Here is a 72,089-nt window from a genome sequence, read left to right as displayed (position 1 = left end):
GGAAATATTGAGTGTGCTAGTAAGTCAATTTTGCTTACCACACCAAAAGGGAGAAGGATCAAGTATGTATCCCGGCATGTGCCAAAGAGGACACAAGTAAATTCCTTATCAGGAGTTGTGCAGGAGGAAGTACCAGTGGTAAAGGATTTTCCTGATGTATTTCCCGAAGAGTTGCCAGGCATGCCACCCGATAGAGACATTGAGTTTTTGATTGAGCTTTTACCAGGCACTGGGCCAATATCAAAGAGACCATATAGGATGCCAGCAAAGGATTTGGTGGAAATTAAGAAGCAGATTAAGGAGTTACTGGATAAGGGATATATTCGCCCAAGTTCTTCGCCTTGGGGATCACCAGTACTTCTAGTAGAGAAGAAGGATGGATTGTTAAGGATGGTTGTTGACTATCGAGGATTGAATGAAGTAACAATCAAGAACAAGTACCCGCTACCAATGATCAATGATCTGTTTGATTGATTGCAAGGAGCTAAAGTATTTTCCAAGATCAATTTGCGACCAGGTTACCATCAGTTGAAGATTCGAGAGCAGGACATACCTAAGACAGCTTTTACCACCAGGTATGGGCTGTATGATTATACCGTTATGTCATTTGGTCTGACTAACGCGCCTACCTATTTTATGAACATGATGAACAAAGTGTTTATGGAGTTTTTGGATAAGTTCGTCGTAGTGTTCATTGATGATATCCTGGTATATTCGAAGAATGAAGAGGAGCATAAGGAGCATTTGCGTTTGGTACTTGGAAAGCTCAGAGAACATCAATTATATGCCAAGTTCAGCAAATGTGAGTTTTGGTTGAAGGAAGTAGGATTCCTCGGACACGTTATATCCGGAGAAGGTATAGCAGTAGATCCCGCTAAAGTTGAAACCGTGACCAAGTGGGAAGCCCCAACTACCGTTGGAGAGATCCGGAGTTTTCTTGGACTCGCAGGATACTACCGGAGATTTATTGAGAATTTCTCAAAGATTGCGAAGCCTATGACGGAGCTGCTGAAGAAGGATACCAAGTTCAAATGGACTGAGGAGTGTGAGGCTAGTTTCCAGGAATTGAAGAACCGTTTGGTTACCTCACCAGTGTTGATTTTGCCAGATCAGACCAAGGACTATGAGGTGTATTGTGATGCTTCACGTCGAGGACTTGGAGCAGTGCTTATGCAGGATGGAAGAGTTGTTTCGTATGCTTCACGACAACTGAAGCCTCACGAGTTGAATTATGCCACGCATGATTTGGAGTTAGTAGCTGTAGTGCATGCATTGAAGACATGGAGACATTTCCTCATCGGAAATCATTGTGAGGTGTACACGGATCATAAGAGTTTGAAGTACATTTTCACACAGAAGGAGTTGAATCTCAGACAAAGGAGATGGTTGGAGCTCATCAAGGATTATGATATGAGATTGCATTATCATCCCGGAAAGGCTAATGTGGTAGCTGATGCATTAAGCCGCAAGAGCCATGTCAACATGTTAATGATGGGAGAAATACCCAAGGTGTTAGCAGAAAATCTTCGTGAACTATGTTTGGAAATAGTTCCAAGAGGCTATGTAGCAGCGTTGGAAATTCAGTCAACCTTGATGGATAGAATCAGAGAAGCTCAGAAAACTGACAAAGAGATTGCCGCTATAAAGGAGAAACTGAGCAAAGGAAAAGCTAAAGGATTTCGTGTGGATGAGCATGACACCCTATGGTTTGAAGACCGTGTTTATGTACCCAATGACCCGAGGATCAGAAAGTTGATTCTACAAGAGGCACATGATTCACCGTATTCGATTCACCCAGGAAAATACCAAGATGTATTTGGATTTGAAGGATATTTTCTGGTGGACCAGAATGAAGAAGGATATTGCGGAGTATGTAGCAGCTTGTGACGTATGTCAGAGAGTAAAGGCAGAGCATCAGAAGCCAGCATGATTGTTTCAACCATTGCCGATACCCGAATGGAAGTGGGATAAGCTAGGCATGGATTTTATCACGGGATTACCAAGGACTCGTTCAGGCTATGACTCGATTTGGGTTGTAGTTGATCGATTGACGAAGGTAGCTCATTTCACCCCAGTAAAGACCACTTACACCAGTGCTAAGTTGGCAAAGATATACATGACCAGGATCGTATGTTTGCATGGAGTTCCGAGGAGCATCGTATCAGATACAGGAACCCAGTTTACCTCAAAGTTCTGGAAGCAGTTGCATGAGACTTTGGGTACTAGGCTAGAATTTAGTACAGCTTTTCATCCGCAGACAGATGGACAGACCGAGAGAGTCAATCAGATTTTGGAGGATATGCTGAGAGCTTGTGCGCTAGATTATGGATCTAGTTGGGACGATAATTTGCCATATGCAGAGTTCTCTTACAATAATAGCTATCAAACCAGTTTGAAGATGGCACCTTTCGAAGCTCTGTACAGAAGGAGGTGCAGGACACCGTTGTCGTGGGACGAAGTTGGAGACCGTCAGTTGTTTGGACCAGATCTGATTAAGGAGTCTGAACATAAGGTGAAGTTGATTCGCGATATGCTCAAGGTAGCCCAGTCCAGGCAGAAGAGCTACGCAGATTCTAAACGCAAGGAGACAGTTTACGAAGTCGGAGACAGAGCTTATCTTCGAGTATCCCCACTTCGAGGGATTAAGCGCTTTGGAGTTAAGGGGAAGTTAGCGCCACGATTTGTAGGGCCATATCGAGTTTTGGAGCATATGGGAGAAGTGGCCTACAAGTTGGAATTGCCAGAAGGATTGACAGGAGTTCATGATGTGTTCCACGTTTCTCATTTGAATAAGTGTCACGCGGAGATGGCTGACATACCTTTGAGAGACACAGTGCCATTGGAAGCAATTCAGTTGGATAACAATTTGACCTATGAGGAGAAACCAGTCAAGATTCTTGAGTTTGCCAGCCGAGTTACTCGCAGCAAGGTTATCAAGTTTTGCAAAGTTCAGTGGAGCCACCACACGGAGGATGAAGCCACCTGGGAGCGAGAGGAAGATTTGCTCAAAGACCACCCTCACCTATTTTCTAGCCAACCCAAATCTCGAGGGCGAGATTCATCTTAAGGGGGGTAGGTTTGTAACATCCCAAATTTTTAATTTGGAATGTTATACATTAGGTCATCATGCATATCATGTTTTATTTTGATTTTGGTTTTGATCCTAGAAAATCATAATGTCGGTGTACTAGAGTAGGGGTACCCTAGTACCCCGAACTTGTGCACGGGCAGTCGCAGCATCCCGCGGCAAGGCTTTCCGGGTGACCGCCAAGACCCTCCGTGGCTCCCTTGAAGACCATTCAAGAACAGAGTACTCAAACCCAGGCCCCGGCAAGAGGAGCTTGCCGGGAAGAGACAAGACCCCGGCAAGAGGAGCTTGCCGGGAAGGCCAACCCAGGCCCCGGCAAGAGGAGCTTGCCGGGAAGAGACAAGACCCCGGCAAGAGGAGCTTGCCGGGAAGGCCACTCAAGGCATACCAAGGAAGCTTGCCGTGACGCGTCCTGCGTCCCGGCAAGGCCCGGTGAGCGACAAGCTCCCAAACACGACAAGACGACGACCGCGGCAAGGAGCTTGCCGCGGGAAACCCCAACTTCGTGCCTGCGCTCCAGCACACCTGCTAACGTGTCGCTCTAGGACTCTCCCAAGCACACGTGGCAGGGGGCTGTGCAGCTAGGGGTGCGAGGTGGCAAGCGGAGATGAAGAGAAGGCCATCATGGCAAACGATGGCGCTCCTAACGCTCACTTTTTGCACTGTTTAAGCAACTCAGACAGGCATTTAATGCCCTTGTCCCCTGCCGTCAGAGTTAGGTAGGGTGCACTGTATCCACAGTAGCGGTAGCTGCACCTACCGCGTCCTTTTCCATTTTTACCCTTCTTGTCTACGTTGCCCCCTGTCGGTGACCCCTTGAGAGTATAAAAGGAGGCCCAGGCGCAACATAGAGGGGGTTCAGCCAGTTGAGCCAGGAGAGCAAGTTGAGCCAGTTCAGCTGGTTCAGCTAGTTCGGCCAGTTCGGCTCATTCAACACCAGGAACACTCTCACGCTTAGTCTGGCAGCGTCCGTCGCTCCTAAGCAAGAATTCAATACACACAAACAAGTAGCAGTAGGGTTTTACGCATCCGTGCGGCCCGAAGCTGGGTAAAAACCGCTCGCGTGTACCGCCTCAATCCGCTCTTTGTGCGACCTCCGCCTCCCGCCGAACCGAAAGGGGCCCTGTCCCATAGGTGTTGGTGGAATCAGCATCCCCGACACATAAGCAACTCAAGGACCCACGGAGAGAGTTGGGGATTTCGTTATTTACATATTTGAGTTTTCTCAAATTATGCAAACAGGATCATTTGATTTTATTTATTTTATCATCAATTATTTCTATTACAAAAATATGAGAGAGGGAATAAAATGACTTTCCCAAAATATAGAAATATTGAGGATTCAATAAAAAAATCAAAAAAGATTTATTTCAGAGTTTTTCGGTATTTTTATTTGAATTTAGGAAAAATGCGTGTTTTTCAAAGTTGTAGTTTGGGCCCAAATAAATGTTCACTTTTTCGGACTTGATTTTAGAAGCCCGGGAAAATTTATTTCGTGAATTTTGGAGTCCGTTAATATTTCTTTTTATTTTTCTTCCGAGCGGAATTTTTTTTAAATAAAAAAAACGTGGAACCGACTATGGGCCGTACTCGGCCAGGACACCGCCGGCCGAGGCCTTTATAAGCCGCCGCCCCGGGTCCCGAGAGAGCCCAGCCGCCCCAGCCAAAACCCTAACCCTAGCCCAGCCCCCCCGCCGCCGCCAGCCGCCGCCGCCGCCGGAGCCGCGCGTCGCCCGAGGATCGCCGCCCTCGAAATCCGTGCCGTTAAAAAAAATCTGTTCATCGTTTTTCCTTTTTCTTCGGATTTTCCACAGTTATTTTCTGATCGCGATCTCTGATCCGATTTTTGTTTTGGTATAACTTTTCGCTCGTTTATCGGAATCAGGCGATTCAAGCGCCTGGAGTTTCGTCTCGAAACCCTCTTTCCGAATAATCAACTTAAACAAGTTTTTGCTACTGTAAAATTTGCCTTAGATCCAGATTACTAGAACGAAGTTGTTTTCTTTCGCCGTTTGATTTCTTTTGCTTTGTTCGATTTGATTCTTTTTGCAAACCAGGGTTCTTAAGTTGAACTTTCTGGTTAGATCTTCTATTTGAGTTTTACCTGTGCATTAGATGAGTACTTATTGTATGCTTGTTTGTTTGTCTGCGATAGAATACCCGGAGTGCGCCGCCTGTTACTTTGAATCTCTAGGTTTCGCGGATCATCGGCAAGGCAAGTAACACTTTGATCATACCTTTTTCTACAACCCAGTTTTATTGCATTAGATCAATCCTCACACATTGCATGATTAGGATCTAATTAAATTGTGGGATGGGAAGTAGATGAGGTAGTACCTATTACCCGTTTTATTTTCAAACCTTTGGGAGTTACTTCTACGTTTGCTTATTATGCCATGCTATGCTAGTAGACGTGGATTGGGTGAGTGATATCCATGACAGATGTGAGATTGTTAATTAATGGTTTATCTAAGGTGGCAACCTAACACACATCTGGGTGGATTGAGGCACCTGGGTATTCTAGGACTTGCCTGTTTTTCTTTTGGACCACCACCCAGGCTCAAAGGGATCATGAGATTATTCATACTAGAAACTTCCGTGTGCAGCCACAAGCCATTATGGGCTCTGGCATAGTTGATTAAGTTGTGCGAACTCTTACAGTGGTAGACTAGCAGATGTAGGGGATGTAGGTGGTATGGTCTACCCGATCGTAAGGTGCTAGCGCTTCTGAAAGACTATGTCTCGGTCATCCGTTTCTCAAACACCATGTAGTGCGAGAAATCCAACGAAGGCGATCGAGTCTTGTGCGGAAAAGTGCGCAAACCTCTGCAGAGGGTAACAAACTAATCATGGTTAGCCGTGTCCCCGGTTATGGACAATCTTGAGTATCTAGTACCTGGATTATCATGTGAATCTCAACATGTTGCTCTAAAATTAATTTTGTTGGGTTTAATGATGTTACTTAATTGGGATTAAGAATGCTGTCAACCATTCTCAATGTTTAACAAGCACCATGATAGTAATTAAATTTATTCCTTTGAAGTAGGGAAAAATTGGCTTTACGCAAAAACCGTAACCATAGAGCTTTCCACCAGCCAAATATGCATATAGTATAGCTGTTGCATTCCATTACTCTCTATGTGTTACCTTGCCAGCATATTCCATGTGCTGACCCATTTTTGGGCTGCAACGTTAATGTTGCAGACTTTTCAGACGATGATTGAGGAGTTTTAGGTCGTGGTTCTATACTCAGTGATGCCGTTGGAGTTGATGGACTCACTTATCTTCCAAGCCTTCCGCTGTTATCGTTATTAGATGGCCTTAAGCCATATTTATTGTAATAAGTTCTCTTTTGAGACACTCGATGTAATAAGTGTGTGATTGCTACTCTGATATAAATCCTTCGAGTACTGTGTGGTGTCAGCATTACTGATCCAGGGATGACACCGAAGCACAGAGATCAGACTGTTTGAGGTCTGGTCGCTACATAGGTTCAACACTAATCCCAAAAGTATAGGGAGTGTGCGATGATGGTCATATCAATCTTGGAACCACTTCCAACACACATCGTCACTTCACCCTTAACTAGTCTCTGTTCATTCTGCAACTCCTGTTTCGAGTTACTATTTTTTAGCAACCAAACAAGTATCAAATATCCAGGGGCTACTATAAACATTAGTAAGGTACACATCAATAACATGTATATCAAATATAGCTTGTTCACTTTGCCATCCTTCTTATCCGCTAAATACTTGGGGTGGTTCCGCTTCTAGTGACCAGTCCCTTTGCAGTAGAAGCACTTAGTCTCAGGCTTAGGTCCAGACTTGGGCTTCTTCACTTGAGCAGCAACTTGCTTGTCGTTCTTCTTGAAGTTCCCCTTCTTCCCTTTGTCCTTTCTCTTGAAACTAGTGGTCTTGTCAACCATCAACACTTGATGTTTTTCTTGATTTCTACCTTCGCCGATTTTAGCATCGCGAAGAGCTTGGGAATTGTTATCGTCATCCCTTGCATATTATAGTTCATCACGAAGTTCTACTAACTTGGTGATGGTGACTAGAGAATTCTGTCAATCACTATTTTATCTGGAAGATTAACTCCCACTTGATTCAAGCGATTGTAGTACCCAGACAATCTGAACACATGCTCACAGCTTGAGCTATTCTCCTCCATCTTTTAGCTATAGAACTTGTTGGAGACTTCATATCTCTCAACTCGGGTATTTGATTGAAATATTAACTTCCACTCCTGGAACATCTCATATGGTCCATGACGTTCAAAACGTCTCTGAAGTCCCGATTCTAAGCCGTTAAGCATGGTGCACTAAACTATCAAGTAGTCATCATATTGAGCTAGCCAAACATTCATAACGTCTACATCTGCTCCTGCAATAGGTCTGTCACCTAGCGGTGCATCAAGGACATAATTCTTCGGTGCAGCAATGAGGATAATCCTTAGATCATGGATCCAATCCACATCATTGCTACTAGCATCTTTCAACTTAGTTTTCTCTAGGAACATATCAAAATATAAACAGGGAGCAACAACGCGAGCTATTGATCTACAACATAGTTATGCAAATACTATCAGGACTAAGTTCATGATAAATTAAAGTTCAATTAATCATATTACTTAAGAACTCCCACTTAGATAGACATCCCTCTAATCATCTAAGTGATCACGTGATCCATATCAACTAAACCATGTCCGATCATCACGTGAGATGGAGTAGTTTCAATGGTGAACATCGCTATGTTGATCATATCTACTATATGATTCACGCTCGACCTTTCGGTCTCAGTGTTCCGAGGCCATATCTGTTATATGCTAGGCTCGTCAAGTTTAACCTGAGTATTCCACGTGTGCAACTGTTTTGCACCCGTTGTATTTGAACGTACAGCCTAGCACACCCGATAATCACGTGGTGTCTCAGCATGAAGAACTTTCGCAACGGTGCATACTCAGGGAGAACACTTATACCTTGATAATTTAGTGAGAGATCATCTTATAATGCTACCGTCAATCAAAGCAAGATAAGATGCATAAAAGATAAACATCACATGCAATCAATATAAGTGATATGATATGGCCATCATCATCTTGTGCTTGTGATCTCCATCTCCGAAGCACCGTGATGATCACCAGCGCGACACCTTGATCTCCATCGTAGCATCGTTGTCGTCTCGCCAACTTATGATTCTACGACTATCGATACCGCTTAGTGATAAAGTAAAGGACTACAGGGCGTTTGCATTGCATACAATAAAGCGACAACCATATGACTCCTGCCAGTTGCCGATAACTCGGTTACAAAACATGATCATCTCATACAATAAAATATAGCATCATGTCTTGACCATATCACATCACAACATGCCCTGCAAAAACAAGTTAGACGTCCTCTACTTTGTTTTTTGCAATTTTTACGTGGCTGCTACGGGCTGAGCAAGAACCGTTCTTACCTACGCATCAAAACCACAACGATAGTTCGTCAAGTTAGTGATGTTTTAACCTTCTCAAGGACCAGGCGTAGCCACACTTGGTTCAACTAAAGTTGGAGAAACTGACACCCGCCAGCCACCTGTGTGCAAAGCACGTCGGTAGAACCAGTCTCGCGTAAGCGTACGCGTAATGTCGGTCTGGGCCGCTTCATCCCACAATACCGTTGAACCAAAGTGTGACATGCTGGTAAGCAGTATGACTTGTATCGCCCACAACTCACTTGTATTCTACTCATGCATAGAACATCGACGCATAAAACCAGACTCTGATACCACTGTTGGGGAATGTAGTAATTTCAAAAAATTCCTACACACACGCAGGATCACGGTGATGCATAGCAACGAGAGGGGAGAGTGTTGTCTATGTACCCTCATAGACCATAAGCGGAAGCGTTTATCAACGCGGTTGATTAAGTACCGAACGTACAACACCTCCGCGTTCAGCACATGTTCAGCTTGATGACGTCCTCGCCTTCTCGATCCAGCAAGAGGGGCGAAGTAGTAGATGAGTTCCGGCAGCACGACGGCGTGGTGATGGTGTTGGTGAAGAACAATCTCCGCAGGGCTTCGCCTAAGCACTACGAATACTATGACGAAGGATAAACTAGAGGGGACGGGGTAGCCGACACACGGTTTGGTGTTTCTTGATGTGTCTTGGGTGCTAGCCCTACCCCTCTATTTATATGTTGAGCCTTGCGGTCGAAACTAGGAGTAAAAGCCTCCACAAAGTCGGTTTCACCCGAAAGGAAAGAGTCCTTCTCGGACTCCAGGGCCAGACACCAGGGTTCCCGGCGTCTAGACCTAGACGCCAAGGACCCTGGCGTCTAGCCCCTCGACTCCGAAAAACTTCCTTTTGCAACATACGTTGTTCCCTTTGTCATCCGTATGTTACTTGCCCGAGATTCGATCGTCGGTATCTCAATACCTAGTTCAATCTCGTTACCGGCAAGTCTCTTTACTTGTTCCGTAATACGTCATCCCTCAACTAACTCATTAGTTGCAATGCTTGCAAGGCTTATAGTGATGTGCATTACCGAGTGGGCCCAGAGATACCTCTCCGACAATTGGAGTGACAAATCCTAATCTTCAAATACGCCAACCCAACAAGTACCTTTGGAGACACCTGTAGAGCACCTTTATAATAACCCAGTTACGTTGTGATGTTTGGTAGCACACAAAGTGTTCCTCCGCTAAACGGGAGTTGCATAATCTCATAGTCATAGGAACATGTATAAGTCATGAAGAAAGCAATAGCAGAGTACTAAACGATCGAGTGCTAAGCTAACGGAATGGGTCAAGTCAAGTCAATCACATCATTCTCCTAATGATGTGATCTCGTTAATCAAATGACAACTCATGTCTATGGTTTAGGAAACTCAACCATCTTTGATTAACGAGCTAGTCAAGTAGAGGCATACTAGTGACACTATGTTTCTCTATATATTCACACATGTATTATGTTTCCCGGTTAATACAATTCTAGCATGAATAATAAACATTTATCATGATATAAGGAAATAAATAATAACTTTATTATTGCCTCTAGGGCATATTTCCTTCAGTTTGAATGCTTGCCATGGCCTCTATGTATCCCTATGAGTAGTTGCTATCATTTTCGTGAAGTTTTGTTGAGAAAAAATTGTGGACTAAAAATTCAGAATTTTGTTCATAGGAAAAGCACGAATATCTTTAGGAAGTTTGGTTCCAAGAAGAACTCCAAGGGAGTTATTGGGGAGTCGCCTGACAGTGATCTCCACCTCCAGAGGTTGGCGGAAGTACGACCGTGCGAATGGCCGCACACCCCGTTCATGGAAGAGGCTGGAATCCTGCAAGAGTTTACACAATATGCTGCTAATGCCGGCCTCACCGAGTTCATCGGAGCTAAATGTGAATAATATCATCTCCTCACAAAAACCTTTGTTCAAAGTTTTACTTTCTTTCCTAGGAATAATCCACCTGAGTTGTATTTTAGTTTATATGCTAAGACCCGTCAGATACCACTCACTGAATTTTGTAACATATGCATGATCCCTTCTGACGGGAGCTTAGTTGAGCCTAGGTTGGCAAAGTTTGAGGCCTTTTATCGTACCTTGAAAGTGGGAGATGAGAGAGGGGTGTTAGCTATCACTGCCGCTAGCTTGCACTTTCCTGCTGTTCATTACTTTGCTCTTCTCATTGCAAAATGCTTGCTTGCTAGAGAGAAGGTGGGTGCACTCAGTTCACCAGACCTTGCTGTTTTACGTCGTGCATTAGCGGGAGACAACACTTATAGCTTGGGAGCTATTGTGTCACGTTGCCTCCACATTAATAAGTCCAAGGGTAAAATACATGGTGGGATTTTCTCTACTCGTTTGGCGGCTCACTTCGAGGTTGAGATACACCCCCATGATTGCCCTCTGACCAAGGTTTACCTAGATCGTGCAGCCATGGATCACCATCATTTTACTGATACCATATCTCCTAACATCCCTATTCCTTATAACTTAGCTTTCATCATTAACACTCATGATATTATTCCATTGCCTGCTACTGCTTTGTTTGATCCTGTTGCCATGGGCGGATATAGGATTATGCCTACGGACATCATCACCTACCAGAACGATCAGTCTGTAGAGGAAGCGGAAGAGCCTCAGCAGTGGGATCAGTGGATGCCCGCTCCTCAGTACCTCAACTACTATCCTGGCCAAAAGCCTAAGCTTAGGGGAGTACGTGTTTCTCGCCACATTACATTCATGCTTACTTATTTCCATTTGTCGGTGTTCACACTTTTTCATTGTATCATCCATGCTTTAATTTATTTTCTTGCTTTCTTCTTGTGTGTTTGAAAAACTTTAGAAAATTCAAAAAAATAGTTGTAGTTAGTTTAATTTTTTATGCATGCTTAGTAGTAGCACTAAAAAGAAAACCCAAAAAGATTTCCTTATTCTTCTTTTACTTGTTGAGAGCTTTCCCATGTAAATAATTTCTCTCATTTTTGTTTGCTTGCTCAAGAAAACCAAAAACTCCAAAAAATATTTCAGTGTGTTTCTCTGAATTTCTATTCTTTTCATTCGAGTCTTACCGCAGAGAAGACCACGATGAAAATGTCGAGTGGCTCTCATATGAATAATTGTTGATCTAATAAAGAGCCCATTTTACCTTGTCTTCTCCTATTGAATAAAATATTTTGCAGATTACAGCTTAGTCCACGGCACTCTTGCACTATTATTATTGTCATATCGTTCGGTCGTGCAAGTGAAAGGCAATAATGACGATATTCGATGAACTGGTCGTGGCAGAGAGAAACGGGTATGAACTCGACTTGTTCTGTTTGTGTAAATATGTTTAACCTAGTATCCATGATTCGGCCCATTATGATTAAACATGTTTGCAATGACAATTAGAGATTAAAGTTTCTCATGCCATGCATAAGTAGCTAGGAGTGTATAATGATTTATCTTGGATATCAACACTTCATTAAAGTGATTGTGATGTAGTACGATGATATGGTATCCTCCTCTGAATGTTCGAGTGGCTTAACTTGGCACATGTTCATGCATGTAGTCGAATCAAAACCAACATAGGCTCTATGATATATATGTTCATGGTGTTCATATCCTACTCATGCTAGTGTCCAATGTTACTTATGCATAATGCATGTTCATGATCATTGTTGCTCTCTAGCTGGCCGCTTCTCAATCTATTTGCTAGCCTTCACCTGTACTAAGTGAGAATTCTGCTTGTACATCAAAAACCTTGAACCCAAAAGTTATTCCTGATGTGTCCACCATACCTACCTATATGCGGTATTACCCTGCCGTCCTAAGTAAATTTGCATGTGCCACCTCTATAAACTTCTAATAAATATCATTTTTTATGTGCATGGATCATTCATGGAACAATAGGAGGTGGTCGGTATCTTCCATGCTAAGCGGGTTATTCTCAGGTCGAGTGTTTATTCACTCGCCATCGCACGAGAAAAGGGCGATAATAGGGATGCCCAGTCCCAAATTGCAAACAGAAAAAGCTAACAAATAATCAAACAAAAACTCCCAATGGAGTCAAAACTTGTACTTTTATCGCTTGGGGACCGCCACTAGCGTGCTTAGCATAGAAGATATTCTGATGGTCGTGAAGTAAATGAGAAGGGTGCATGTCTCAAAATATCATTTACCTCTATTTTAAAAACTTGAGCTTTGGCACCTCTGCAAATCACTGCTTCCCTCTGTGAAGGGACTATCTATTTACTTTTATGTTGTGTCATCACCTTCTAAAACAAGCGCCAGAACCTAAGAGCACTGCTGTCATGACTTATGCATTGTGTGTAGCTAATGTTGGGTGCATCATGACTGGATGTTTTCCACCATGAATTACAATGTTTAGTCGCTGCTTGAACTTTGGAGGTGCTCTTCATTTATGTTTTGCGGTCTCAGAAAGGGCTAGCAAGATACCACTATTGTCATATTATATCATGGTTGTTTGGACAACGTGATGCCGTTTGATATACCTTATTATTGCTCGCTAGCTAATTATGTCATTGATATGAGTTAATATAATCTTTAAGAGTTATTGTCGGCATGGTTAGTTATAATGTTGGCTGAAAACCTGGTGTTGTTTAAGCTTATTTATGCAAACAAGAGCAAAATAGTTCGTAAAAGTTTTTCTTTTTCACTTTCAGTTTATCAACTGAATTGCTTGAGGACAAGCAAAGGTTTAAGCTTGGGGGAGTTGATACGTCTCCAACGTATCTTCTTTTCCTAATGCTTTACCTCTTGTTTCGGACTCTAATTTGTATGATTTGAATGAAACTAACCGCGGACTAACACTGTTTTCAGCAGAACTACCATGGTGTTGTTTTTGTGTAGAAATAAAATCTCGGAACGGAACAAAACTTCACGAGGATTTTTTATACAATAAACAAGAATTTTTGGAGCCAAGATCCATCGGAGGGGGGCACCTGAGTGGGTACAACCCACCAGGGCGCGCCCCCTCCTGGCGCGCCCAGGTGGGTTGTGCCCACCTGGTGGCCCCGCAGACCCTGATTCCAACTCCATAAATACCTATTTTTCTAGATAAAATGAGGGAGAAAGAATTATCATGATCCACGAGATGGAGCCGCCGTCACCTCCTGTTCTTCATCGGGAGGCCAGATCTGGAGTCCGTTTGGGTCTCCGGAGAGGGGGATCTTCGTTCTTCATCATCACCAACCCTTCTCCATCGCCAATCCCATGATGCTCCCCACCGGGAGTGAGTAATTCCTTCGTAGGCTCGCTGTTTGGTTAGGAGTTGGATGAGATTCATCATGTAATCGAGTTAGTTTTGTTAGGGCTTGATCCCTAGTGTCCATTATATTCTAAGATTGATGTTGCTATGACTTTGCCATGCTTAATGCTTGTCACTTTGGGCCCGGGTGCCATGATTTCAGATCTGAACCGTTTATGTTATCGCCATTATATCCATGTTCTAGATCCAATCTTGCAAGTTATAGTCTCCTACTATGTGTTATGATCCGGCAACCCCGGAGTGACAATAGTCGGGACCACTCCCGGTAATGACCGTAGTTTGAGGAGTTCATGTATTCACTGTTTGTTAATGCTTTGTTCCGGTTCTCTATTAAAAGGAGGCCTTAATATCCCTTAGTTTCCAATAGGACCCCGCTGCCACGGGAGGGTAGGACAAAAGATGTCATGCAAGTTCTTTCCATAAGCACATATGACTATTTACGGAATACATGCCTACATTATATTGATGAACTAGAGCTATGCCGTATCGCCCTAGGTTATAACTGTCTCATGATGAATATCATCAACAAGTCACCGATCCAATGCCTAAGAATTTATCTTATATTGTTCTTGCTAAGTTACTACTGCTATCGTTACTGTTGCACTTGTTACAAAATTACTGCTATCACTGTTACCGTTACCATTTCTGCTGCTACTATTATCAAAACTATCATATTACTTTGCTACTAATCATGTTGCTGCAGATAATTAATCTCCAGGTGTGGTTGAATTGACAACTCAGCTGCTAATACCTTCAAATATTCTTTGGCTCCCCTTATGTAGAATCTATAAATTTGGGTTGAATACTCTACCCTCGAAAACTATTGCGATCCCCTATACTTGTGGGTTATAAAACATTCATGCCACAATAAAGAAAATTACATGGATAAATATGTTTGGTAGCATTCCACATCAAAAATTCTGTTTTTATCATTTACCTACTCGAGGACGAGCAGGAATTAAGCTTGGGGATGCTTGATACGTCTCCAACGTATCTATAATTTTTTATTGTTCCATGCTATTATATTATCCGTTTTGGATGTTTTATATGCATTATTATGCTATTTTATATTATTTTTGGGACTAACTTATTAACCTAGAGCCCAGTGTCAGTTTTTGTTTTGCCTTGTTTTCGAGTTTCGCAGAAAAGGAATATCAAACGGAGTCTAAACGGAATAAAAATTTATGATGATTTTTCTTGGACCATAAGACACCCGTAGGACTTGGAGTCCAAGCCAGAATACCCACGAGGCGGCGGCAAGGGTGGAGGGCGCGCCCTAGGGGGGCGCCCCCTACCTTGTGGCCCCCTCGGGAGTCCCCTGACCTAATTGTTCGTCCTGTAAAAAAATTCACATATATTCCCAAACCCTCGGAGGCATCCACAAAAATACTTTTCCACCACCGCAACCTTCTGTTCCCGTGAGATCCTGTGGCACCCCGGCTCAGAGAAAACCGGAACGCCCCGTATTCCAGCCCAGAGATCGAGGTGAAGTCTTCTGGAATACGACACTGCTTAGTATAGAACAAACCAGCTCTCTATTACAACACGGTTATGAATACAAGGTCTTTGATATTACAATGAATAACATCGGCCCAGCGACACTACGCCAACCATGGTTGCTCTATACAAGCAGCATAACAACTCGAAGCAGCGGAACAACTACTGGCAGCGGAACAACGAACGGTGATGATGGACTCCAATCCGCAGGGACTCTGGCTGGAACGTTTATCCTAGCTCGCGAACACAGGAACAACACCAAACTAGCAAGCAATCCGGGCACGACCTGCAAACTGGCATGACACGCCAGGTCAGTACATTGAATGTACTTGCAAGCTCAGAATAACGGGAAGCATTCAAGACAGACAACAACATGGCAATTACAGGTTAAGTAGGAATTATCATGAGATCATCAGAATAACATGGCATGAACAACATGACCATAATACTGCTAGAACAATAGGAGCATGACATGACCATATAAATCTAACGATACCAGCATGCAACATGATGACACTATATGCACCATTTATTCTGCTCGGGTTGCCTTGTAACCATCACATGCATCACTTACCAACTTTGGACATTACACGATCATCTCAGGATCAAATCAAGCTTGGTATAAACAATACCATAGTAATCATCAAATGACCACAAGGAGCTTGATCCTTACCCACGATTCTCGCACAACATCACGAATATCCAATAGCTCGGTATCCTCGATACCACGGTGATCATTTCAGCGATCACAACCAACTTATCTCAAACAATGATCCTTCCGGCGATCACTACCAACTTATCTCCTCATCGAGCAATTTATTATTATTATTATTATTATTACTATTATTATTATTATTATTATTATTATTATTATTATTATTATTATTATTATTATTATTATTACTGTTGACTCATAGTGTGACCAACTACAAACTGGGCCCTTATCCGCGGGCGCGGCTATCGATAGATTTCATATACACTCTGCAGACATTAGTACACTGTACCCGCACTACAGAACCCATGGCCTCGCACTCCCATTCGGGTGGACCAATGGCGTTCTGACAAAACCGATCTACTGACATGACACTCTCCCGGCCACTCCGACCCACTCCCAACTGGGCTAGTCCTGTGTGGCCCCGTGTCTACCAAAGACACAACGACCACCGTCGTGGCCAAAACGTCCCTCACGGGGACCGGATCCATAACAACAACAACGGGCACACAAGGTTATGTCTGCTTACCGGGCCGGGGTACCGCACGCCCATAACCTTCCCTCGTTGGAGGCACCAACGAGAGGCACGACAATAGACCCAGTTAGGACCTTCCCATAACGGTAAGCGTGGTTGCATTGGTCAGTTCGATATGGTGGCACCATGACTCAGCCAAGAGTTGTTCAAGTTCAATTTAATCCGGTTAAACTTGAATGCAAATATGCTGAGCCATGATAAAATACATGATGCAATTACAATGCATGAGCATGATATCAACATAATCGTGAGAGAACCACATAACTGTCCACCATATCAACAATGAATCATATCCAACTAAGCATGGCATACTGACTAGCATGAACATCATAAGTACATACTTCTCCGAAACATAGCATGACCACTAGTATCAACAATAAATATCTTGCAAGAACATATCAACAATGCCATCATGCAAGCATTTAACCAACTGGATGCAATGGAACATGCATAACAACGGTACTCGGGACAGATGGCAGTCATGCACCAAAGACCATTACCAACATCAACATGTACTACTAGCACGCATAAGCATATGAAAGGAATACTAGCAACTAGCAGGGCATGACAACCAGGTGCATAACAACATAGCAAGAATGTAAGCACTAGCCAGGAATCATTACTGAAACAACAATAACCATATTTTAAACAAGCAAACATTTAATAAATATTCAAGTTGAAAACCATGGCTACTGCATGACTATCATGCAAGTGGGTATTGTGGCTTGCCTGGGGTGACGGAGACTCTAGGAAGAAGTGCGATGAAGCCACGGAACAAAACGTCGGACGGTTTTCTCTCGGAGGGCTGATTAGAGGCAAGGGAAAAATGTCATTTTCACTATGATAACACCTAGTGAAAATGTTACCAAAAGATTGAGCTCGACAAGACAAAGAAGTGAGCGCTGGTTTCACCTCAATCGGAGTTACGGTTGAAAAGTTGTGAAGGTTGGAAGAATAGGGACTAATCTATGATAAATTTATCACCAATGGGTCCCTGAGTGGATAAGGCAGAAATGCATATAAGAGAATGCGTTTTCAGAACTGGAAAACATACTTTGAGCCGAAGTAGAATGAAAACGTACTAACAGAATATGTTATTGGAAATAGAAAATGTACTCTGCTGGAGTACGTCTCCACTTGAATCCACACGGGCCCGAGGCTAAGTCAACGCCCAGAGGCTGACTGGCGGGGCCCAGGGGACAGGGGCCCAGGCTGGTGCTCGTCGCCTTCTTCCTCCTCGCACCTCTGTTCCCTCGTGGAACAGAGCGGAGGCACGGTAGGGAAGCGGCGATGGGGCCGGCCGGCTCTGGTGGCCTCCGACCAAACCGAGCGCACCGGCGAGCTCGTGAGGATGCAGCGCCTCCGTTCAGAGGAGAAATGGCTCCCGGGGAGGCGCGTGGAGGAGGAGATGCCGCGGCGATGGAGGCGGACAGAGAGGCAGCGGTGGTGATGCTCTCAGGTGACGCGGGGTGCTCCGGCGAGGGGTGATGGGGTGGGGCGACTCAGCGGAGCATGGGGAGGACGGTGGTGGGGTCGGGGAAGCACGAGGAGGCTCGAGACGGCCGAACGATGAGGTGGCCGACGAACGGTGGGAGACGCGGCCACTGGGCTCTCCGGCGAGGGGAAGGGGTTGGGGCGGCTGAGTGGAACGAGGGGGAGATAGTGGACGTAGAGGGAAGGCGAGAGGAGGCTCGGGTTGGCCAGAATCATGCCGAGGCCGAGACGGCCAATGGTGGATAGAGGCGAACTCCGGCGAGATGGGGCGATTCTAGAGAGAAAATGAGGCGAGGGAGAGATGGTTGAGGTGCGGAGGGACTCGGGGCACGCTTATATAGCCAAGGGGAAGGCTCTGGAGCTCACAAGCGAGCTTGAGCAGTGCTCTAATGGAGGTTAGAGGCTGGGCATGGCATGGGCACTGTTCTAGCGGCGCATTAATGGTGAACCACGATGAAGCAACGACGTAGGGCCATGCAGTCGAGCACGGGCGAGCTCCAGGACATGAACGGAGGTCGAGACGAGGAGGGAGGAGACGAGAACAGTGGCCGGAACAAGCCAGAGCACACGTTCAGTCATGACGCAAGCATGATCACCACGTGCACTCACGCAAGCGGCGCTCTTTGGCGTGGCCGACCATGTCCAGTGGATGGACCTTGGTGCCCTCAGTCAAAATGAGGAAATAAATCGGTCCAGGGGCAAAGAAGAGATTTGCACTTAGCTCCAAAGTAAATCAGTAAGAAGGTGTTTGTAACTTGATGTGGTTAAACCAGCTCGATAACGTGGTAAAGAGTTTGTCTTCTGATGATCACACACTAAGGTGATGCTGATGACCAAAAATCAGACCAAGCGGAGGAGTTTAGATGAGGGTTGCAGTAGAAAGTACAAAACTGGCCAGAATTAGGGATTTGGATGATACACTCACATACTTGATTTTTGTCAGATGAAATTTGGCATAGAGGGGTTATATGATGATATGAAGCTGTTGCAAAAGTTTCATGCCATTTGGAAATACCAAAGTGGCACTTACTTCACAAAGCTTTATTCTGGACAGAAACTTGGAAAAATTGCACAGGTCAATTGGATTAACTAATTGAGGTAAAACTTGGTGGAGGGAGTTGATATAGGTAGAAGCATGTCCTGGTAAAGTTTCAGTTCAATTGAAGCGATATAAAATATAGTTGCTTCACAAACTGAAAATCTGACCGAAAACGAAGATTTGGGGCTGGGCTCACATAGATGAGTTACATGCGCTCATACTCCCTCTGTTCAGAATTACTTATCTCGGAAATGGATGTATCTAGAACTAAAATACGTCTAGATACATTCATTTCTGCGACAAGTAATTCCGAATGGAGGGAGTATTTGGTGGAGAGTCATGATGTGATCATAGGAAGTACCTTGCAAAGTTTCAACTCATTTGGATATGCCTAGCTTGTACTTCCTTCACAATCACTTCCCTTAGACAGGAACTTTGAAAAATTGCTCAGGAATATTTACTAGGAAAATTGAGTTGAATTTTGGCATGAGCCAATTATTTGGACAGGAAAATATGTCCAAGAAGTTTGGGTTGTGTCAAGCAAATATAAATAGCACTTCCTTTGCAAAGTGCCATTTAGGACAGAATAGGAAAATAATTATTGGAGGATTATTTTTGAACATGGCAATGAAATATTTTGCCATATTGGAGCAAGATAGGACCCAAAAATTTATGAGAATTATTTGGTAATTTTAGGAGTGACAGAAATATAGGTTGCTTCACAACCTAGCATTTTAAAGGGTTATTCCTTTATCACAAAAGGAATATTCACCAACAAAAGAATTTTGGGTTAGGTCAAGGATGGAAATGACATGATCTTGGGATGATGAAGAGGGTGACAAGCCACTATAAACCTAGGAAGACATGATCTTCCCAAGTTTCAGACCCAGATAGCCACGGAAAAGCAAAACAAAACGGGGAATCCAAGAAAATCAACGAAAAAAGAAAAGGGCAAAAATCCAGGCTGTTACAGATCCCCTCTTGGGGCCTTTTCCGATGATATGCCAGAGGGGGAGTCGTTCACGGAGGGCATCTACATCAACCCTATTGCCCTTCCCGATGAAGCATGAGTAGTTTACCTCAGCCCTATGGGTCCATAGCTAGTAGCTAGATGGCTTCTTCTCTCTCTTTGATTCTCAATACCATGTTCTCCTCGATGTTCTTGGATATCTATCTGATGTAATCTTCTTTGTGGTGTGTTTGTAGAGATCCGGTGAATTATGGATTTATGATCAGCTTATCTATGAATATTATTTGAATCTTCTCTTAATTCTTATATGCATGATTTGATATCTTTGTATTTCTCTTCGAATTATCGGTTTGGTTTGGCAACTAGATTGGTTTTTCTTGCAATGGGAGAGGTTCTTAGTTTTGGGTTCAATCTTGCAAGATTTCACTACAAAAAAATGCACTTCCGTGATGATACGTGTTTGTCACAGTAGGTCATGTTTTCTGTCATACATGTAGAAGATAGTCATACATGTGCTGTCGTAGAAGTGTTCCATGACATTACCAAAATTATCATCACAGAAGTGAGCAAGGAGTTCACCTTTGAGTTCGCCGTTCAGTCCCATGGCTGCACCAAGTTGAATGTTATGTACACCAACGATCCGGACTCGGTGAAGCTCTGCCTCGCCGAGTGCAAGCAGTACCTACAGGACGAGAAAGCACAAGGTCGCAGGACTAGACCTTGTGCCCATCCATTCATCTCCAGGGACCAACGGATCACCGTCGCCCAGGTATGTGTGCGGGACGAGGTTCTCGTCTACCACTGTTGTAGGGCCATCATAGGTTCTGGAGCATTCGCCCGTTCCATCGGCAGCGCCGACTGCACCTTTGCTACGGTGGAGAGAAGGAAGAACGCGATGATTCGGTCATCTGGTGCAACAAGCTTATCGACATCTAGAAGCAATACAAGATCATCAGCAACAGGCAGGAGAAGGACTCCGTGGTTGACCTCGCCGAGACCATCATCGACCCCTGCTATGCCAACATAAAAGAAGACAACGATACCAAGGACCTAAACACGTGGGAGGTACCTCTGAATCTAGCCTACATAACCTACGTGGCCAAGGATGCATACGCATGGTACGACATGTACAGGTGGATCTTGGACATGAGGGCGTGTCTGCTTCCCGTAACCGACGAGTAGACGGACAGCCGCAGCATCATGATCAAGTGTGCCAGGAAGGTCTAGATGTTGTACTTTATCTGTTTAAGCACCTTTATCATCTGAGTGTTTCATGCATAAGCCTATGTGTCGTAATTATCTGTTTTGTTCAAAATATTTATTCTAAGAACCCATTAACCTGTTTGCTTTTTAGTGGCAATTTGCTTATGTATGTAACTAGTTCACTCGGTTGTCATGCTTTGAATCTCCTTCCTCCCATCATATTCCCCTTCTCAGGTGGACCCAGCAGGTCTCGTACACAGACATATGGGACCAACCACCTATCCATTTGTATTTCTTTATTTTGTTCAAACTTTCGTCCTCTTCCTATACAACGGCTGGCGGCGCTGCCATGTACGCCTCGGTGACCCATCATAGCCAATGGCGTTGGCCAGGCCATCCCTCTACTCCCACACATTGTTCGGCGGCAGTAGCTCCACCGGCCCATCCTGCACCTGAACAGGTCAACCCTCGTACTCCCCTCCGCCTGCGTCTTCCCCCGCTCCGGTTCATTTGGTCCGAGGTCTCGACGTCGTCCTCCGCCTTGGTGCTCTCGCCACAGCGCCGCCGTGTGTCGTTCCCAACATGGTCAACCAAACAAGAGGAATCGGGTGACGTCGGTTCGTCGAGAGGCTGACAGTCCCGGGCCCACCAGGTCCATGGCCTAGGTTTTGTTGTTTAACATGGGCAGCCCACGACATGTTTCAACTTTTTTTTGGATCCAACAGGTATCAATCGGCCTCTGGGCCCCAGCCTAGCTTGTCTATAACATCAGCAACCCAAGTTATGTTTGTTTTTTCAAGATGACGCATAGCTCAGTTCTATTTTTCTATAAGAATGCAAAATTGAACCTATGTTTTCCCTTTTATAATAGTTTATACATATACATCTAGGCTATTCTGTTTCGTGTAACAGAATATTATTCTGTTTCGCTACTTGAACTGACGGTTTCATGCGGCTGTACTAACGATTAGAATAGTTATTTGGATCACTATATAGGATAGCACTATTCTGATCCTGGGATTAGAATAGTTATTTGGATCACAACAGCCCTATATAGGTCCCGATGCATGTTCCTGAGATTGGCAAACCACCGAACAGAAAAGCCCACCCACCCGCCGCCCCGATCCCCACCGCACCCCCACCACACCCGCTAGCCCAATCCCCAAACCTCCACCGATCCTCCGCCGAACGCCATGACTAGCCTCCTGGATCGCGCTGGTGCCGCCATCCTCCCTAGATCTCGCCCGCGCCGCCACCCCCTGGATTTCTCCCATGTCGCTGTGCGCCTTCCCCGGAGAACCTCACTGCCGCACCCCCTCCCAAGAGACCCCGCCGCCGTCCACCTTGCTCGTGCACCTCCGGGGTCCCGCCGCCACATTCCCGCCATGGTCGCGCGCGGCCCAGCGCCACAATCGCCATCGTCCGAGATCCACAAGCCCCGCGACCTTCCCGCTCTGCCCCTGCGACCTTCATCCTATCCTGCCGCGACCGTCCTCATCTACCGCCGCCGGCGTGAGAGCCACCCACGCCACCACGCGCTGCCACCTTCCTCCCGGCGAGCCTGCATCCACGTCCCGGCGAGCCCTACATCCACCTTCCTACCGGGATCTGGCGCCCTACATCCACGTCCCGGCGAGCCCGGCATCCACCTTCCTGCCGGGATCTGACGCCCTGCATCCACGTCCCGGCGGGCCCAAGGATGCCGCTGGCTCCTCCCTCCCCATGTTGCCGCCTACCCCAACCTCCCGGCTGCCCCACGGGGTGTATGCTCATCTGCTCCCGCGGTGTCGCGGCAGTCCACCCGCTCCTCCGTTGGTAGGGCGGTCCTCCCACGACTGGAAGATTTCCCTGACTTCTTCAGCCACTACGTCTCTCACTCTCTATTTATTTTGCTTCAACGACAACATGGACATGAGGTTTCACGTTTTGATTTTTTATGACAATTTTCAGTTTGGTGATACTTCAGTTTACATGAGTTTCAATGATCCACTAAATGTAAAATATGTGTGTTCCTGTTTTGGGCATGCTAGCTATTCAATGTAATGTGCATGAGAATCATCTTGTTGTACCTGAACTGCACGAAGGTTCTACATCGTTTGAGCACTTTCGTGGTTTAAACTTATTTGTTGTAGCGTGCACAACAAAGACTATGTGTGACCATGCAATGTGCTCTAGTGTCCTCGATTAGCTCCTGATAAGTAATAGCTGTATGCGAGCATGTGGAAAAATAACACAATAAAAAAATTGTTCATAAAAACAAAAATGACAAACCCAATAAATGTTCATTGACAAAATTATGAGAAGTTCGAATTGTTCAAATTTGGAAGCTCAAAATTAATAAAATAAATCCACAATTTTCTAATACTCGCCTCCACCTCTTTTCTCGCAAAAAATATAGAAGCTCTCTCATGAAAACAAAAAAAAAGTAATTTAACGAACAAACTTGTACGAAAAACCTAGATATGTAGGAAAAGAAAAAAATCATATGTGTTTAACATAAAAATAAAAAGCGTGAAATTCCTTATAGGGTAAAATGGATCAGTTTTATTTCCCCCATTTCTAAAATAAATACGTGGAAGTTCAAAATAAAAAAGTGGAGAAGTTCAAACTAAAAAAAGGGTAGTTTGCTGTTTAAAACAACTAAGATTTTTTTCATCACTACATAATGAAAAGTGAGAAGTCCAAACAAAAAATAAAGTACTTCAAAATTCATAAAAAACCAAGAAGTTCAAAAAACTCGATTTTCTACTAAAGAATAAAACTAAGAAGTTCAAATTAAAATAATAGAGAAGTTCAAAGTTAATAAAAACCTCAGATTCTCGTTCTAAAGAATAACTAATAAGTTCAAATTAAAATAAGGGAACAAGAAAAAAAGTTTTAAAAATATTTCTCCTTTTTTAAAAATTTGGATTTTCCCCGATACTAAAGATTAAACCAAGAAGTTCAATTTTAGAAAACAGAGTAATTCAATGTACATTAAAAACTCAGTTTTTCTCGTTGCTCAAAAATAAAACCAAGAAGCTCAATTTAAAAACATGGAGAAGTTTGATATTTAATTAAAAATCAAATTTTTTTGGTTACTAAAGAATAAAACAAATAAGTTCAATTCAAAATAATGAAGAAGTTTGATGTTTCTACCAAAACTACAATTTTCATATTTCTAAAAATACATAAAATAAATTCAAATAAAAAGTTAGAGAGGTTCGATATAGAAGTTCGATGATTATAAAAAAACTCAGATTTTCCTCGTTATTAAAGAATGGAACCAAGAAGTTCAAAAATTAAATAACAAGAAGTTCAACTTTTGAAAATAGAGCGCTTCAAAATTTCATAAAAAAGGATTAAGAAAATAAAACTAGGAAGTCCATATTAAAAAGATGCAGAAGTTCGATGATTATAGAAAACTCAGATTTCCTCGTTATTAAAGAATGGAAACAAGAAGTTCAAAAATTAAATAACAAGAAGTTTAAGTTCTAAAAATAGATCGCTTCAAAATTTCATAAAAAAAGATTAAGAAAAGAAACCAGGAAGTCCATATTAAAAAGATAGAGAAGTTCGATGATTATAGAAAACTCATATTTTCCTCGTTATTAAAGAATGGAAACAAGAAGTTCAAAAATTAAATAACAAGAAGTTCAACTTTTAAAAAATAGAGCGCTTCAAACTTCATAAAAAAGAATTTACAAAATTCGGATTAATATTCATAAAAAACTCAGATATTTTCACGTAACCAAGAGAAGTTCAGATTGATAACTGACAGAAGTTCACGTACTACATGGTGTGCATTTGGTATTAAAAAACAATAGAAAAAGCAAATACTAAAAAGTTTTGTTGTTATAAGTTCAAGTCCTCGGTCGGAGAAAGTTAAAAAAATTATTGAGAGAGAGGTTTATACAAAAGAAAATATCATTTGTATAACAGTGACGAATGGATAAGAAAATTACAAACGAAAATACGTCATAGAAGTTCAACTGAAAACAACAGGAAGTTCAACTACTACAGAAAATGAATTTCAAATGAAAAACTTTTAAAATCGTCGCGAGTATGAAAAAACGATTAGTACGGGAAAGTTGCGTGTTTACGGCAGCTTTCCACCGGTATATCACTTGCTCAATTCCGGTGAGTGGATGGAGATCTGCGAGCAAAAAAAGCACATCGAAAACAGAGTGAAGTTCAGGTAGACATGCTGAGAAGTTCAGGTTCTTCACGTGGTACATTTTCGAAGAATCTGTTTCGCGATAGAGGCAGAACGAATGATCCCGCCGTTTTCGAAATTACTTGAAAACGACTAAGAATCATAGAAAATCATCAACATGAAAAAGTTTCTCATTTTCTGTAGCTTTTCAACGGTATATTATTTGCCCAATTCCGATAAAGTTTGTAGAAATTATGGCGAAAATACGTTTTTCACCATTTTCGAAATTGGCTTAAAACCATAAAGAATTGGGAGAAACAATACATACCAAAAAGTTTTGCATTTGTTCAAGCTTTCCAGCGCCATATCATTTGCTACATTCGGATGCACGGTTAAAAAATTAGGTCGAAAATACGAACTCGGTAGGACTTGGACCATTTTCTAAATTACTCTTAAACCATTCAAAATTAGAAAAAAACTTTAAAGATGAAAAAGTAACGCATTTTCATAAGCTTTCCAACGCCATATCATATGCCTCAATTGGATTAGCCGTTTAGAAATGACATCGAAAAAAAGAACTCAGCTGTTCGGTTTATGAAATTTTACGTTTTTTCAAATTACTCTTTAACCATAGGGAATTAGAGAAAACTTTCAACATGTGGAAAGAGCGGTTTTGCAGCAGCTTTCCAATGCCATATTATATGCCTCATTCTGATAAACGGTTTAGAAATGCGGTCAAAAATACGATTCACGTTTTTTGTGCGAAGAAAAAATGGTTTTCAAAACTGCTCTTAAACCGCTTATATTTTGCCAAAAAATTAAGTTGGGTCATGATATTTGGGTCCATAGGTTTCCAACGATATATCGCAAGCCCCATTTGGGCAATGTTGGCGGAAGTTCAACCTAGTTCATATGGAAGTTCAACGTACTAGCAGCGGGGCAGGTCAGGTTGTGATCAGAATATTATTCTGATCCCGTGATCAGAATAGTGTTTATGCATATATATCTATCTTATTTTATTTTATTACATATATATAATAGAAACAACATATGGTTCCATTAAAACTGTCATTCGTCCAGCCATTTTATAGACCTTCCCACTTCCTTTATTTTTCGTTTTCATTAATCCTATATCTGAATTTTCTCCCACTTTCTTTTGTTGATGTAATCTGAGTTTTCTCCCAGTACTTTTCCCTAGAACCAACTCAACTGTTCTACGTATAGCCTAAAAAAATACCCCACGTCCTATTAACTCATCAAATTAAAATGATATTTTATTTCGTAAATCGAAAGTTTCTTACAAAATAATAATAATAATTGTTTATATATAACTTGGCAAGTTAACTCCTAGTGATTGACTGATTGCGTACATAAGCTTGCAAAGATTTTACTGACCAATGCAGTAATAGATGTGCAATCATGTGTTTATGTTTTTATAATATTTCTTCGTCCAGCCCAACATGATATTTTCACCCAGCCCAGCAAGTCCGTGGATTTCGAGAAAAATGCAAACGGGCTTTAAATTCTACCATAATATATAAACGAGATGCATAGATGCTACATCATTGTTTCACCAAGCCCACCAAATGGACTAAAAAACCAAATGGACTGGCTGACATGTAGGTCGAAGCCTAAGCACTTTCGCAAAAATAAAAACACAAAGGTCAAAGCCTAAGCAAGGCGTTGAATTTACATCAAATGGCCGACATTCTTCTTCAATCTCTTGTCTTCTTCCCCCAGCGCTGCCGAGACCGCCTGCTCCAGCCACCGGCGTCTAGCGGCATTGTTTTGCATGCCTCGCAGTGAAACGCTACCCCACCGATGGCCAGGCCATCCGTCCACTCCTCCGCACCTCCTGTTATTCTCTGTCGAGTGTAGGCCCACCCTGCACCCAAACGAGTCAAGTTTCACACTCCTCTCCGTCGGTGACTCCACTGCCGCGTCTTCCCCATCTCCGAGGCGTTCCAGTCTAGGGCCTCGTCATCATCCACCGGCTTGGTGCGGGGTGTGGTCAATGTGGTCAACAAATGAGAGTCATTGGAAGATGACTGTACGTGGAGAGGCTGACAGTGGGGATGCACCATGCCCATGGACGCATGCATGCAACTGCATCCTTTTTACACTAAAAATAATGTTTTCTGCCCCTGACAGCAGGGACCCACCAGCTACATCTTCGCATGCAAGGAAGTGTGTCCTTATTATGAGCAAAAAAATGATTCTTCCCTTGATAGCTGGGACCCACCAGCTATATCTTTGCACGCAAGGAAGTGCGTCCTTATCCTCCCTGACAGCTGGGACCAGCCCGGTCGAAGCGTACGTAGCATTGTCTGTGTACATACCGGTCCATCGGTTTGTCTGCCACGATGAACCGTGGCCGAGTAAGGAGCGGTAGTAGTTCAGGCAGTCTAGTCAAAACCGTGTACACGTATGTACAACCAGATGCCAAGAAATACGGCCACATACGTACATACAGGCGGGGTCTCGAACGCGTACTCGTGCATATGTACGGCCAGGGCTCGTGTACATGGAGAGGCCACAGACGGCAGTAAGGGCGTCCTGTTCATCGGAAGCCAACCGGCTGGGTAGGAACGGAGAAACTGTGTCGTGTTCATGGGGAGGCAACGGAATGTGTCGTGTTCATCAGGAGGCAACGGAATACGTCATGTTCATCCAGGGCCGGTCCTCAGAATTTGGGGGCCCAGGGCGAAACTCAAATGTGGGGCCCCTTAATATGAACACACATTTTCTATTTCTTAGTTTTTTTGCAGGTTGCTAATTCTCAATCTTTTTGTGGGTTCCTATTTCTTAATGTCCTTGCAATAGAAATTGGGTCGGTCGGTTTAGGAGATTAGGTAGAAGATAGTGACGCTATGTAGCCTAGACAAGATGACACATGTCCTCACTAGGCCCATCGGGGAAATCATGGCTAGCGCGACATCACTGATGCAAGAGAGAACGAATGGTTCACATGTGGGATTGTGGGTGGTCTTTTTTACCACAACTTAGATTAGACTGAGGACGAGCTCGAGACGAGAATGTCATGGCTGGTGAGGGCTCGTGGGAACCTTTTTTATTTTTGAAATGCTTGTTGGAACCTTTTTGGAGGCATGGAGGGGATGGATCGTTGCACCATCTCTATCAATGGAGAGGCGGGGCAGGGAGGGGAAATAAACTGAATGGGTATCAAGTTTTCTTATTCCAATGGTACAGTTAAAACAGCAACCACTCGGGCATTCCATAGTCTATTGGAAAAATACTTGAATGGAGGAATATGTAGTGCTCGGCTAAAGGGGGAGGAAATAGACTCAAACTTCATTATTAGGCAATTGTACACTAGGTTACTCCCATATAAATAAACATTATAAAAATAGGCTATACCTACATTTTGGAGGACATCATAACATGCAGCGCTGAAATTAAATAAAAACGCTTGAAAGTTTTACGATACAATCTATGCATCTGCATGATGCTGGAACTTAATTAGTAACATATGTATGTGGAATAGGAAGGCAAATATGGTATTACCTCGGATCTGTATTACCGCGGAGGCACTGGATGATGCTCATGCCGCGTGCATCAGTGTGATTTCGTGTGTCAAGCGCTAAGACCAACCGGCTGACTCGCATCACATGAATAGGACCCTAGGGCGTGGAGATCGGAGGCGCCATCGCTGGAGACCTGCCGCCATTGACTCGCAATTGGAAGGTAAATAGGGCATGTCTCTTGGGACACATCCGTACCTGTGTTGTGTTCCTACTAATTCCTTCCCTGGGCTATTCTTTGCTGAGCTATTTTTTCTAGAGGAAGCCATGGGCTACGTGAGTACCTGGGATGGGGCCCCTGGCTTTGGGGGGTCGTGGTGGCCGCCCCCTACCCCTCCTCAGGGTCGGCCCTGTGTTCATCAGGAGCCAATCGGCTTGGACGGAACAACCGAAACAAGGTCTGGCGTACCACAGAACGGAGGAAACGGGCCTTCTGTTTGACCGCGTACGGCCAAAAACAGGGCCCTGTTCATCTGGAAGGGTCTGGCGTACCACAAAACGGAGGAAATGGACTTGTGTTCGACTGCGTATGGTCGAAATGGGGTCCTGTTGATCGGGAGGGGTGTGCGTACCGCAAAGCGGAGGAAACAGACTAGTGTTGGAGTGCCTACAGTCAAAACGGGGTCCTCTTGATCGGGAGGGGTGTGGCGTATGATACGTCCATTTTGAATCATGCTTTTATATTGATATTTATTGCATTATGGGCTGTTATTTCACATTATGTCACAATACTTATGGCTATTCTCTCTTATTTTACAAGGTTTACATAAGGAGGGAGAATGCCGGCAGCTGGAATTCTGGGCTGGAAAAGGAGCAAATATTAGAGACATATTCTGCACAACTCCAAAAGTCCTGAAACTCCACGGAACACCTTATAATAAATAATGAAAAATCCTCGCCAAAGATGAAGACCATGGGGCCCACACCCTTCTCACGAGGGTGGGGGGCGCCCCTCCTAGGGCGCGCCCTACCTCGTAGGCCCCCTGGTGGCTCTCCGATGACCATCTTCTCCTATATGAAGTCTTTCATCGAGAAAAAAATAAGAAGCAACCTTTCGGGATGAAACTCCGCCGCCACGAGGCGGAACCTTGGCGGATCCAATCTAGAGCTCCGGCAGAGCTGTTCTGCCGGGGAAACTTCCCTCCCGAAGGGGGAAATCATCGCCATCGTCATCACCAACGCTCCTCTCATTGGGAGAGGGCAATCTCCATCAACATGTTCATCAGCACCATCTCATCTCAAAACCCTAGTTCATCTCTTGTATCCGATTCTTGTCTTCAAGTCCGGGATTGGTGCTAGTAGGTTGCTAGTAGTGTTAATTACTCATCGTAGTTGATGCTAGTTGGTTTAATTGGTGGAAGATCATATGTTCAGATCCTTTATGCATATTAATACCCCTCTGATTATGAACATGTTTATGCTTTGTGAGTAGTTATGTTTGTTCCTGAGGACAAGGGGGAAGTCTTGCTATTAGTAGTCATGTGAATTTGGTATTCGTTCAATATTTTGATGAGATGTATGTTGTCTAGCCTCTAGTGGTGTTATGTGAACGTCGACTACATAACACTCACCATTATTTGGGCCTAGAGGAAGGCATTGGGAAGTAATAAGTAGATGATGGGTTGCTAGAGTGATAGAAGCTTAAACCCTAATTTATCCGTTGCTTCGTAAGGGGCTGATTTGGATCCATATGTTTCATGCTATGGTTAGGTTTACCTTAATACTTTTGTTGTAGTTGCGGATGCTTGCAATAGAGGTTAATCATAAGTGGGATGCTTGTTCAAGTAAGAACAGCACCCAAGCACCGGTCCACCCACATATAAAATTATCAAAGTACCGAACGCGAATCATATGAGCGTGATGAAAACTAGCTTGACGATATTCCCATGTGTCCTCGGGAGCGCTTTTCCTTATATAAGAGTTTGTCCAGGCATGTCCTTTGCTACAAAAAGGATTGGGCCACCTTGCTGCACTTTATTTACTTTTGTTATTTGTTGCTCGTTACAAATTATCTCATCACAAAACTATCTGTTACCACTTATTTCAGTAATTGCAGAGAATACCTTGCTGAAAACCGTTTAGCATTTCCTTCTGCTCCTCGTTGGGTTTGACGCTCTTATCGAAAGGACTACAATAGATCCCCTATACTTGTGGGTCATCAGCGTACCACAAAACGGGACTCCACGGGCTACTGTTCATCCACCATCGACTTCCTCCAGCCTCCACATGCTACTGTTCATCCACCGTCGACTTCCTCCAGCCTCCACTAGCTACTGTTCATCCATGGGGTCTTGTTCATCCAGCCTCCACCAGCTACTATTCATCCAGCCCTCCACGAGGTTCTGTTCATCTAGCCTCCACCGGCTACTGTTCAACCAACCCTCCATGGGGTCCTATGAAGGAAATATGCCCTAGAGGCAATAATAAAGTTATTATTTATTTCCTTATATCATGATAAATGTTTATTATTCATGCTAGAATTGTATTAGCCGGAAACATAATAGTTGTGTGAATACATAGACAAACAAAGTGTCACTAGTATGCCTCTACTTGACTAGCTCGTTAATCGAAGATGGTTATGTTTCCTAACCATACACATGAGTTGTCATTTAATTAACGGGATCACATCATTAGGAGAATGATGTGATTGACATGACCCATTCCATTAGCTTAGCACCCGATCGTTTAGTATGTTGCTATTGCTTTCTTCATGACTTATACATGTTCCTATGACTATGATATTATGCAACTCCCCGGAGGAACACTTTGTGTGCTACCAAACGTCACAACGTAACTGGGTGATTATAAAGGTGCTCCACAGGTGTCTCCAAAGGTACATGTTGGGTTGGCATATTTCGAGATTAGGATTTGTCGCTCTGATTGTCGGAGAGGTATCTCTGGGCCCTCTCGATAATACACATCACTTAAGCCTTGAAAGCAATGCAACTAATAAGTTAGTTGCAAGATGATGTATTACGGAACGAGTAAAGAGACTTGCCGGTAACGAGATTGAACTAGGTATTGAGATACCGAGGATCGAATCTCAGGCAAGTAACATACCGATGACAAAGGGAACAACGTATGTTGTTATGCGGTCTGACCGATAAAGATCTTCATAGAATATGTGGGAGCCAATATGAGCATCCAGGTTCCACTATTGGTTATTAATCGGAGACGTGTCTCGGTGATGTCTACATTGTTCTCGAACCCGTAGGGTCCGCACGCTTAACGTTACGATGACAGTTTCATTATGAGTTTATATATTTTGATGTACCTAAGGTTGTTCGGAGTCCCGGATGTGATCACGGACTTGACGAGGAGTCTTGAAATGGTCGAGACATAAAGATTGATATATTGGACGACTATATTTGGACACCGGAAAGGTTCCGGGTAAGATTGGGACAATACCGGATCACCGGGAGGTTATCGGAACCCCCCGGGAGGTATATGGGCCTTATTGGGCCTTAGTGGAAAGGAGGGGAAAGGAGCAAGGGAGGGCCCCCCCCCCCAATCCCAATTCGAATTGGGAGGGGGGCCGGCCCCCCTTTCTTTCCTCCCTCCTTCCTCTTCCTTCCCTCTCCTACTCCTAATAGGAAAAAGGGGAGTCCTACTCCCGGTGGGAGTTGGACTCCCCCCTTTGGGAGCGCCACTCTCCTTGGCCGGCCCCCTCCTCCACTCCTTTATATACGGGGGCAGGGGGCACCCCAGAGATACAACAATTGATCATTGATCTCTTAGCCGTGTGCGGTGCCCCCCTCCACCATAATCCTCGATAATATTGTAGCGGTGCTTAGGCGAAGCCCTGCGACGGTAGAACATCAAGATCGTCACCACGCCGTCGTGCTGACGGAACTCATCCCCGACACTTTGCTGGATCGTAGTCCGGGGATCGTCGTCGAGCTGAACGTGTGCAAAAACTCGGAGGTGCCGTAGTTTCGGTGCTTGATCGGTCGGGCCGTGAAGACGTACGACTACATCCACCGCGTTGTTATAACGCTTCCTCTTCCGGTCTATGAGGGTACGTAGACAATACTCTCCCCTCTCGTTGCTGTGCATCACCATGATCTCGCGTGTGCGTAGGAATTTTTTTGAAATTACTACGTTCCCCAACAGTGGCATCTGAGCCTAGGTTTTATGTGTTGATGTTATATGCACGAGTAGAACACAAGTGAGTTGTGGGCGATATGAGTCATACTGCTTACCAGCATGTCATACTTTGGTTCAGCGGTATTGTTGGATGAAGCGGCCCGGACCAACATTACGCGTACGCTTATGCGAGACTGGTTCTACCGACGTGCTTTGCACACAGGTGGCTGGCGGGTGTCAGTTTCTCCAACTTTAGTTGAACCGAGTGTGGCTACGCCCGGTCCTTGCGAAGGTTAAAACAACACCAACTTGACAAACTATCGTTGTGGTTTTTGATGCATAGGCAAGATTGGTTCTTGCTAAGCCCGTAGCAGCCACGTAAAACTTGCAACAAACAAAGTAGAGGACGTCTAACTTGTTTTTACAGGGCATGTTGGGATGTGATATGGTCAAGGCATGATGCTAAATTTTATTGTATGAGATGATCATGTTTTGTAACCAAGTTATCGGCAACTGGCAGGAGCCATATGGTTGTCGCTTTATTGTATGCAGTGCAATTGCCCTGTAATGCTTTACTTTATCACTAAGCAGTAGCGATAATCGTAGAAGCATAAGATTGGCGAGACGACAACCATGCTACGATGGAGATCAAGGTGTCGCGCCGGTGACGATGGTGATCATGACGATGCTTCGGAGATGGAGATCACAAGCACAAGATGATGATGGCCATATCATATCACTTATATTGATTGCATGTGATGTTTATCTTTTATGCATCTTATCTTGCTTTGATTGACGGTAGCATTATAAGATGATCTCTAACTAAATTTCAAGATAAAAGTGTTCTCCCTGAGTATGCACCGTTGCCAAAGTTCGTCGTGCCCAGACACCACGTGATGATCGGGTGTGATAAGCTCTACGTCCATCTACAACGGGTGCAAGCCAGTTTTGCACACACAGAATACTCAGGTTAAACTTGACGAGCCTAGCATATGCAGATATGGCCTCAAAACACTGAGACCGAAAGGTCGAGCGTGAATCATATAGTAGATATGATCAACATAGTGATGTTCACCATTGAAAACTACTCCATTTCACGTGATGATCGGTTATGGTTTAGTTGATTTGGATCACGTGATCACTTAGAAGATTAGAGGGATGTCTTTCTAAGTGGGAGTTCTTAAGTAATATGATTAATTGAATTTTAATGCGTTCCTTGAGAAAGCAAAGTTGAAAGATGATGGTAGCAATTATACGGACTGGGTCCGTAACTTAAGGATTATCCTCATTGCTGCACAGAAGAATTATGTCCTAGAAGCACCGCTGGGTGCTAGGCCTTCTGCTGATGCAACTGACGATGTTAAGAACGTCTGGCAGAGCAAAGCTGATGACTACTCGATAGTTCAATGTGCCATGCTTTACGGCTTAGAACCGGGTCTTCAACGACGTTTTGAATGTCATGGAGCATATGAGATGTTCCAGGAGTTGAAGCTAGTATTTCAAGCAAATGCTCGGACTGAGAGATATGAAGTCTCCAATAAGTTCTATAGCTGCAAGATGGAGGAGAACAGTTTTGCCAGTGAGCATATACTCAAAATGTCTGGGTATAATAATCACTTGATTCAACTGGGAGTTAATCTTCGGGATGATTGCGTCATTGACAGAATTCTCCAATCACTTCCACCTAGCTACAAGAGCTTCGTGATGAACTATAATATGCAAGGGATGGATAAGACAATTCCCGAGCTCTTCGCAATGCTAAAAGCTGTGGAGGTAGAAATCAAGAAGGAGCATCAAGTGTTGATGGTCAACAAGACCACTAGTTTCAAGAAAAAGGGCAAGGGGAAGAAGAAGGGGAACTTCAAGAAGAACAACAAGCAAGTTGCTGCTCAGGAGAAGAAACCCAAGTCTGGACCTAAGCCTGAAACTGAGTGCTTCTACTACAAGTAGACTGGTCACTGGAAGCGGAACTTCCCCAAGTATTTGGCGGATAAGAAGGATGGCAAGGTGAACAAAGGTATATGTGATATACATGTTATTGATGTGTACCTTACTAGAGCTCGCAGTAGCACCTGGGTATTTGATACTGGTGTTGTTGCTATTATTTGCAACTCGAAACAGGGACTACAGATTAAGCGAACACTAGCAAAGGACGAGGTGACGATGCGCGTGGGAAATGGTTCCAAAGTCGATGTGATCGCGGTCGGCACGCTACCTCTACATCTACCATCGGGATTAGTATTAGACCTAAATAATTGTTATTTGGTGCCAGCGTTGAGCATGAACATTATATCTGGATCTTGTTTTATGCGAGACGGTTATTCATTTAAATAAGAGAATAATGGTTGTTCTATTTATATGAGTAATATCTTTTATGGTCATGCACCCTTGAAGAGTGGTCTATTTTTGATGAATCTCTATAGTAGTGATACACATATTCATAATGTTGAAGCCAAAAGATGCAGACTTGATAATGATAGTGCAACTTATTTGTGGCACTGCCGTTTAGGTCATATCGGTGTAAAGCGCATGAAGAAACTCCATACTGATGGACTTTTGGAACCACTTGATTATGAATCACTTGGTACTTGTGAACCGTGCCTCATGGGCAAGATGACTAAAACACCATTCTCCGGTACTATGGAGAGAGCAACAGATTTGTTGGAAATCATACATACAGATGTATGTGGTCCAATGAATGTTGAAGCTCGTGGCGGATATCGTTATTTTCTCACCTTCACAGATGATTTAAGCAGATATGGGTATATCTACTTAATGAAATATAAGTCTGAAACATTTGAAAAGTTCAAAGAATTTCAGAGTGAAGTTGAAAATCATCGTAACAAGAAAATAAAGTTTCTACGATCTGATCATGGAGGAGAATATTTGAGTTACGAGTTTGGTTTACATTTGAAACAATGCGGAATAGTTTCGCAACTCACGCCACCCGGAACACCACAGTGTAATGGTGTGTCCGAACGTCGTAATCGTACTTTACTTGATATGGTGCGATCTATTATGTCTCTTACAGATTTACCGCTATCGTTTTGGGGTTATGCTTTAGAGACAGCCGCATTCACGTTGAATAGGGCACCATCAAAATCCGTTGAGACGACGCCTTATGAACTATGGTTTGGCAATAAACCAAAGTTGTCGTTTCTGAAATTTTGGGGCTGCGATGCTTATGTGAAAAAGCTTCAACCTGATAAGCTCGAACCCAAATCGGAGAAATGTGTCTTCATAGGATACCCAAAGGAGACTGTTGGGTACACCTTCTATCACAGATTCGAAGGCAAGACATTTGTTGCTAAGAATGGATCCTTTCTAGAGAAGGAGTTTCTCTCGAAAGAAGTGAGTGGGAGGAAAGTAGAACTTGATGAGGTAACTATACCTGCTCCCTTATTGGAAAGTAGTACATCACAGAAACCGGTTTCTGTGACACCTACACCAATTAGTGAGGAAGCTAATGATGATGATCATGAAACTTTAGAACAAGTTACTACTGAATCTCGTAGATCAACCAGAGTAAGATACGCACCAGAGTGGTATGGTAATCCTGTTCTGGAAGTCATGCTACTAGATCATGATGAACCTACGAACTATGAAAAAACAATGGTGAGCCCAGATTCCGCAAAATGGCTTGAAGCCATGAAATCTGAGATGGGATCCATGTATGAGAATGAAGTGTGGACTTTGGTTGACTTGCCCAATGATCGGCAAGCAATTGAAAAATAAATGGATCTTCAAGAAGAAGACTGACGCTGACGGTAATGTTACTGTCTACAAAGCTCGACTTGTCGCAAAAGGTTTTCGACAAGTTCAAGGAATTGACTATGATAAGACCTTCTCACCCGTAGCGATGCTTAAGTCTGTCTGAATCATGTTAGCAATTGCCACATTTTATGATTATGAAATTTGGCAGATGGATGTCAAAACTGCATTCCTGAATGGATTTCTAGAAAAAGAGTTGTATATGATGCATCCGGAAGGTTTTGTCGATCCAAAAGGAGCTAACAAAGTGTGCAAGCTCCATCGATCCATTTATGGACTGGTGCAAGCATCTCGGAGTTGGAATAAACGCTTTGATAGTGTGATCAAAGCATTTGGTTTTGTACAGGCTTTTGGAGAAGCCTGTATTTACACGAAAGTGAGTGGGAGCTCTGTAGCATTTCTGATATTATATGTGGATGACATATTGCTAATCGGAAATGATATAGAATTTCTGGATAGCATAAAGGGATACTTGAATAAGAGTTTTTCAATGAAAGACCTCGGTGAAGCTACTTACATATTGGGCATTAAGATCTATAGAGATAGATCAAGACGCTTAATTGGACTTTCACAAAGCACATAGCTTGACAAAGTTTTGAAGAAGTTCAAAATGGATCAAGCAAAGAAAGGATTCTTGCCTGTGTTACAAGGTGTGAAGTTGAGTAAGACTCAATGCCCGACCACTGCAGAAGATAGAGAGAAAATGAAAGATGTTCCCTATGCTTCAGCCATAGGCTCTATCATGTATGCAATGCTGTGTACCAGACCTGATGTGTGCCTTGCTATAAGTCTAGCAGGGAGGTACCAAAGTAATCCAGGAGTGGATCACCGGATAGCGGTCAAGAACATCCTGAAATACCTAAAAAGTACTAAGATATGTTTCTCGTATATGGAGGTGACAAAGAGCTCATCGTAAATGGTTACGTTGATGCAAGCTTTGACACTGATCCGGATGATTCTAAATCGCAAACCGGATACGTATTTACATTAAATGGTGGAGCTGTCAGTTGGTGAAGTTCTAAACAAAGCGTCGTGGCGGGATCTACATGTGAAGCGGAGTACATAGCTGCTTCGGAATCAGCAAACGAAGGAGTCTGGATGAAGGAGTTCATATCCGATCTAGGTGTCATACCTAGTGCATGGGGTCCAATGAAAATCTTTTGGGACAATATGGTGCAATTGCCTTGGCAAAGGAATCCAGATTTCACAAGAGAACCAATCACATCAAGAGACACTTCAATTCCATCCGGGATCTGGTCCAAGTGGGAGACATAGAGATTTGCAAGATACATACGGATCTGAATATAGCAGACCCATTGACTAAGCCTCTTCCACGAGCAAAACATGATGAGCACCAAGGCTCCATGGGTGTTAGAATCATTATTGTGTAATCTAGATTATTGACTCTAGTGCAAGTGGGAGACTGAAGGAAATATGCCCTAGAGGCAATAATAAAGTTATTATTTATTTCCTTATATCATGATAAATGTTTATTATTCATGCTAGAATTGTATTAACCAAAAACGTAATACTTGTGTGAATACATAGACAAACAAAGTGTCACTAGTATGCCTCTACTTGACTAGCTCGTTAATCGAAGATGGTTATGTTTCCTAACCATAGACATGAGTTGTCATTTGATTAATGGGATCACATCATTAGGAGAATGATGTGATTGACATGACCCATTCCATTAGCTTAGCACCCGATCTTTAGTACGTTGCTATTGCTTTCTTCATGACTTATACATGTTCCTATGACTATGAGATTATGCAACTCCCGTTTACCGGAGGAACACTTTGTGTGCTACCAAACGTCACAACGTAACTAGGTGACTATAAAGGTGCTCTACAGGTGTCACCAAAGGTACATGTTGGGTTGGCGTATTTCGAGATTAGGATTTGTCGCTCCGATTGTCTGAGAGGTATCTGTGGGCCCTCTCGGTAATACACATCACTTAAGCCTTGCAAGCAATGCAACTAATAAGTTAGTTGCAATATTATGTATTACGGAACGAGTAAAGAGACTTGCCGGTAACGAGATTGAACTAGGTATTGAGATACCGACGATCGAATCTCGGGCAAGTAACATGCCGATGACAAAGGGAACAACGTATGTTGTTATGCGGTCTGACCGATAAAGATCTTCGTAGAATATGTAGGAGCCAATATGAGCATCCAGGTTCCGCTATTGGTTATTGACCGGAGATGTGTCTCGGCCATGTCTACATTGTTCTCCAACCCGTAGGGTCCGCACGCTTAACGTTACGATGACAGTTTCATTATGAGTTTATATATTTTGATGTACCGAAGGTTGTTCGGAGTCCCGGATGTGATCACAGACTTGACGAGGAGTCTCGAAATGGTCGAGACATAAAGATCGATATATTGGACGACTATATTTGGACACCGGAAAGGTTCCGGGTAAGATTGGGACAATACCGGATCACCAGGAGGTTATCGGAACCCCCAGGGGGTATATGGGCCTTATTGGGCCTTAGTGGAAAGGAGGGGAAAGGAGCAAGGGAGGGGGCGCGCCCCCCAAGCCCAATCCGAATTGGGAGGGGGGCCGCCCCCCTTTCCTTCCTCCCTCCTTCCTCTTCCTTCCCTCTCCTACTCCTAATAGGAAAAATGGGAGTCCTACTCCCGGTGGGAGTTGGACTCCCCCCTTTGGACGCGCCACCCTCCTTGGTCGGCCCCCTCCTCCACTCCTTTATATACGGGGGCAGGGGCACCCTAGAGATACAACAATTGATCATTGATCTCTGAGCCGTGTGCGGTGCCCCCCTCCACCATAATCCTCGATAATATTGTAGTGGTGCTTAGGCGAAGCCCTGCGATGGTAGAACATCAAGATCGTCACCACGCCGTCATGCTGACGGAACTCATCCCCGACACTTTGCTGGATCGGAGTCCGGGGATCGTCATCGAGCTGAACGTGTGCAAAAACTCGGAGGTGCCATAGTTTCGATGCTTGATTGGTCGGGCCGTGAAGACGTACGACTACATCAACCGTGTTGTTATAACGCTTCCGCTTCCGGTCTATGAGGGTACGTAGACAACACTCTCCCCTCTCGTTGCTGTGCATCACCATGATCTTGCGTGTGCGTAGGAATTTTTTTGAAATTACTGCGTTCCCCAACATCCTGTTCAACCAGCCCCTCCACGGGGTCCTATTCAACCAGCCCTCACGTACGGGGTCCCTTTGAGGGAGTCCTGGATTAGGGGGTCCTCGGGCGTCCGGGCTATGTGACGTGGGCCGGACTCGTGGGCCGTGAAGATACAAGATGGAAGGTGTTCCCCCGTGTCAGGATGGGACTCCCCTTGGCGTGGAAGGCAAGCTTGGCATTCGGACACGAAGATTCCTTTCTCTATAAACCGACTTCGTACAACCCTAGCCCCCTCCGGTGTCTATATAAACCGGAGGGTTTAGTCCGTAGAGGCAATCATAATCATACATGCTAGACATCTAGGGTTTAGCCATTACGATCTTGTGGTAGATCAACTCTTGTAACCCCTATACTCATCAAAGTCAATCAAGCAGGAAATGGGGTATTACCTCCATCAAGAGGACCCGAACCTGGGTAAACATTGTGTCCCCTGCCTCCTGTTACCATCGATCCTCAGACCCACAGTTCGGGACCCCCTACCCGAGATCCGCCGGTTTTGACACTGACACCCTCCACCTATTGGGTAACGTAGCATGCAATTTCAAAAAAATTCCTACGGTCACGCAAGATCTATCTAGGAGACGCATAGCAACAAGAGGGGGAGAGTGTGTCTACGTACCCTTGTAGACCGAAAGCGGAAGCGTTAGGTTAACGCGGTTGATGTAGTCGAACCTCTTCACGATCCAACCGATCTAGTACCGAACATACGACACCTCAGAGTTCAGCACATGTTCAGCTCAATGACGTCCCTTGAACTCTTAATCCAGCATAGGGTCGAGGGAGAGTTTCGTCAGCACGACGGCGTGGTGACGGTGATGGTGATGTGATCCGCGCGGGGCTTCGCCTAAGCACTACGACGCTATGACCGGAGGAGTAAACTGTGGAGGGGGGCACAGCACACGGCTAAGAGAATAATTGTTGTGCCTTGGGGTCCCCCCTGCCCTGGTATATAAAGGAGGAGGGGAGTAGGCGGCCGACCTAGAGGGGTGCACCATGGGGGGAGTCCTATTGGGACTCCCTGTCCTACTAGGATTCCCCTTTCCTTTTCTGGAGTGGGAAATGGGGAAAGGGAGAGGGAGTAGGAGAGGGAATGGGGGAGCCACCCCCTCCCATAGTCCAATTCAGACTCATATGGGGGGCACCCATTGTGGGCTGTTCCCTCTCTCTCCCATGGCCCATGACTTCCCCCGGGGGTTCCGGTAACCTCTCGGTACTCCAGAAAAATACCCGAACCACTCAAAACCATTCCGGTGTCCGAATACCATCTTCCAATGTATCAATCTTTAGCTCTCGACCATTTCAAGATCCTCGTCATGTCCGTGATCTTATCCGGGAATCCGAACAAACTTCGGTCACCAAACACATAACTCATAATACAAATCATCATCGAACGTTAAGCATGCAGACCCTACGGGTTCGAGAACTATGTAGACATGACCGAGACACATCTTCGGTCAATAATCAACAGAGGAACCTGGATGCTCATATTGGTTCCTACATATTCTACGAAGATCTTTATCGCTCAAACCACAATGACAACATACGTTATTCCCTTTGTCATCGGTATGTTACTTGCCCGAGATTCGATCGTCGGTATCATCATACCTAGTTCAATCTCATTACTGGCAAGTCTCTTTACTTGTTCTATAATGCATCATCTCACAACTAACTCATTAGTCACATTGCTTGCAAGACTTATAGTGATGTGCATTACCGAGAGGGCCCAGAGATACCTCTCCGATACTCGGAGTGACAAATCCTAATGTTGATCTATGCCAACCCAACAAACACCTTCGAGGAAACTTGTAGAGCATCTTTAAAATTACCCAGTTATGTTGTGACATTTGATAGCACACAACATGTTCCTCCGGTATTCGGGAGTTGCATAATCTCATTGTTAGAGGAATATGTATAAGTCATGAAGAAAGCAATCGCAGCAAACCTTAATGATCATTATGCCAAGCCAACGGATTGGTCTTGTCCGTAACATCATTCTCCTAATGATGTGATCCCGTTTATCAAATGACAACACATGTCTATGGTCAGGAAACTTAACCATCTTTGATTAATGAGCTAGTCAAGTAGAGGCATACTAGGGACACTTTGTTTTGTCTATGTATTCACACATGTATCAAGTTTCCTGTTAATACAATTCTAGCATGAATAATAAACATTTATCATGATATAAGGAAATATAAATAACAACTTTATTGTTGCCCCTAGGGCATATTTCCTTTAGTCTCCCACTTGCACTAGAGTCAATAATCTAGATTACATAGTAATGATTCTAACACCCATGGAGTCTTGGTGCTGATCATGTTTTGCTCGTGGAAGAGGCTTAGTCAACGGGTCTGCAACATTCAGATCCGTATGTATTTTGCAAATCTCTATGTCTCTCTCCTTGACTTGATCGTGGATGGAGTTGAAGCACCTCCTGATGTGTTTGGTTCTCTTGTGAAATCTGGATTCCTTCGCTAAGGTAATAGCTCCAGTATTGTCACAAAAGATTTTCATTGGACCCAATGCACTAGGTATTACACCTAGATCAGATATGAACTCCTTCATCCAGACTCCTTCATTTGCTGCTTTCGAAGCATCTATGTACTCCACTTAACATGTAGATCCCGCCACGATGGTCTTCTTGGAACTGTACCAACTTACAGCTCCACCATCCAATATAAATACGTATCCGGTTTGCGACTTAGAGTCATCCGGATTAGTGTCAAAGCTTTCATCAACGTAACCATTTACGACAAGCTCTTTCTCACCTCCATAAACGAGAAACATATCCTTAGTCATTTTCAGGTATTTCAGGATGTTCTTGACCGTTGTCCAGTGATCGACTCCTGGATTACTTTGGTACCTCCCTGCTAAACTTATAGAAAGGCACACATCAGGTCTGGTACACAACATTGCATATGAGGGAGTCCTGGATTAGGGGGTGTTCGGGTAGCCAGACTATACCTTCAGCCGGACTCCAGGACTATGAAGATACAAGATTGAAAACTTCGTCCCGTGTCCGGATGGGACTTTCCTTGGCGTGGAAGGCAAGCTTGGCGATGCGGATATTCAAGATCTCCTACCATTGTAACCGACTTTCTGTAACCCTAACCCTCTCCGGTGTCTATATAAACCAGAGGGTTTTAGTCCGTAGGACAACTTCATCATACAACAATCATACCATATGCTAGCTTCTAGGGTTTAGCCTCCTTGATCTCGTGGTAGATCTACTCTTTTACTACCTATATCATCAATATTAATCGAGTAGGACGTAGGGTTTTACCTCCATCAAGAGGGCCCGAACCTGGGTAAAACATCGTGTCCCTTGTCTCCTGTTACCATCCGCCTAGACGCACAGTTCGGGACCCCCTACCCGAGATCCGCCGGTTTTGACACTGACATTGGTGCTTTCATTGAGAGTTCCTCTGTGTCATCGCTTTTAGGCCCGATGGCTCCTTCGATCATCAACAACGATGCAGTCCAGGATGAGACTCTTCTCCCCGGACAGATCTTCGTCTTCAGTGGCTTCGCACTGCGGGCCAATTTGCTTGGCCACCTTGAGCAGATCGAAAGCTACGCCCCTGGCCATCAGGTCAGGTTTGGAAGCCTAAACTAGACGGCTGACATCTGCGGGGACTTGATCTTCGACGGATTTGAGCCACAGCCAAGCGCGCCGCACTGTCTCGATGGGCATGACATAGCTCTGCCGCTGAACAGCGCCTTGGAGGCCGCACACGCATCGGTTCCGACCATTGATTTGGAGCCTACTACGCCGATCGAGGATCAGCGGTTGGACGCTGCCTCAGGGGCTGCGATCTCAGAGACGATCGAGCCGAACTCCAGCCCCGCACTCCGCATGGCCCGTGACTCCGAGGAGCCGGATTCCTTTCCGAACTCCGAGCCCCCCGCGCCCCTGCCGATCGAATCCGATTGGGCGCCGATAATGGAGTTCACCGCCGCAGACATCTTTGAGCACTCGCCCTTCGGCGACATCCTGAATTCGCTAAAGTCTCTCTCTTTATCAGGAGAGCCCTGGCCAGACTACGGTCAGCAAGGATGGGATTCGGATGATGAAGAAATTCAAAACCCACCCACCACCCACTTCGTAGCCACTGTCGACGACTTAACCGACATGCTCGACTTTGACTCCGAAGACATCGACGGTATGGACGACGATGCATGAGACAACCAAGAACCAACACCTATAGGGCATCAGACAGCCACCTCATCTCACGATGTGTACATGGTGGACACCCCTAATGGAAGCAACACCGAGGAAAATGGGGATGGAAAGAGGGATCGATCTCTCGAAAAACAATCAAAGCATCGGCGTAAACGCCGACCCAAGCCCCGCGTCGATAAAGACCCAGAGATAGAGCAGGATGAGCCGGTAGACGACGAGCATGCCCTAGAGCAACCGTCCGAACAGGACAACCCGGATAGAGAAACCGAACATCCCTCCCCCGGCGAAAATGGCATTCCGGACGATCCTACGCCGGACAAGCCCACTAAGCAGAAGAACCTCCACAAACGGCTCGTTGCAACCGCACGCAGCCTGAAAAAGCAGAAGCGGAAGCTAAAAAATGCGGAAGATGCACTCAGGATCAGATGGAGTAAAGTAATCAATACCGCAGACAAATATGGCGACAGTCGCCGCACTAAAAGCTATCCGAAGAGAAAGCTACTGCCTGAATTCGACGAGGAGGCCTTAGAGCCCTCGCATTCCAAAAGTGAGAAAGCCACACGGTCGGATAGATGACCCCATGGCCAGCATAAAGCGGCAAGCAGCGCCGCACTTAAGCCGGCATGCGACCCACTTAAGGATTCGCATCATGGCCCAGCCAGGTCCATTTACGAGCCAAGAAAGCAAGCTCTCGTAAGCAATGCAATAAAGCCATTATCAGAATCCGGCACACCCAAATACAGGGGTGCCGCACACCCCCTATGTTTCGCCAATGAGGTCCTGGATTATGAATTTCCAGCGGGATTCAAACCCGTAAACATAAAGGCATATGATGGAACAACAGACCCCGGAGTCTGGATCGAGGATTATATCCTCCACATACATATGGCTAGAGGAGATGACCTCCACGCCATAAAAATACTTACCCCTCAAGCTTAAAGGGTCAGCCCGGCATTGGCTCAAAAGCCTTCCTGAAAACACAATTGGAAGTTGGGAAGAGCTCGAGGACGCTTTCCGAGCAAATTTTCAAGGAACCTATGTCCGCCCTCCGGATGCAGACGATCTTAGTCACATAACTCAGCAGCCCGGAGAGTCAGCTCGGCAATTCTGGAACAGATTTCTTACTAAAAAGAATCAGATAGTCGACTGTCTGGACGCTGAAGCCTTAGCGGCTTTCAGGCATAATGTCCGAGACGAATGGCTCGCCAGGCACCTCGGCCAAGAAAAGCCAAGAACAATGGCCGCACTAACAAGCCTCATGACCCACTTTTGCGCAGGAGAGGACAGCTGGTTGGCAAGATGCAGCACCAGTGACCCAAGTACATCCGAAACTAGGGATGGAAACGGAAAACCGCGACGCAATAAGGACCGTCGCCGGACTAAGGAAAAAAGTCCGAAGAGCACGGCAGTCAACGCTGGATTCAAAAGCTCACGACAGGATCAGAAAAAGCCGCCCCTCCAAGATAACAGGGACGACCTATCAAACCTAAACAAAATCTTGGATAGGATATGTCAAATACACAACACTCCCGGAAAGCCTGCTAACCATACCCACAGAGATTGTTGGGTTTTCAAACAATCTGGCAGACTCAACGCCGAACACAAGGGGCTCGACATACCAAGCGAAGATGAGGACGAACCCCAAAAGCAGAGTACCAGGAAACAAAAGAATTTCCCACAAGAAGTAAAAACAGTAAACTTACTCCACATAACAAAATGTGCGGTGCCCATAAAGGTACGCGCCCCACGGCCTATCCCAAAGGAATCCCGCCACTGGTTGTCAAAACCAATCATCTTCGATCATTTGGATTATTCTAGAAGTATCAGGAACCCAGGCTGGACTGCCCTGGTACTCGATCCAATAATTGGCAGACTCCAGTTTTCAAATGTCCTTATGGACGGTGGCAGCGGACTCAACCTGATATATCAGGACTCAATCCGCCACATGGGGATCGACCCAAAAAGAATTCGCCACAGCAAAACCTCTTGTCAAGGAGTAACGCCAGGTCCGGACACCCATTGCATGGGTTTTCTCCGGCTCAAGGTTATTTTCGGCTCTGCCGATAACTTCCGTCGCGAAAAGCTGACTTTCCACATCGTCCCATTCTCAAGTCGCTACCAAGCACTACTGGGACGCGAAGCTTTCGCCCTCTTTAACGCAATACCGCATTATGCATCTCTTACGCTTAAGATGCCCGGTCCACGCGGCATCATCTCCTTAAAGGGGAAGCAGCGAGAACACCTCCCCCAAGTGGAGGATTGTGCGGCCGCTTTAACAGCCCCATAATACAATGGCTTCACCAGCCAGAACATCGGAACAGGTCATTAAGACCATGGACACGGATAGACGAGTCCGGCACAAAAGTATCGTTGATAAAGGCTTAGTGGCCATATACCGCTGCACTAGGGGCTTCACACGTATAAAATAAGAGACAATAAAGCTCATTTTTTCATATTTTACTTTACACTTTGTTTATTTCATATAACTTTTGTTCGGCACGCCCCTTTTTCAACTTAGTTGCTCTCTTTTTACAGATGAACGTCGTGCTGCACCCGTCCAGGATATGGCACAACGAAGACACAGGCGCAGACGTGCAGTAGGGACCCGTTCCAAGGATTCTTTTCAGATTAAGACCCTGTGTAAACCTTTTTTACTGTCTCTTGTTGATACACATCCCCTGGTTCTATGACCAAGGAGGAGGCTGGCGTCTTGGCATGTGGCCACGTCAGAATTCTTGTGCGTACCTGGACACTAGGGGCTTATACCTCAGAGCGTTACCTCGCCCGCTCTCATAAAGACCGAATACCTTAGGGAGTGTTCGGCTTCGCGAGTTTGGCCTTATATGCATCAGCTCCGAGTCATGATTTTGGTCAAATGTTGGGTTGCCCGGCTCCTTTGTTCGGCCGCCTTACGTTCCGCTCTATCGGCTAAGGTGGCACCAGGAGAACTACTGCGATTGTGCCCTGGTTCGGCCAGGCGAGCACCTCAGTAGAGAAAGCCGAAAACCGACTGTCATGATATGGCATGAGACTGGTCAACCACTCGATGACTCTCCGGAATCTGTAGGATTCCTCCGTATTAACGAAGGGCCGTTTCCCGGTCAGGCACATACGCGCACCGAATTCGGGCGAGCGCAGTCGCCACCAAGGGCCTACCTAAATAGTCCCATTGTCAAGCTCCTATGGCTAAGTGAAAGTGTTAAAGCATTATAGTCCAGTTGCCTAGCTCGCTGCGCTATCACCTCCTTTGTAGGACCAAGACGTTGGATTAAGTGTGAAAATGCGCCTTCTGCGAGCACCCCCGCACTATGTGCGTGGGGGCTGAAGCCAACGACTGCCATCTTTCAGATTTTGTATATATACGTTAAAACGGCCGCACAGGAGGTGTTCCAAAAACTTGAAGGCACAAGTATAAAAGGCTACTGCAATTCATCAAAATATAGCTTTATAATTACATATGCTATCAGAACATAGCATCCTTCGAGCACTGCGTCTCTATTACACGAGCGCCTTCAAGGACTTCCTGAAAATAGTGCTCGGAGGGTACTCGGCTTTTGTCCGAATCTCGGGATGCAACAACGGTGGTCTCCATCTCTGCCCAGTATGTCTTGACACGGGCAAGAGCCATCCGTGCACCCTCTATGCATGCTAACCTCTTCATCGCATTGATACGTGGCACCGCGCCAAGGAATTGCTGCACCAAGCTGAAATAACTCTTCGGCTCCGATCTCCCCGGCCACAGATGACCCATGACGTACTTCATGGTGAGTCCGGACAATCTATTCAGTTCGGCCCATTGAGCCAGACGATCGTCCACTGCCAGTGGATGCTCTGGATTGTGAAACTGCGACCAGAAAAGCCTTTCCACTTCGCGATATTCTTGATCTCGAAAGTGTTCGGTCGCATCAGCAGCACTCGCTGCCAAATCTAGATAGGTGTCCTCCATACTCCACATCTGGTCCAACGGAGCCAACTTCGGATCACAAAACTTCCTCCGCAGCATAAAGGGCTTTCCGGCCGCAATCTGTCCGGCCTGACGCAGCTCCTCCTTCGCAGCTCTCATCGCAGAGCGAGCGTCCTTGGCATCAGCAACGGCCTTATCTAAACCCGTCCATCTTGTCCGGTCTTCTTCCTCAAGAAGCTTGCAACGGTCAGCAGCGCTTTTTAACTTCACGGCCATCTCGGCCATCTCCTTCTTGCTTCGGCAGTGAGCAGCCTGTTCGGCTCTCAGCTCTTCAAGGGCCTTCTCGGTAGCCGCATCACTTTTCCTGGCTTGTTCCTTAGCTCGGGCAAGTTCCGCCCGAAGACTCTCCACGGCGGCCGCACCATCTGCGTCAAGCACACACATTGTAAGATACTGGCATAAAGCTCCTCTTACCAGATGCCGCCTGAGGAATTGCATACCTTGAGCCTCATCAAGCCGCTCGTTGATGAGCGCGATGTCGGCATCTGCCACGTCAAGTTGCCGCTTTAGTTCGGCAAAATCATCAGTTCGGCTCGATTCCAGACACTTCGCCACCTGTATACAAAGGCGACATTTTAGACCTGGGATTATGATCCTCTGCGCGCCGTCAATTTTGACAACGCACAAAGTCTCAGGGGCTACTATCTACACAGGACGCATCTTGTTTATGCGCAACTGACAAAGAAGTACATTATCAAACGTAGCTCAAAACCCGTCAGCAAACTTCTGACGGCCTCATGCAATCCGCTTTCCGCGGACGAAATCCTTCCAATCACCGTACCCATCAATGCACGGTGCTCCTCTGAGATAGAAGCTCGCCCCAGCAGAATCATCAGCTCCTCCGACCGCGCATCGGACGGTGCCGGACTCGTCCTATGACCTCCATTGAAGGCCGGACATGGAGAACCTTGGGGGGGCATATGGCTACCTTCCACCCCTGCCGAATTTGGAGAAACCCTCCGTGACGACACCTCAGGGTCGCCCACCTCGCCAGGCGGTACGGCAGGGGGAGGCCTTGCACTCTCCATCATCTCCGGAAGAAGATCCCCCGAAGACGAGCTTTGCTGAGAAGGGCTGAGGTCCGAGCTATAAAGTAAAATTTCAGTTAATCTTCTCAGATAAAAAGCAAGGATTTCTCTCATCCCTTTAAAGGAAAATCTTTCTCTACTTACGGCTCGCTGGAGGGCTGATCCCTTTGAGGGCATAGTTCGGCCGAGGATCTCCCCGGCGTCGAACCCTCTGACGAGGACTTTTCCCCCCTCTTTGAGGCCATGGTCTCCGGGTCGTCAGAGGCAGCCCTCTTCTTCCCCTTAGGAGAGGAATTGTCAGTTCCTCCCTTCGGAGCAGCCTCCTTTGAGGAGGCCATAGTTTCCTTGTCCTCCCCCTCACTTCCCTCCAAAGGCACGATCTTCAACATCCTGACTAGCACGGGATCCGGCCTGGTCTCAGGAAGGGAAGCCGGACACCTGATCAGCTTTGCCTTCGCTATCCACTCCTGTTTAAAACGACAGCTCTTTTAGGGGCGAGTTTATGACAATCTTATGGGTAGCGAGTCCGGGCACAAGGTTACTTACTTGAGTATCCGGGCGATTGCAGCTTAAACCTGCGTCCTCGGTCAAATCCGGACACATCGCTCGTGATCCGAAGAATATTTTATACATCTCCACGGGCGTTACGCCCATAAAATGCTGGAGAGCTCGTGGTCCCTCCGGATTAAACTCCCACAGATGAAGGGAGCAACGTTTGCCGGGCAGTGTTCGGCGAATCAGCATGACCTGCGTCACCTTGACCAGGTTGAGGTCTCTTTCTAAGAGATCCCTGATGCAGCCCTGCAACAAGGGAACGTCTTTGGATAACCCCCAATGTAATCCTTTGTTGACCCACGACGCCAGTCGTGGTGGGGGACCCGAGCGAAAGGCAGGAGGCGCCACCCACTTGGCGCTCCTGGGAGCGGTGATATAGAACCACTCTCGTTGCCACAAGCCGAGCTCCTCTTGAAAGGAGCCCTCGGGCCATGGAGCATCAGCATTCTTACTTATGACAGCGCCTCCGCACTCTACGTGCCGTCCCTCGATCATCTTCGGCTCCACTCCAAAAGTCTTGAGCCATGATCCGAAGTGAGGAGTAACACGGAGGAACGCTTCGCACACAACGATGAATGAGGAAATATGGAGGATGGACTCCGGAGCTAAGTCATGAAATTCCAGCCCATAATAGAACATCAGCCCCCTCACGAAGGGATCCATCGGGAAGCCTAACCCCCGAAGGAAGTGAGACATGAACACCATGCTCTCACTAGGCTGGGGACTGGGAATAGCTTGCCTTTGAGCAGGCAACCTATGTGAAATTTCGGCTGTCAAGAACTTAGCCTCTCTCAACTTTAGCACGTCCTCCTCCGCGACGGAGGAGGGCATCCATTGGCCTTGAAGGTCGGAACCGGACATTGTCGAAGGTCCGGAGCGCCTAGAATCTGGAGCCTAGGGTGGTGGAACTCGAGGCGACGGGCAAACTTGTTTTGAGATTGGAGAAAAGGAGTAAGGCCTTGGTCTCTTTATAAGAGGTTGAATACCAGGAGCCCTCCCCGTAACCGTTTGGGACTCGCCTTTAATCGAGAAGACATGCTAATGGGCATGATTGGGTTACCCACGTCCGTATTGATGAGAATCCCGTAAGTAAAGGGGACACGATCTCTGCTTTGACAAGACGTGCCAAGGAAACCGCCTCGCAAAACACACTGAGGTGGAGAAGTGAAAACGATTTGAATAAAGGCTTGGCCGTAGTGTGATGTCACACTGCGGAATACGTCAGCAGATTAGATTTGTGTTAATATTATTCTCTCTGTGGCAATACGTGGAAACTTATTTTGCAGAGCCAGACACTACTCTTGGTGTTTACAAACTTTTATGAAGAATTTGGAGGAGGAACCCACCTTGCAATGCTGAAGACAATCTGCGCGCCGGACTTGTCATCATTGAAGCCTGGTTCAGGGGCTACTTAGGGAGTCCTGGATTAGGGGGTGTTCGGGTAGCCAGACTGCAGGACTATGAAGATACAAGATTGAAGACTTCGTCCCGTGTCCGGATGGGACTTTCCTTGGCGTGGAAGGCAAGCTTGGCGATGCGGATATTCAAGATCTCCTACCATTGTAACCGACTTTGTGTAACCCTAACCCTCTCCGGTGTCTATATAAACTGGAGGGTTTTGGTCCGTAGGTAAACTTCATCATACAACAATCATACCATAGGCTAGCTTCTAGGGTTTAGCCACCTTGATCTCGTGGTAGATCTACTCTTGTACTACCTATATCATCAATATTAATCGAGCAGGACGTAGGGTTTTACCTCCATCAAGAGGGCCCGAACCTGGGTAAAACATTGTGTCCCTTGTCTCCTGTTACCATCCGCCTAGACGCACAGTTCGGGACCCCCTACCCGAGATCCGCCGGTTTTGACACCGACAACAAACATGATAGAACCTATGGTTGAGGCATAGGGAAAGACTTTCATTTTCTCTCTATCTTCTGCAGTGGTCGGGCATTGAGTATGACTCAACTTTACACCTTGTAACACAGGCAAGAACCCTTTCTTTGACTGATCCATTTTGAACTTCTTCAGCTATATCAAGGTATGTGCTTTGTGAAAGTCCAATTAAGCATCTTGATCTATCTCTATAGATCTTGATGGCCAATATATAAGCAGCTTCACCGAGTTCTTTCATTGAAAATTCTTATTAAAGTAACCTATTATGCTATCCAGAAATTCTGTGTTATTTTCAATCAACAATATGTCATCCACATATAATATTAGAAATGCTACAGAGCTCCCACTCACTTTCTTGTAAATACAGGCTTCTCCAAAAGTCTGTATAAAACCATATGCTTTGATCACACTATCAAAGCATATATTCCAACTCTGAGATGCTTGCACCAGTCCATAAATGGATCGTTGGAGCTTGCACACTTTGTAACACCTTTAGGATCGACAAAACCTTCTGGTTGCATCATATTCAACCCTTCTTTAAGAAATCCATAAAGGAATGCAATTTTGACATCCATTTGCCAAATTTCATAATCATAAAATGCGGCAATTGCTAACATTATTCGGACAGACTTGAGCATCGCTACAGGTGAGAAGGTCTCATCATAGTGAACTCCTTGAACTTGTCGAAAACCTTTCACAACAAGTCGAGCTTTGTAGAGAGTAACATTGCCATCAGCGCCAGTATTCTTCTTGAAGATCCATTTATTCTCTATGGCTTTCCGATCATCGGGCAAGTCAACCAAATTCCACACTTTGTTCTCATACATGGATCCCATCTCAGATTTCATGGCCTCAAGCCATTTCACGGAATCTGGGCTCATCATTGCTTCCTGATAGTTTGTAGGTTCGCCATGGTCTAGTAACATGACTTCTAGAACAGGATTACCGTACCACTCTGGTGCGGACCGTACTCTGGTTGACCTACGAGGTTCGGTAGTAACTTGATCTTAAGTTCCATGATCATCATCATTAACTTCCTCACTAATTTATGTAGGCATCACTGGAACTGATTTCTGTGATGAACCATTTTCCAATTCGAGAGAAGGTACAACTACCTCATCAAGTTCTACTTTCCTCCCACTCACTTCTTTCGAGAGAAACTCCTTCTCTAGAAAGGATCCATTCTTGGCAACAAAAGTCTTGCCTTCAGATCTGTGATAGAAGGTGTACCCAACAGTTTCTTTTGGATATCCTATGAAGACACACTTCTCCAATTTGGGTTCGAGCTTATCAGGTTGAAGCCTTTTCACATAAGCATCGCAGCCCCAAACTTTAAGATACGACAACTTAGGTTTCTTGCCAAACCACGGTTCATATGGTGTCGTCTCAACGGATTTAGATGGTGCCCTATTTAACGTGAATGCAACCGTCTCTAAAGCATAAACCCAAAATGATAGTGGTAAATCGGTAAAGACATCATAGATCGCACCATATCTAATAAAGTACGTTTACAACGTTCGGACACACCATTACATTGTGGTGTTCCAGGTAGCGTGAGCTATGAAACTATTCCACATTGTTTCATATGAATACCAAACTCATAACTCAAATATTCACCTCCACGATCAGATCGTAGAAACTTTATTTTCTTATTACAATGATTTTCCACTTCACTCTGAAATTCTTTGAACTTTTCAAATGTTTCAGACTAATGAAACTAAATATACCCATATCTGCTCAAAAACTGTGAAGGTAAGAAAATAACGATACCCGCCACGAGCCTCAACACTCATTGGACCGCATACATCAGTATGTATTATTTCCAATAGGTCAGTTGCTCGCTCCATTGTTCCGGAGAATGCAGTCTTAGTCATCTTGCCCATGAGGCATGGTTCGCAAGCATCAAGTTATCCATAATCAAGTGATTCCAAAAGCCCATCAACATGGAGTTTCTTCATGCGTTTTGTACCAATATGACCTAAATGGCAGTGCCACAAATAAGTTGCACTATCATTATTAACTTTGCATCTTTTGGCTTCAATGTTATGAATATGTGTATCACTACGGTCAAGATTCAACAAAAATAGACCACTCATCAAGGGTGCATGACCATAAAAGATATTAATCATATAAATAGAACAACCATTATTCTCTGATTTAAATGAATAACCGTCTCGCATCAAACAAGATCCAAATATGATGTTCATGCTCAACATTGGCACCAAATAACAATTACTCAGGTCTAAAACTAATCCCGAACGTAGATGTAGAGGTAGCGTGCCGACGGTGATCACATCGACCTTGGAACCATTTTTGACGCGCATCGTCACCTTGTCCTTAGCCAATCTTCGTTTAATCTGCAACCCATGTTTTGAGTTGCAAATATGAGCAACAGAACCAGTATCAAATACCCAGGCGCTACTATGAGCATTAGTAAGGTAAACATCAATAACATGTATATCAAATATACCTTTCACTTCGCCATCCTTCTTATCCGCCAAATACTTGGGGCAGTTCCGCTTCCAGTGACCAGTCCCTTTGTAGTAGAAGCACTCAGTTTCAGGCTTAGGTCCCGACTTGGGCTTCTTCCTAGGAGCAGTAACTTGCTTGATATTCTTCTTGAAGTTCCCCTTCTTCCCTTTGCCCTTTTTCTTGAAACTAGTGGTCTTGTTAACCATCAACACTTGGTGCTCCTTCTTGATTTCTACCTCTGCGGCCTTAAGCATCGCGAAGAGCTCGGGAATTGTATTTTCCATCCCTTGCATGTCATAGTTCATCATGAAGCCTTTATAGCTTGGTGGCAGTGATTGAAGAACTCTGTCAATGACACTATCATCAGGAAGATTAACTCCCAGCTGAGTCAAGTGGTTATGGTACCCAGACATTCTGAGTATGTGTTCACTGACAGAACTATTCTCCTCCATATTGCAGCTATAGAACTTGTTGGAGACTTCATATCTCTCAACTTGGGCATTTGCTTGAAATATTAACTTCTACTCTTGGAACATCTCATATGCTCCATGACATTCAAAATGTCTTTGAAGTCCCGATTCTAAGCCGTAAAGCATGGCACACTGAACTATCGAGTAGTCATCAGCTTTAGCTTGCCAGACGTTCATAACGCGTGGAGTTGCTCTTGCAGCGGGTCTTGCACCTAGCGGTGCTTCCAAGATGTAATTCTTCTATGAAGCAATGAGGATAATCCTCAAGTTACATACCCAGTCCATGTAGTTTCTACCATTATCTTTCAACTTAGCTTTCTCTAGGAACGCATTAAAATTCAAACGAACGGAAGCACGGGCCATTGGTCTACAACAACATAGATATGCAAAAAACTATCATGACTAAGTTCATGATAAATTAAAGTTCAATTAATCATATTACTTAAGAACTCCCACTTAGATAGACATCCCTCTAGTGATCTAAATGATCACGTGATCCATATCAACTAAACCATGATGATCATCACATGAGATGGAGTAGTTTTCAATGGTGAACATCTGTTGACCATATCTACTATATGATTCACATTCAACCTTTCGGTCTCAGTGTTCCGAGGCCATATCTGCATATTCTAGGCTCATCAAGTTTAACCCGAGTATTCTGCACGTGCAAAACTGTCTTGCACCCATTGTATGTGAACGTAGAGCTTATCACACCCGATCATCATGTGGTGTCTCGGCACGACGAACTGTTGCAACGGTGCATACTCAGGGAGAACACTTATACCTTGAAATTTAGTGAGGGGTCATCTTTTAATGCTACCGCCGTACTAAGCAAAATAAGATGCATAAAAGATAAACATCACATGCAATCAAAATATGTGACATGATATGGCCATCATCATCTTGTGCCTTTGATCTCCATCTCCAAAGCACCGTCATGATCTCCATCGTCACCGGCTTGACACCTTGATCTCCATCATAGCGTCGTTGTCATCTCGCTAACTATTGCTTCTACAACTATCGCTACTACATAGTGATAAAGTAAAGCAATTACATGGCGATTGCATTTCATACAATAAAGCAACAACCGTAAGGCTCCTGCGAGTTGCTGATAACTTTTAGAAAACATGATCATCTCATACAATAACTTATATCACATCATGTCTTGACCATATCACATCACAACATGCCCTGGAAAAACAAGTTAGATGCCCTCTACTTTGTTGTTGCAAGTTTTACGTGGCTGATACGGGCTTCTAGCAAGAACCGTTCTTACCTATGCATCAAAACCACAATGATTTTTCATCAAGTGTGTTGTTTTAACCTTCAACAAGGATCGGCCATAGTCAAATTCGATTCAACTAAAGTTGGAGAAACAGACACCCGCCAGCCACCTTTATGCAAAACAAGTTGCATGTCTGTTGGTGGAACCAGTCTCATGAACGTGGTCATGTAAGGTTGGTCCGGGCCACTTCATCCAACAATACCGCCGAAAGAAAATAAGACGTTTGTGGTAAGCAGTATGACTATTATCGCCCACAACTCTTTGTGTTCTACTCGTGCATATCATCTACGCATAGACCTGGCTCTGATGCCACTGTTGGGGAACGTAGCATGCAATTTCAAAAAAAATCCTACGATCACACAAGATCTATCTAGGAGATTCATAGCAACAAGAGGGGGAGAGTGTGTCCACGTACCCTCGTAGACCGAAAGCGGAAGCATTAGGTTAACGCGATTGATGTAGTCGAACATCTTCACGATCCAACCGATCTACTACCGAACGTACGGCACCTCCGAGTTCAGCACACATTCAGCTCGATGACGTCCCTCGAACTCTTGATCCAGCAGAGGGTCGAGCGAGAGTTTAGTCAGCACGACGGCGGGTGACTGTGATGGTGATGTGATCAGCGTAGGGCTTCGCCTAAGCACTACGATGCTATGACCGGAGGAGTAAACTGTGGAGGGGGCACCGCAGATGGCTAAGAGAATAATTGTTGTGCCTTGGGGTGCCCCCTGCCCCCGTATATGAAGGAGGAGGGGGGAGGTGGCCGTCCTAGAGGGGCGCGCCATGGGGGAGTCCTACTAGGACTCCCAGTCCTAGTAGGACTCCCCTTTCATTTCCATAGTGGGAAAGGGGGAAAGGGGGAGGGAGTAGGAGAGGGAAAGGGGGTGAGGGAGTCCTGGATTAAGGGTCCTCGGGCGTCCGGGCTATGTAACAAGGGACGGACTAATGGGCTATAAAGATACAAGACAGAAGACTTCTCCCCGTGGCTGGATGGGACTCTCCTTTGCGTGGAAGGTAAGCTAGGTGTCCGGATGTATTATTTCGTTTCTCCGTAACCCACTTTGTACAACCCTAGGCCCCTCTGGTGTCTATATAAACCGGAGAGTTTTAGTCCATAGGGAAAATCACAATCATAGAGGCTAGACTTCTAGGGTTTAGCTACAATGATCTCGTGGTAGATCAACTCTTGTAATCCTCATCCTCATCAATATCAATCAAGTAGGACGTAGGGTATTACCTCCATCAAGATGGCCCGAACCTGGGTAAAACATAATGTCCCCTGTCTCCTGTTACCATCGACCCTACACGCACAGTTTGGGACCCCCTACCCGAGATCCGCCAGTTTTGACACCGACATTGGTGCTTTCATTGAGAGTTCCGCTGCGTCGTCACTAGAAGGTTCGATTGATCCATCAATCATCTACAACAACGCTGCCCTGGGGGAGGTTTTCCTCCCCGGTCAGATCTTTGTGTTCGGTGGCTTCACACTGCGGGCCAACTCGTTTGGCCATCTAGAGCAGATCGGCAGCTACGCCCCAGGTCACTAGATTAGTTTTGGAAACCTGGATTATGTCGTTGATATTCGAGGAGACTTGATCTTCCAAGGATTCACGACCCCAACCTCCGCTTTGGCTTTAGATCTGGAGCGCATCGCCAGGTCCGAAGACGGGATTCCTGACCCCGCTGGACTATATGTGGCCACTAAGCCCAATACGGGAGAGCCGTAGGAAGCAGTGTCACGGGCAACCATCACGAAGCCGGACTCTTCCCCGGATATTGTCTTCCAACGCTCGAAGTCAACATCGTGTGAGTTCAGCTGAGGAATCTCCTTCCCTCCATACTCCACGGATTCTCTTATTCCTGGCTAAACCTCGCCTTTAAGCGAGGCTCTGGACTTGATGAGATCCCTCGTCATTACGGAGGAGCAACGTCTGAACTACGCCCAGCCCAGACTAGGGGCTGAGGGCGGGGAATTTTACGTCCCACCCACCACCCACTTCATCACCACAGTCGAGGACTTAACCGACATGCTCGATTACGGCTCCGAAGACATCGACGGTATGGACAACGATGCCGGAGAAGAGCAGGCCCGAAACCCGTCGTTTATCGGACGCTGGACGGCCACCTCTTCGCATGACATTTACATGGTGGATGCACCCAAGGAGGGTGACGGCAATAATGAGAAAAATCCAGTAGAGGATAAACCTCCCGAGATACAACTAAAATGCTGACAGCGCCGATCTAAATCGTGCCACAGCAGAGACAAAAATACTCTGAACGATGCCGAAGACCAAGAAAACCCCGTCAAGCAAAACTCTGAACAAGACAATCGAGAAGATGGGCAAGTTAGCCCTGATGAACAGGCCGCAAACAAAGACTCGGAGGACAGTAATTACCTTCCACTCTCCGAGGATGAGGTGAGCCTCGGCGATGAAGACTTTATCATGCTTGAGGAACCTCTCGAGCAGGAGCGCTTGAAGCAACGGCTAATAGCCACTGTACGGAGCCTAAAAAGAAACATTAGCAGCTTCAAGCTGATCAAAATCTCAACGACAAATGGACTAATGTCCTGGAAGCCGAGGAACACGACCTCATGCGCCCAACCAAAAGTTACCCAAAGCGTAAACTGCTACCTCAATTCGACGACGAGGCACTTGGGCCCGTACCAACGATGCATAATGCGGCTCACCGACCACCACGTGGCCGGGACAAAACGGCAAATCAAGCCGAACACCGGCCCATACTATCTCACCGTAAAGGTAGAGACACAACAGCTCTGGGATACACATATGACCTATCGCAGGACCTGAAGAATAAAGCAGGGCCGGCCAGGTCAATCTACGGATCGCGGGGGCTTGCCCCAACGCGCGACGGCGGATATCAAGCCAAACATGACAAGCATGATCACGCTCGGGCCAAAAACCTCAGACGGACTCCATCCAAAATACTTCATGACCTGGCCCGATATAGAGGCGCCGCACACCCCCTCTGCTTCACCGATGAAGTAACGGAACATGAATTCCCAGAAGGGTTCAAGCCTATGAATATCAAATCGTATGATGGAACAACAAATCCCGCGGTATGGATTGAGTATTTTCTTCTCCATATTCATTTGTCCCGCAGTGATGATCTTCATGCCATCAAATACCTCCCACTAAAATTAAAGGGACCAGCCCGGCACTGGCTAAACAGCCTCCCAGAAAACTATATTGGCAACTGGGAAGACCTGGAAGACACCTTTCGCGACAACTTCCAAGGTACACATGTTCGGCCTCCGGGTGCTGATGACCTCAGTCACATCATCCAGTAGCCCGGAGAGTCAGCCAGGAAGCTCTGGACCCGGTTCTTAGTTAAAAAGAACCAAATCATCGACTGTCCGGACGCCGAAGCCCTGGCGGCTTTTAAACATAGCGTCCGAGATGAATGGCTGGCCCATCACCTCGGCTAAGAAAAACCAAAGTCTATGACAGCTCTTACCACACTGATGACCCGCTTCTGCGCGGGAGAAGATAGCTGGCTAGCCTGCCGAAATAATAGCACCAACGATTCTGGCACCTCTGAGGTCAGGGATGGCAATGGCAAGCCTCAACGTGATAAAAACAAGCGTCAAAACAATAATGTAGGAATCCAACACAGGGCGGTCAACACCAGATTCAATGGTTCCAAATCCGGTCAACGGAAGAAGCCATTCAAGGCAAGCAAATATGGCCCATCCAGTTTAGATAGGATACTGGATCGGCCCTGTCAAATTCATGGCAACCCTTAAAAACTCGCCAACCATACCAATAGAAATTGTTGGGTTTTCAAACAAGCAGGCAATCTCAACACCGAACACAAAGGGAAGGGGCCGCCTAGTGACAGCAAAGACGAGGAAACTCGCAAGCCAAACGCCGGGGGACAAAAGCAATTTCCCCCAGAAGTAAAATCAGTAAACATGATATCTGTGACGCATATCCCTACGAGGGAGCGCAAGTGCGCACCATGAGATAACCATGCCATAAAGCCGGTCGTACCAAAATTTAACCCATGGGCAGCCTGTCCAATCACTTTTGATCGTAATGACCACCCAACCGGTATTTTTCACAAGGGTTCGGCAGCTTTGGTCCTCGACCCAATCATTGATGGATTCCATCTCACACGAGTCCTTCTAGATGGCGGCAGTAGCCCTAATTTTCTCTATCAAGACACTATTTGCAAAATGGGCATTGATCCCTGTTGGGGATATTACTACTGGACGTAAACCGACCAGGAGAGGCCGGGTTATCCTCATGATGATTACCTTACCGGAAGCCCATGAAGACATGAAGGATGACGCTTCATGGAGGCCCAAGGCCCAAAGGCGGGTTAAAGCCAATAGATGTAAACTGACATTGATGTATGCTTGTATGATAAGATAGGGATAGAGACCGAGCCGGACACGTTTATGATCCGGCCTCGGGACTCTATAAACCAGCGGGCATCGACCTATGTATATAAGGGGATGACCCGGCGGCGGTTTAGGGACAACACACAACAACTCGAGAGCCAGGCAAAGCGGATTCGCTCCCTGGTCATCGAAACCCCATCAATTCCATCACAACTGGAGTAGGCTTTTACCTTCATCGTAAGGGGCCGAACCAGTATAAACTCTCGCGTCCTTTGTCCGCTTTAAACCCCTTTAAGCTAACCCGTAGCGATGGCTCCACGACTAAGTCCTTTCACGAGGACATCTGCCGTGACAAAACCACGACAATCCCTCAAGGATCCAGCCCACCACAACTACCTTTAACGGTATAATACCCGGTGAAGAAGCTCACTGTACGGGCTCAATCACATTGGAAGTCATCTTCGATTCGCCAGACAACTTCTGAAGCGAAGCCTTGACCTTCGATATTGTTCCGTTCTAGAGTGGATTCCATGCATTGCTTGGGCGGACCGCGTTTGCTCGTTTCAATGCGGTCCCACACTACACTTATCTAAAGCTTAAGATTCCCGGTCCACACGGCATCATAACGATCACTGGAAAAACAGAACAACCCCTTTGTTCCGAGGAGTATACCACGGCCATCATAGCCGAAGTACAAAGCGGACTCGTTAAACCGCATACCTTATCGGCCATTAAGCCACCGGCCTCTACTACACAAGACCGGTCAATTTACGAGCTGGATTAGTAGTTCCACCTGCGCCGTTCGCCTCATATGCCCACAAAGTTCACATCACGTATGCATAATTACACACTTAAAATACCTTGGTTGTCGGTGGAGGCACAATGCGGACAGACCTACAGCATGGTTCATCCTCCTACAACTTTTCCCTCTTTCTTTTTAAACTATTTCTTATCTTTTGTCATAGATGAATTAAAACCTATTTGTCCTATGGACCTACAAGGACTCTTTCGGAGCCCAGCTTCATCCAGGCAACAAAAGATTGCTCCTTTTAAGGAATCCTCTTCGCTAAGGCAAAGGCAGCGTAGACGTGCGACAGGAGGTCCAAAATATTTTTTGTAGACCAAACACTATTTAAAACCTGGATATAGCCCTTTTTTCCTCAGCCTTCGACCCCTGGCATGTAAAATGACCTGGGTAGAGGTGTTATAATCTGTAAGACTGCGCTCGACGTATCAATCAGATTCCAGTGGACATAATCCGTCTTTAGTATTTATTTTATCTTTTCGGTGGTTTCACATACACACCTCTGCGCTAATCGCCAGGGGCTTGATACGGCAACATATTAAATTGCCAACAAGCCCGAACATCTCTACATCACACTTCGGCGTCACGAGTTTTGGCCTTATATGCATCAGCTCCGAATCATGTCTTTGGTCAATAGTTGGGTTGCCCGGCTCCTGTGCTTACTACCTTATGTTCCTCTCTATCGGCTAGGGTAGTAAAGGGAGAACTACTGCGATTGTGTTTCTAGTTCACCTGGTTAAGCGCCTCAGTAGAGAAAGCCGAAAACTGACTGTCATAATACGACGAGAGCTGGACAACCACTTGGCGACTTATTAAAATCTTTTGCGATTTCTTCCGTATAACACGAAGGACTGTTTTCTGGTCACCTATGTAGCGCAGCCATATTCGGATAACCGCGTACATACAAGGGGCTATATCGTAGACCCACTGAGGGAGTCCTGGATTGGGGGGTCTCCGGACAGCCGGACTATCTCCATTGGCCGGACTGTTAGACTATGACGATACAAGATTGAAGGCTTCGTCTCGTGTCCGGATGGGACTCTACTTGGCGTGGAAGGCAAGCTAGGCAATACGGATATGGATATCTCCTCCTTTGTAACCGACCTTGTGTAACCCTAACCCTCTCCGGTGTCTATATAAACCGAAGGGTTTTAGTCCGTAGGACAACAATCACAACATAAAATCATACCATAGGCTAGCTTCTAGGGTTTTAGCCTCTCTGATCTCGTGGTAGATCTACTCTTGTACTACCCATATCATCAATATCAATCAAGCAGGACGTAGGGTTTTACCTCCATCAAGAGGGCCCGAACCTGGATAAAACATCGTGTCCCCTGCCTCCTGTTACCATCCGGCCTAGATGCACAGTTCGGGACCCCCTACCCGAGATCCGCCGGCTTTGACACCGACATTGGTGCTTTCATTGAGAGTTCCTCTGTGTCGTCGCTGTTAGGCTTGATGGCTCCTACTATCATCGATAGCGATGCGGTCCAGGGTGAGACTTTTCTCCTCGGACAGATCTTCGTATTCGGCGGCTTTGCACTGCGGGCTAATTCGCTTGGCCATCTGGAGCAGATTGAAAGCTACGCCCCTGGCCATCAAGTCAGATTTGGAAGTTTGAACTACACGGCCGACATCCGCGGAGACTTGATCTTCGACGGATTCGAGCCAAAGCCGGGCGCGCCGCAGTGTCACGATGGGTATGACCTAGCTCTGCCGCCGAACAGTACCCCAGAGGCTGCGCCCGCATCAGCTCCGACCCTTAGCTCGGAGCCAACTGCGCCAGTCGAGGACGGGTGGTTAGACACCGCCTCAGGGGCTGCAGTCTCAACGGCGATCGAGCCGAACACCAGCCTAACCCTTTGCGTAGCCCGTGACTCCAAGGTGTCGGACTCTTTTCCGAACTCCGAACCATCCGCGCCCCTGCCAATCGAATCTGATTGGGCGCCGATCATGGAATTCACTGCTGCAGATATCTTTCAGCACTCGCCCTTCAGCGACATTATGAATTCACTAAGGTCTCTCTCTTTGTCAGGAGAGCCCTGGCCGGATTATGGCCAACAGGATTGGGATGCGGACGACGAAGAAATTCAACGCCCACCCACCACCCACTTCGTAGCCACTGTCGATGATTTAATCGACATGCTCGACTTCGACTCCGAAGACATCGACGGTATGGACGATGATGTAGGAGACGAACATGAACCAGCACCTATAGGGCACTGGAAAGCCACCTCGTCATATGACATATACTGTCAGGACCCCGACTCAATGCCACATCGATCTAGCATGTAACACCTCATATCACTTTGCGGCCTCACGCACGGTATTCCCACGGGTGTCGCCTTACCTTTGCCCGGGACCGTTTGCGCCTTTTGGCACACGTATATGATAGTGTCGCTAGCATCCATATGATAAGGAGCCCGGGCTGACATGGCTAGTCGTAAACCCAAAGTGGCACAAACTTACAGGGACAGGCATCCATGACCCAGCATCGAACGTGTCGGTCATCAGCGAGTGAATCCAGGCTGTAGCACTGGGCTAGCAGGACTCCGGTGAACCGGGCTGTAGCGGGCTAACAGGACTCGGGTATTCATCGTGTGACATTTCCCCGAAGGGACAGACACAGGAACGAAGAAGGACACATGCCGGCCAGCCTAAGTGTTCCGGAGCAGTAGCAAGCTACCATGGCTCGGTGGAAACACTAGGAGACATTTCCCGGTAAGAGGGGATACTAAGGATAAACAACTAGATAGTCAGATCCCACACATACCAAGCATTTCAATAACATACACACAATATGCTCGATATGTGCAAATACAACATGGCATCACAACATGACTCTACGACTCAAGTATTTATTCAAAAGGCTCCGGGGAGCGAGATATTAGAAACAGGGGTCTCATGACCCAACATTCAGAGCATACAAGTCAAAACACAAGCGGAAGCTATCATGTCTGAGTACAGACATCTATAAATGAAAAAGGCTGAGAAGCCTGACTATCTACCAGATCCTGCCGAGGGCACAAGATCGTAGCTGAGGTAACAAGCTAAACGTCGAAGACCACGCGGAACTATTAGTGAGACTGAAGTCTCTCTGCAAAAACATAAAATAGGCAAACGTGAGTACAAATGTACCCAGCAAGACTTACATCAGAACTAACTACATATGCATCATTATCAACAAAGGGGATGGTGGGGTTTAACTGCAGCAAGCCAGCTTTGACTCGGTGGCTATCCTGAACTACGACTGCAAGTAACTCTTTTGAGGTGGTGCACACGAGTCCACATATTCACCAACCAATACACCACTATGGAACCGCTCCTGTCTCCCTACGAGAACGCCATCCATAGCACTCACGCTTATCTTGCGTATTTTAGAGTATTCACTTTCATTTGTCTATGAACTGATATAAGCAACCCAGAAGTCCTTTTCCGCGGACACGGCTATTCGAATAGATGATGTTAACCCTGCAGGGGTGTACTTCTTCACACACGCTCTCACCACTTACCGCCGTTTACACGACATGTACTCGGCAACCTTCAAGCGGAAGCCCAACGTGGGTGTCGGCCACGGCCTACCTAAACACTCAAGTCTCTAATCCAGGTTTATCGCCTATTCGGGTTCCATCCGTGAGGAGATCCGGCCGGGGTTTCGCTCACAGCCCCAAACGATGTGAACAGGGTTCCCGAGATGCCTAACGGGCATTCGGTACACCGTGCCATGTACCTACCGCATCACAGCCCACCCCTACAGTCAGCGCTGTCCACGGCCTCCAGTAGGCTACAAACACCAGAAACTACTTGCAACTCCTGGACATAGGACTAGGGTGAATAAGAAGCCGAGAGGGTCCATTGGTTTCGGGCCCAATGCGTGGTAGTAGCTGAATCATGGATCACAAACACAGAACTCAGTTCCTGAGGACGGCTGCAATGAGACAACCCACCATGTACTCCTACATGGCCTCTCACCGCTACCTTTACCAAATCGTATTCACACACTTAGCTCACACACAGTAGGACATGTTCACACACCTCTGATTCATTCCCGATGAATCAGACCTGACTCAACTCTAAGCAATAGCAGGCATGACAAACAAACATGAATGAGTAGGCACAATAGGGCTCAAACAACTCCTACTCATGCTAGTGGGTTTCATCTATTTACTGTGGCAATGACAGGTCATGCAGAGGATAAAGGGGTTCAACTACCGCAGCAAGTAACAGTTGAATCGTTGTTGTCCTAATGCAATAAAAGAGAGCAGGAGCGAGAGAGTAGGATTGTATCGGAATGAACAAGGGGGTTTTGCTTGCCTGGCACTTCTGAAGATAATATAGTTCTTCATCGGTGTCAACGATCACATCATCGGTACAGCGTCTACCGAGGGGGAACAACACCGGCAAACACAGAAGAAACACGATCAATGCAATGCACAGTATGATGCATGCTATGACATGGCAATATGAATGTGTTTTGGGCTAATGCATCTAGCAACAGGTTAAATGGGGTTGGTTTGAACACTAGGTTCAAATTCAAACTCCATATGTGAGAGTTTAAATGCCATTTAATTGATTTGTGCTAAACAGCAGCTATAAGTTGTTCTGACATGCATGAAAATGGTATAGATGGATAGATTGGATTTTTCTGATCATTTTTCATATATAATTTGTTTGATTTGGAGTTACGGTTGAATTTCTATGAATTTTACAAGTTTTAAACATTTCCTGGAAATAATAAATCATTTAAGATTTATTTAAATTCCAGAAAGGAATTATTGCGTCAGCATGACCTCATAGTGACGTCAGCAGGTCAACAGGTCACTGTCCGGTCAAACCTGACAGTGGGTCCCGTGTGTCAGTGTAATTAGTTTAACTAAATTCAATTAGCACTAATCCTAATTAACTAGCAGGGCTGGGCCCCACTTGTCATTGAGTCAGGGGGAGTCAAACAGGGGTCAAACCCGGGTCAAACTCGCCGGAGTTGACCCGAGGCTCGTCGCCGGCAAGGCCAGGGACGGCGGAGAGCGTCGGGATTCGCCCTTCGATGACCAAAAGAGCGGCGGAGGGGCTCTACGAGATGCCCAGGCTCGCGCGCATCTAACACGACTAGTGGCAGCAGCCGGGGTGGACCGAGCTCGCCGGAAACGAGCTCACGGCCGCGGCCAGAGTTCGGCCAACGGCGGGTTAGGCGATGCAGGGCGCCAGGGGAGGCGTTGGTGAGTGCTATGTGCTCCTGGGACTGTGGTGAGGACGACGGTGGGCTCGGGAATGAGCTGCGGTGGCTGTGGCCACGGCCACGCCATGGCCGGCGGCGAGAAGCTCTCGGCCGCGGTGGGAGATGGGGCTAGGGGGCGAGAACGGAGGGGGCGAGCACAGGAGAAGCAGCAGGGGCTCACAGCGGATCCATTCGAGGCGGAGACGAGGCCGGGGGAGCGTCGGAGGCAGCACGGTGTCGCCGGAGATCCGAGCGGCCGAAGGTAGAAGACGACGATGGCGGCGACGTTGCAGGGCGCCTGAGGATGTGTGGCTCATCTGGGATGACGCGGACGACGAGGCGGAGCCCGCGAGCACGACGGTTGCTCGAGGGACGGCCGGTGAGCGCGGTGGCGGTGTGCGGCAGCGACGGAGGCGTTCGGGCGTGAGAGGGGAAAAGAGCAGAGAAGGGGGAAAGGGTCGGGGGAGAGTGAGAGAGAGCCAGGGGCTGCGTGGCGCTCCGTGGCGTCGTCTAGGAGGGGCCGGGGAAGCAGGAGGTGGCCGGGGCAGCGTCGGCGCTCGCCACCGAGCTGCTTTGGGGCGAGGAGAGGAAGACGACAGGAGGAGGTCTAGTGGGCTGGGCTGTTGGAGTTGGGCCGGTTGGTGGGCGCCAGGTAAGTCCAGGTGAGTCTCTATTCTTTTCCTATTTTTATTTTCTGTTATTTGTTTTGATTTAGTTTGAGAACTAAATCATTTTAAAACTTTCTGTAAATTTTTGTGTGAGCTCAGAGAGATAGTCCAAGGCCACAAGCAAATTTACAAAAATATTTGAACATTATTTCTTACATAGCAGAAATAATTCCAACCCAAATATGTTATTGATTTAAATCAAAGGCCCAAAATAAATTATTTCTGTGCCTCCAAAAATATTGGTTTGAGTTGTACCTCATGCCAATATTTTCACAGAATAACAGGAACATTTTCTTGGACTCATTTGATGAGAATTAAATGTTGGTTATTTTTAGTGGTCTTCTGAGGTTTCTGAAAATTCCTCAATTCAAATTTCATTAGAATTTAAACATGATGCTCACATGGAAGCTGGCATAGGTCAGGCCAGAACTAGGGATGTGACAACTCAACCCCCCTAAACAAGAATCTCGACCCGAGATTCAGGACGTGAGGTAAGAAAACAGAGGGGGACACAAACTAATAACATGAGCTCCAAGATCCAACTGTCTTCTCGAGGTGTTGATCTGTTGACTCAAAACAATCTTGACGTCTTTGCTTGCAAGGTCTTCATCCAACACGATGACGACAAAAAGAGACTCTACAGAAGACGATCTCCTTGAAGATCAAGTATTCAAGATCAACTCATGGAGTGAGAGGTAAAAACATCTCTCAAGCTGAGATACGAAGCATTCATCCAAAAGGATGGAGTGGAACGGATGACAAAGGCTCACTAGGTAGACAACAATTTCACGCTTAAGAAGGTGGTGAGTGGTTGTCAACGTAGCGAGGAGTTGAGTTGTCATGATACCGTAACGAGACATCTTGAGGCACGTGACTCGCAGAAATATTCCATTAAGTGGCAAAAAGAATTACCTTTGATTCAGAGATCATTGAAACTCTTTATACCAGCCTAAGGTAATTCTCGAGCGATCGTTTAGAGGGGTTGGGTAGAATGGTATACTCGGACCAGAATGGATGATGTGGATTACCTTGTTGAAAACAACGCAAGGGGTGTTTTTAGTAACTGGGGAGAAGCTCAACAGTAGAGATTGAGTCAACTGTTTGAAAAGTTATAGCATAACCGAGGAAACTGAGAGGAATCCCAGTTTGTGCCGATGATAACACGTAGCGCTTGGGCGTGCTCTCAAGAACTTGAGCATTTCCATGTTCATCAAGGTTTTACCAATATCCTGTCAAGGATCCTGGCAACACAACATACTACCATGATGAATACTGATGGACGATGCAGATGCAAAGGAAGATAACACCTTCTCAGATTTCATCTTAGCGAGGCCAAGGAACCAAAATCTGGATGATCGACCGAGAGACATTTAGCACTCCGCTTCTAATGTTCTCCTTGATGTGCTAGTGTATCCCATTTATAGATATGGTTTGATAACTAGAACATCAAGTAAAAGGTCGGACTTCGGGAGCAATAGAATCCATAAGGAACAGTTACGGGGTAAATCCTACGAAATCCTTATGGGGAGGTGGCCAACTTCTCCAATCAAGATACTACAATATTACGTCTCCCGGCGGGGTGTGTTGGCCACGACATTCACCTTACCAATTATCGCGAGACCAATATTGTATTTCTTGGGAAATGTTCCAACCATCATATCTGCCTGAGATTCAGATCTGGCTGGTGTCAGAATATTCCAGACTCATCAAGTCTAGAAATAAAAATGAAAGTTTACAACACAAAATCGGCGAGACGGCGTTGTGAGATTCTCGGGGAATGAACTACGGTAGTAAGCTCCAAGACATGAGTTGGTTCTGCTACAAACATGTGAGCACGTTGTCCCAGACAAACATGATCCCATGGTAGTCTTGTAATAAAACACTACCGAGTTCCGGTGGGGAACCATCATCGAGGATATCAAAGTCCTTGCCCAAGTCTTGCTCTTAAGAAGAAACTTCTTCTCCTTGAACAAATCAATCAGTGGCTTGGTGTACTAGGGGATACATATAGAACGAAGGTTGCAAGTCTCCAAACCATAGAATACTTCGCACGTATGCATGACTGACTTGGGATGATTCCAGAGGAAGCAACATTGACTTTCTCGAATCCACGGCGGCAACTTGCTCCAAATGCACATGAATTAGAGGAAGTCACTCCTTTCATCCAAACATATGCTTCATGAGCTAACATGAACAAATGCTTTCAAAAGTTTCCAACACTAGCTTAATGTTCAACAAAACTATGGAGAGGACAAGGATGTTGTCGATGGGCTCAACAACAATTCATCCAAATTCCCATGGAGATGGAATTCCATAACTGTGTGAACAAGGTTCTAGTATTGGTCAGACCCAAAAGATTTAATGGTGTATGCTCGAGGAAAATTCACGAGTAAGACAACATTACGAACATCATTGGATCTGATTTGATTTGAGGATAGCCCACACCCAAATCAAAGGTTGGACAAGATGATAGGTCCATTAACTGATCACGAGGGTCAGTCGATGAAATATCAACTTTCTTCAACACACACATACAAAGGATATCCCTTTGAAATGAACTAAGTCAGGTAAGCTTTTATCTTCCAACTCTCCAAGTTGTTGTTTGGCTTAACAAACTAGCTCGGGGGTATCCAACACAGATTCTTGGAGAAAAAGTGGTTTACATAAAACCAACTTGCTCACGAGCTCAACATAGCAGTCAGGTGACGACCTGGTGATACTTCTGAGAAGATATTAAAAAAAATCATGAACCACTAATATGTTACTAAACTCGAGAACAATCTTGCTTTTCAGGGCAAGACGAGATGATCAAATAAGCAAGGGGTTAGCATAGCCCCAACTCAGTGATCGAAAGGTGCACCGGAATAAGGACTAGGTAGCACGATCAGTCTTAGAATGATGATTCAAGAACCAACACGCTAAGAATGAAATTATTGTCCTTTAACTACCAGGCAACAAGGTTGCTAGCAGTATTGGTTTCACACATCACGATTCACTTGTCGGCATTCCAGTTCACAACACGGGGACCGAGAAATGAATAATGATGACCAGAAGTATCACTGCACCAAGAATTCATAAGATGATGTGTAATTCCTATGACTTTCTTGACATAAAGAGGTAATACTTTAGGATAGAACAGAACAAAAACTGGATTAGTATTTGATCTGCGGAGTATGACTACTTTGACCCAATCCTAGATATGGATGAGGTACTGGAGTTCATTTCTCCTAGTTATTCTGGGATAGAATGGCTTGACGGACCACAAGAGTAATAGGCATCGATGAATGAACGCACGCATACTCTTGACTATCAATTGATAGACGAGGGTCGGAAGACAACTAAAGCGGGACAACTCAAAGGAACATACGGTTTTCTGAGTTGTGGATGCATAGATTAGTATGTTGAACCAAGTTCAACAAAAAATTTCCGGATAACCCATGCAGAAAAGTTGAACTAGCAAAGTCGCAATATAGAATAAGGAACTCATCGAGAATATTCCTGTTGTGATCTTTTGATCCAACAAACTTCTGCCATAAAGTGGTTCATAGTATTTGGAAGAAGGAAATACCACGAACTTCGAGGACTATCGCAAAGGTTACTAATAACCTAAGGGAGCTAGCAATTATTATCAACATGAAGTAAGTAGGGTGAATCTCGGGTTCAAAACCCAGGAGTAGAATACCTACTACTAAGTAGCATCACGGGATGCTTTCGAGAATAAAGGCCAGAAGCATCACAGTGGGACACAAATCATGGCTAGATTACTAGATGATCCCCTAGGACACCTAGGGTCATAATAATAATTCCAACATATATGTCGAGGCAATAGAATACCTCAACTCAGCAATTAGTGTGATTAACCTGGCCCAAAGGAACATAAAAACCAGAGGGAAATGATTTGCAAGTGCATCAGATTGTTTAGAAACCTGGGATGACTCGGACAGCATAACGGCTGTAAATGCTTAAAAGGATTTGAGACATACTACAGAAATGGTGGCATAGCCACTCAGAAGCACAATATCAAGGTTTCGAGATAAACAGTTAACGTACGGAAGTCATAGGAACTGAACTCGAGCTTAAATCTAACAATCTTATAAGTCTACGGATTAGTAACACGTGATCCTGATAGAAAGAAGAGAAAGCCTAGTTCCTTAACCCCGTAGGAAAGATAAGATGACTCAGATCAGAAGGGCATAAGGTATAAGGAGTAAAAAGAGCCCTACGTTCCATCCCACAATCAATTCCCTTATATAACTAAAGAATTTCTAGACTCAACTTCGACCAGTTTGGCTTGGTAATCCTACAGGCAGTCAAGCTCTGATACCAAACGTTGTCAGGACCCCGACTCAATGCCACATCGATCTAGCATGTAACACCTCATATCACTTTGCGGCCTCACGCACGGTATTCCCACGGGTGTCGCCTTACCTTTGCCCGGGACCGTTTGCGCCTTTTGGCACACGTATATGATAGTGTCGCTAGCATCCATATGATAAGGAGCCCGGGCTGACATGGCTAGTCATAAACCCAAAGTGGCACAAACTTACAGGGACAGGCATCCATGACCCAGCATCGAACGTGTCGGTCATCAGCGAGTGAATCCAGGCTGTAGCACTGGGCTAGCAGGACTCTGGTGAACCGGGCTGTAGCGGGCTAACAGGACTCCGGTATTCATCGCGTGACATTTCCCCGAAGGGACAGACACAGGAACGAAGAAGGACACATGCCGGCCAGCCTAAGTGTTTCGGAGCAGTAGCAAGCTACCATGGCTCGGTGGAAACACTAGGAGACATTTCCCGGTAAGAGGGGCTACTAAGGATAAACAACTAGATAGTCAGATCCCACACATACCAAGCATTTCAATAACATACACACAATATGCTCGATATGTGCAAATACAACATGGCATCACAACATGACTCTACGACTCAAGTATTTATTCAAAAGGCTCCGGGGAGCGAGATATTACAAACAGGGGTCTCATGACCCAACATTCAGAGCATACAAGTCAAAACACAAGCGGAAGCTATCATGTCTGAGTACAGACATCTATAAATGAAAAAGGCTGAGAAGCCTGACTATCTACCAGATCCTGCCGAGGGCACAAGATCGTAGCTGAGGTAACAAGCTAAACGTCGAAGACCACGCGGAACTATTAGTGAGACTGAAGTCTCT

The sequence above is a fragment of the Triticum aestivum genome, chromosome 4A, assembly GCF_018294505.1.
Source record: "Triticum aestivum cultivar Chinese Spring chromosome 4A, IWGSC CS RefSeq v2.1, whole genome shotgun sequence".
Classification (NCBI taxonomy): Eukaryota; Viridiplantae; Streptophyta; class Magnoliopsida; order Poales; family Poaceae; genus Triticum; species Triticum aestivum.
This window is presented reverse-complemented; position numbering follows the sequence as displayed.